This window comes from Dromaius novaehollandiae, chromosome 4 (genome assembly GCF_036370855.1).
Source record: "Dromaius novaehollandiae isolate bDroNov1 chromosome 4, bDroNov1.hap1, whole genome shotgun sequence".
In the NCBI taxonomy this organism is placed as follows: Eukaryota; Metazoa; Chordata; class Aves; order Casuariiformes; family Dromaiidae; genus Dromaius; species Dromaius novaehollandiae.
This window is the reverse complement of record NC_088101.1, coordinates 41,461,235-41,533,323: the sequence shown is the minus strand read 5'-3', so window position 1 is coordinate 41,533,323 and position 72,089 is coordinate 41,461,235. Positions and strand designations below refer to the sequence as shown.

The 72,089-nt window shown below is 36.9% G+C and overlaps 2 protein-coding genes across 2 annotated transcripts; one reads left to right on the top strand and one right to left on the bottom strand.

Annotated features, from left to right (window-relative positions):
* The first annotated feature begins 48,143 nt into the window (after window positions 1-48,143).
* Window positions 48,144-60,392, top strand: CTSO (cathepsin O). The gene is made up of 8 exons (XM_026120172.2): window positions 48,144-48,353; window positions 49,075-49,180; window positions 50,124-50,257; window positions 51,192-51,359; window positions 52,569-52,690; window positions 56,226-56,389; window positions 56,842-56,934; window positions 58,385-60,392. Exons 1-8 carry the CDS (start codon window positions 48,237-48,239, stop codon window positions 58,417-58,419), a joined length of 939 nt encoding a protein of 312 aa, XP_025975957.1. The 5' UTR covers window positions 48,144-48,236; the 3' UTR covers window positions 58,420-60,392.
* TDO2 (tryptophan 2,3-dioxygenase) lies at window positions 59,176-71,879 on the bottom strand. The gene is made up of 12 exons (XM_026120171.2): window positions 71,728-71,879; window positions 71,227-71,332; window positions 70,045-70,135; window positions 69,692-69,762; window positions 67,884-68,011; window positions 66,467-66,653; window positions 65,041-65,148; window positions 63,918-64,029; window positions 63,731-63,788; window positions 63,126-63,205; window positions 62,513-62,603; window positions 59,176-61,281 (listed from the first exon to the last, which is right to left on the bottom strand). Exons 1-12 carry the CDS (start codon window positions 71,760-71,762, stop codon window positions 61,128-61,130), a joined length of 1,221 nt encoding a protein of 406 aa, XP_025975956.1. The 5' UTR covers window positions 71,763-71,879; the 3' UTR covers window positions 59,176-61,127.
* Window positions 71,880-72,089: the final 210 nt, after the last annotated feature.

Genomic DNA, 72,089 nt, shown 5'->3' with positions numbered 1-72,089 from the left:
GTTAAACTACATTTCTTAGACCACTGAAATGCAAGACTGCAGACTTAAAAAGCAAACAATAATTCATAAAACCGACTAAAATGAAAGTGCTGAAGGCTGAAAGAACATGATTAACAGTACACGACACCTTGGGCAGTGTTTGAAGGAAAAGATGAAGTCCTGTGCCAGCAGAGCACAGAGCAAGAACTACACACTACTACCAACACAATTACATTTTCCTTAATATTTTCAAAAAGTTCTGAAATAATTTTAGCAAACAATGAAGCATATATATAGCACATCTATTTAATAGGTTATCATTAAGTGGCAAACTATAAAACTTCTTTTCTTAACAGTGGCTTTTTCTTTTAAACTAGAATCTAGGAACCATTAATTTTGGAAAATATTATTTGGTTAATTGCAAGTCACTCAATTTCCTCTTAGTTATTTCCTGCTATATATGTCTCTTAGCCATCCTTCTCTAGTCTTGGTATTATCTTAATATCAAGTTGACCTTTCCAGCAATTTGTATCATTTATAAAACTGACCAACCCCACTTCACAGCTTGCATATCCTAAATTAGCACTGGCCTATGGAGAAAATAGTGCAGGCCTGCTGGTAGCAAGACTTCAGAATCTTCACCAGAAAAAAAAAAAAAAAAAAAAAAAAATCGCTCTTTTCTTGGAAATCAAAGTATTTGTTTCTGGAGAAACCTATCAATTAAAAGTAAAACTGAGTTTTAAAATCCATCCAGTTTTACAATGTTCACTAATTTCACTGTCTCTTCTGTAGACACTTGTATAACTTCCCTCTGCTGCCACAATTCCAATTAAAATCTATTTTTAAGCTGAAGAAAAGCATACTTTAAATTTGAAGCAAGGTACTGAATGTTTTGACTGGTTTCAAATAAGTTGCTTATTTTTAGGCTAATTGCAGCCTTTAAAAAAAGGCTTTTGTTTAAATTCCATATTAATCTGATATACATAAAAAGTTCCAATATTTGATTCAGAACACGATTCTTTCCCTTTTCAAACACTTTTCATCCCCCTGAACCACATGCCCTTCCAAAAATCTATGCTTATACCACATGCATTCTGCATAAAATCATGCAACATATTTTAAGGGTAACTCTTGGCAAGAATGAAGGGCTTACTCTAAATTTGATAGTTTTTTTAAAAAACTGGAGAACATTACTTTAGGAACAAGATAAGATAGCTATTTCTTACTGAATGTTCAAAAAATTGGAATCTTTTCTGCTCAAATGTTAACTATTTTCTTCTCCTACAATACAAATCCTGTTTGTGACACTAATTGTTTCCACAGAAACCAATTATTATATCACAAATGTGCAACTTTTCAGTGAATAACGAGCAGTCAGTTTGAACTTCTATGGTCTTGTTCTCACTTTAATATTTCCGGTAATTAGAAAAGATAAATAGGCAGAAAGCCAGTTCCTAAGTTAAGTTGCATAGATGGGATCAAAGGGAAGTTTCTGCCTTTCCAACACTGTTAGCCTCACTGCATAAAAACAGAGGATTTTTTTACCTGCACTTACAAAAGCTGCGTTCAGTACAGTTCTGGGATACTCTTGCCAGAAGTTCTGATTTATTCTGTGTCCTGGCCTGCTGGGGTTTGTATTCAAGTTTAAAATAAAAGCAAAAAAGAAATCTGATGCCATTCGGGAAAGAACAAAATATAATAGTCATAAATCATTTTAATGTTTTAATATTTTTTTTAAAAAGGCAAATATATATTAAGGCAAATATCACACAAAGTTCAGTTTTATCACAAGCAAGGCCTAGTGTGTTATGAAGGGGGTGGAGGGGCAATCCCATAACTTCCATCCAGCAACTGTTCCCTTTCCTTACCCAAACCTTTTCTGAAGCATTATACTAATTTTACCAATGTAAGAAATCTGAAGGGTTGCCTGGTTTCCACTACCACTTTCTGTTATGGATCTAGGATGCTCTTCAGATGGGTACACGATTCATACAGGTGAATACTTACACAAGATTTTATCAAAACCTGCCTAGAAGATACTACAAACAGTGCCAGAACATTAAGTGCCTTTTCCAAATGAGTAACAGCAGCAGTGCTGCTTGTAGCCAAATGACTTATTTCAGCACTAAACTTCAAACCAAACTGTTCATATGAAATCCCTACATTTTTCCCTATAAAATACTTGAGCTATGATGCCAGATTCTGTATGTCATCTGCATCTTGGAAATGTCAACCAGCAGTAGAAAAAAGACTGTAAGTGATATTAAAATCAGCCATTTTGAGAATAATGTTTCAAAACAGATTGCAGTGCTCAGATTATGCCTAGTAGCTCTAACAGCTTTCAGTAACTGACTCATAATGCCACCAATACTTTCACTACACAGGAACTGAACGCAGGGTGGCCTGATCTTCATGTTGGCTCACAGAGACATTACTGCAGATCAGAACACTGTACACAGCCCACTAGTCCAATTGCTTTAGTGTGAGAAAAAGCAGCATCTGTACTGAACTATTCTTCTTTGCTCCATGCACTTCAGTCATTGAGCTTCTCCATTTTTTTTCATTTTAAAAAGAGAAGCAAAACAACTACCTAGAGCTAGGTTCAACTCAATAGGTCCCTTTCTAATGACTACTTCTATCCAGCACTGCCCAATGCAGGGAGCAGTGAAAGAGTGCAGAATTCCTCTCTCAAGTGAGTGCTCCAGCTACTCCAGGTCAGCACCATGGACCTCCTTGTCCCCTTCCTGCTCTCCTCCTGACTCCATATATATTGCACGCTTTTTTTGCAGTAACTCAACTGCAGCGAGTAAGTGGAGAGTATCTCTATTCCATCTAGTTCACAGGCTAGGGCCGTCTTCTGCAAAGCAGGATTAAACCCATTTTTCTCCTTAACAGGCTTCCAGATGTGAATGCACAAACTGTGCAACTGTCACCTGTTTCCAAGGAACAGCCAGAGGTGTGTCCACAGCGAACAAAAGAGAAGAGCCCAGCCCAGGCCTGCAGATTCTGCACTGGGAGCTAAAACTTTTAAGCACTGAAACAGTTAAACTCTCACAAAACCAAAAAGTTCTTGGTCCTCTCACTTTGAGTCTATGTGCTGCTCCATTCAAACATAAAGACAACAAAAGCAAAGCCACCAACACAGACATACACATACACACAAACAACTGACAGTAAAAAAAAAAAAAAAAAAAAGAAAAAAAAAAGAAAAAAGTATAGAACAAGTTTCAAACAAAGCAGAAAGAAAAGTTTTACAGAGAAAAAAAGCAACTCAGAAGAGCATTGCTTTAGGACTCTGGAAGCATATTTTTATTATAATCAATGTTTCTTGAAATGAACCCTCAGTGTTAAAAAGTGTATTTGCAATCTTTTTTTACAATATGGCTCTATTTGTTTAAGTGTCTAGGTAGAATCCATCTGCAGTCTTAGTATTTAACTGTAAGTGGGTGATATTTATTCAGCTAGTACATTTTTTCTGACATTCGTATTACCTCAAGGACAACATTGCCTTTGGAAATTCGACTTCAAATTGAGCTAATTGAACTTTTGAAGGCATGGTAATCTTGTCAGAAATCAGCAGGGTTGGTTATGACTTTGAAGGGGCAAAGTATCACAGAAATTGATTTTTTTTTTCAGGCTTACTGAAAAGGAATCAAGTTGCATAAGAACATAAATTAACTTCAGGTGAGCCAGATCCCAGAGGTATTCGCTAAATGCCTCTCCCCAACACACACACACACTTTGATGATAGGTTTTCAGCCTTATGAATAAGACTGAAGCTATTCTGAACTTAAATTTATTGCTTTTATTGAATATCTCAGACAGGCAGTAAAAGTATTAGAAGACCAAAAACAATATATTACAATGTGTACCTTACATAGTCAAAGTAAATCATTTAGTGTGGGGCAACCGGGAAACTTTAGAGATTCTCTGCTGAAAGGAACTGTGGAATTTAAACTTAACTACTTGCAATTGATAAAGTTCCTTATTTAGAAGTCATTGATCTGAATCCAGGTCATGTGAGGTTGTAGACAAGCACTAAATATAGTGTCCTACCTGAAAAGAATTGGCATTCTCAGGCTAGTTACCAGTGGTGGGTGGCAAAATGCACTGTTACAGGAGCATTAAATGGCTGCAGGAAAGACAGCAAGAACCATGGAGATGCAACAAATTCCGCTTTTTCTGTAAACAACAACGCAACCTATCTCTAAAGGAAGGCAGTATCCACAGCAGGTAAAGGAGAACAAGATCTTTTATGCTATAAAAACCTATTAATGTGAAATTTCTAAACTGCTCCAGACTTTTTTTAAAAAAAAAAAAAAAAGCTGAAAATGGCTTATCTAGAGTAAAAGCTGTCTGTCAGACATCTGCAAGAAGTTTTGGCAGGTAGGAGGCGCATGAGTCACTGCAGCAGCCCCAAATCTCCCAAACGTGTGGGAGGGACTGCGAGATGGGGAAGAGTTGCAGGAAGGAGACAGCAAAAAAATTTTATAGGATTCCCTGCTTTGAAAGTATCTGTCTATTCCAAATTAACTTGTACTTCAAGACCAAGTGTACGAACAGGCCTCTTCAGAATTCCCAAACGGTACATTTTTGCTCACTTTTTTCCTGCTCCAATAACGATTTGGTTGTATAGTGCACAGTGGAACAGTTTGAACAGGAGGATGGAAAGTGCCTCTAACCAAACTAGCCAAGGCCTTCCAACATTCTCCAGGGAAGAAAAAAACATAGGGGAAACTCCCTTACACTGAGAAAAACACTGAATTTTAGGCTGCAAAATCTTAATAAAGTGGACTTCTATTACTGAAAGATGCTGGAGCACACCTGTGTGCTGTGCCCAAGACCATGCTGATGGAATCTATCCTCTTCCAAACCTTTTCTGAGGCTCTGAAATAGACTGGTGCACAAAAGAGTTGCTGAGCTATTTAACCCTCATATAACAAAGGTTAACTTTCTGTACATGCTCAGATGTCTAGAAAACTTGAAATGGTGCACTTTTGGGTGCCTGAAGGCATGTTAGGCAGTAATTACAGCTGGGCAGAATTCAACCAGTTGAGTCTTTCTGAGGCTCTGGATCTAAAAAAGTATGCTATTCCTCAATATAGTGACTCAATACACAAAATTAGGCCTTCCATGGAATGCAAAAAATGATATATTAAATTAGACCACATAATCTTCACAGAATATGAAAATAATTCATATTCTACATGTAGAAAAAGACTTTTTATATTAGATCCCAAATAGCTTTTTAAATACCTACTTGAAACAAGCCCTGATTCCCGGTATTTCATGGGGAACTGGTCAAAGTCCAAATATTTGTAAATTAAAATTCTCATTTTAAGGTTCAACCTGGCATATGAATTTTTTTTTATGTTTTCTAAAAAGAAAAACACTGTTAAAAGTAAACTATATCTTTTCATTCAACAAAAGACACTGTGTAAAAAGAATCTGAAAGTTTTCATCAGGGACAACCATCATCAATAAAAAAGGGAAAAAACCTTCTAAAACCAATTAACATATAAAAATTAGGAACAGATCTTAGGATATACCACAGTTCTGAGGAGAAAATAATTACACTATTCAATAGAATATAAGCCAGTGTTGGATTATTTCTAAAAAATCTCAATTAAATAGCAAATATGACCTTTCCTGAAACACATATTTAATTTAAACACACAAAAAGAAGGCAAATCATTATGCTCTCACTGCACAAGGTCATCACTTAGCAGTTAGCACGATTCCAGAAGATACACCCACCAGCCTCAACACAGAGTAGTTCCTTAGAACTACACTGAAACATAAGCTGAGAACACAGTACTATTGAAATTCCCTGTCCAATTGCCATATTGTCTAAATTAATATCTCCTCTTCATAATAACAATTAATTTGCCTTTTGAAATTGGAATATTAATGACAGAAAAATATTGAAGCAGAGAAGTTTCCATATTTGGCTTAAAGCCAATCTAATACAGTATATACTTTCTAAATGAAACATCAGTGTCTCTTAGCATTATACTAATGTTCTATCACGTCTAAGCAAAACTCACTGCACGCTGCTGATACGTGAAGTAAACAGTGAATACACAGGATAATTCTGTGCACCTTGTAAGAGGGCAAAATGTCACTGACAACAGTCCATTAACAGTTATTAAGGATGAGGAAGGAGGGAGCTAACCTGAATGAAGCAAGATAAAGACTGATGCCAATCCGACATAATTAGCCTATCAAAAAACTCCATCAGCTTATGATGAGCACCTAACAGGGGGTGAGGAGAGGGGAGGTAGGTAGTACTGATGGTCCAGAAGTACAGAGCGATTTGCAATAATAACAGTAAGCCGTTACATCTTCTCTGCGCAGCTTTCAGCAAAAGTGCCTGTAAGTCTTCCTGGACTAAGTTATTCAAGGCAAAGGCAGTTCCAGTATGTCTGCACCCAACACACAGTTAATTACAACAAGTGTTGATAGCAGGTTGTTTCCTCTAACCTTTCCTTTTCCTCCTTTCTGGCTGAAGTGAATATAGGTACACTACACCAGACCTATACTGTATTTGAGCTGGTAATCTACTGGTGCCTGTTACATTGAGAGTAACAGTAAATGACTAAAGGTATTTCACAGCAAAACATTTAGCCTAATCATCACAACATACAATTTGAGAGATAGTCAAGATCCAGTTATGTCTTTCATTAAATCATAAGCTTCATTCAATGATGTTTTTCTTCGCTGTTCTCTCATTTCAAGAGAGACCCTCTTCAGAACAAGAACAATCTTCATCTGTGTAGAAACTTTTAATAAGTTTCTGCCAGCACTAGTCCTTCACAGTAAAGCTAGTATCTGTTATTTACTCTTGCAGATAGCCACATTCTCCTCCTCTTAACAATATAGAGTCTCAATAATGTTTCACTCCCAGAAAAACAGAGGAAGTTATGTTTCCAAGAGCACAGTGCAAAATTTTCCTATCTTGCAACAGACCTTTCTCGCACTTAGCACTCTAACGTCAGGATGTCTTTCGTTAGTTCATTAAGGAACTTAAAAGGTACCAAGTAGGCTGATTCTCTCATCCTGTTTCTGGAGAAAGAAACACATGCAGTGGAGTGCCATGCTTTAGTAAACTGTATACATTTATATAGATATGTATATATTTATGTATGCATGTTTATAGACATATATTTAGGTTTTTGCTCTCATACAGGGATTCACACTGTGCCAGTTTCACATGGGGTACAAGATTAGACTCATTATCAAACTACATACCTACATAAAAACATTAGGGCTTTCTGGCTTGCAGTTTCAGAGTGATAAAGAAAAAAATGGTGATAGCACAGAAGGTTTCCAAGAGCCCATACTCTCACAATTTCTAAAGCAAAATGAAATAAGAAAATCTACTCCCAAAACAAACACATAGAGAACATGTATTTAAATTTAATAGTCTTCCTTAGTTAATTTTGAATGCCAGTAATCGATTTTAATGAGAGAACAAAAAATATACTTTATCATACATAAGTGACCATTTGTTTACTAGACATTACTGAAATGAAAAAGATGATTCTCCACTGTTTTGTACCTCAATCATTTGTAGTGAACATAAGAAGCTTCCACACTGGAAACACACTATAAAAACAAAAACACAGACATGACATACTCAGACTAGGAGTGAATTCACATAGACAAGACATTATTGACCAGAACTTTTTGGGAGAGCCACAAAAGGAATTCAGAAAATTAAAACATTCTCTCTGCTTCACATAAAACACTTCCCAAGAATGTGCAACTCTTCATCTGCAACATTGTTAAGACCTGAAATTTTAACAGATTTTTTTTTCCTATACATTTAAAGCTCTGTAGGGACACAGTCTTACTAGGGCGTGACCTAAGAGCAGAGGATAAAAAAAAACCTTCTGATGATTCTGAACTGTCATTTTTTTTTTTTTTTTTAAGTACTGAAGCATCCAAATCCTGCTTCTTTTACAGTTCTATTTTACAGTTCTGATTCTCCTCCCTTACATCTCTGTAGATCAAGAAAAATTCCCAAAGAATGTGGAATCCAAGTCAGGTTGAGAAGATTCTGTTATATCCACATCAAGGTTAAAACACAGAGAATAAATGAGATAGGGAAAGCAATGCTCTGCCAGCTGGCATTTTACCGAATCTGTGCAGAGGGCAACAACCTCCTACTTGCTCATTCTTGTACCTTTTACAAGCAATTAGATTTCAAAAAAGAACACATACTTAGACTTCTAATCAAAATAAATTTCCTCTATGTGGATTTTGATGGATCATAGCAGACCAATGAAGCCAGTAAAGTCTTTCTTTTTATTTCCTTTAACATCTGGGCCATCAATCCATAAAAAAAACTTAGGAATGTCACGTTTCTTATTTTTCTAAACAGACCTCTTGTTAATTATTAAAAACATCTCTGATGTCTTTAAATGCTTAAAGAAATGCTTCTTCTGGTAAAACAGAGTAGTTTCCTAGAATTTAAATTATAAGTGGTATGAGAGGTGTCTAACAAATGATCACTTACAAAAGTATACTTAGAAAACTTAAGCAAAAGTACTTCAAGATAACTAAAATATTTTACATATTTATATGAACTCATTTCTATTCTCTTCATAAATGCAGTTATGTCGTCTTTATCTGGCCTTCATAAAGTCATTATATAGTTATACATTCAATTTTCTAGCACACATTCAGCATACCAGAATGCTTCAAATTCTTGTGCAAGTTCTAGAAGCTAGGAAAAATTGTGAAGATGAATCAAAAAAGCAGGCACAAAAATATGCAATAAAGCACTGTTCCTACACTTGCGCCACACTTATACATACATACGTAAGTAGACTGAGGACCTGGAATTCTATGGTGGGGCTCTTGAAATGTCTGGCTACCAGATAAGACTTAATTTTCTTATAAATGCCTGCCTGAATATACAACTCTTTTGCTTTAATAAGCTTAAGGTAGAGTTCTGCAAGGACAGATCAGGATTCATGCAACATATATGAGAAATAGATTCTCCATCAGCCTCTCTGCAGATTCTCAATAAATTATACTAACATTATAACAACAAATACTACATTTGGTCTGCTTTAGATCATTTAAAAAACTTGAGTCTTATCGCCCTTTAAATACCTACTAGCACCAATAGCTATAAACAGACATTTCTGCCTTCTGGCAGAAGTCTTTTGTGTTTTCATTAAAAGATCTTTCGACAGGTCTGGGAAGATAAAATATGCTGCATCTTCAGCGTTTAACGGCATACACCAAGATTCTGTGTCAAAGAGTACTGCGAAAATGTACAGCAAAAAATCTTCTAGAAAATAACCTTGTTCATGTTCTGATCTATTGCAGACTGTCCTTTATTCTGTGATAAAATGACCCTAAAAGACTAAATTGAGTTATGACCCAGACTAAGGCCACATTCTCACAATAAACTAAAATGCCTGATGCTATATAGCAAAAACAGCACAAACAAACAAGGACAGAAAGTATTAAAAAAGTTTGATCCTTCAAAATGGATGAGAGGTTCAACTTAGCACTGTTCTAATTCCTCAACAACAAAAATTGTCTTATCAGTCTAGCTGAACATTCTTAGTAATCTGAATAAAATTTTCATTATACTGATGCCTTGCTTATGTTTCTGCAGTCTGTCAAAGTTTCTATTATAAACCCTTATTCTCAGGAGTTTAATTTTGTCATTTAGAAAAAATGCTATAAGCTATAATTTCACACAGAAGGCTTGGATTTGGGACATTTAAGTCTTATTAAGTCTGTATTAAATCACTTCACTGTAAAGTATGTAAGTGCGCAGTGTGTATCATGTATTTCAAAGTCATCTATTTTTAGTCTGACCAACTCATTCCTCCTCACAGACAGTGATTCTTTTCACCTTTATCCCTATTCCTATACTTGTCTACCCTCCTTCTGCCTTTGAAGCTGAACTTGCCAGGTTTTTGCCTTCTGAAAAAGCTTTGCTGTGCAGTTGTTTCTGTTCTAGGGAGGGAAAGTTACAGGCACATTAAAGAAGCAGTGGTCCTGCGTACCCTGAGGCTGCATGTCTGCACCACAGAACCAGACTGATGGAACAGCTATTTCGCTATACCAATAAAAGCACACAGATACACATTTTACGGTTGGGAAAGTAACAGGTACCCTGGATCCTTCTCAGTGCACCTCTCTTACAAAGAAGAACAAAATCTAATCAGACACTAGTTTCACTCCCTTTTCAATTTCAATCTCCTTCTCCCTATTTTCTTTCCCTAGAAAAAGATTAATAGTAAGAGCAACAGTACCTTGAACAATGAATGACACTGGCAATTTTATGTAAGACTTGAATGAACTTTTCATGACTGATTGTTTAACAGCTTACTTTCATCGCCATTAAAAATAAAACCCATAAGGCTATTTTCCTCAGATACTATCTTGCACTACTATCTAGTATCCTTCATGTGATGGATAATTATCCAAACAGTGATTGTTCTTTTGGTGTCCCTCCCCCCCCCCCCGCCATCTTTTCCAAATGTATTTATTCATATAGAGAAAATATCCTACAAGTTCTCAATCTTTTCTGCTCTACCTCCAGTTTTGCTGGTTTTACTCTGAAACAGAGCAATTCTAAACACCAAATAAGGAAAGTCACTTACGTCCTAGTTCTGCAAATCTTGTAAAATAGGCCATATAAAAACTAGTAACAGGAACAACAGCTGCATGATAAGCCCCTGAGTAGACCTGTTCATTGCAATTACATATTCCTCTAGTCTCCAAACAGCTTTGTGACTTATGCCACTGTCATTGTTGTAACTTACCTAGCTTTGTTTCTGTTCACTAGCACCAGCTTCATACTTTCTTTCCTATACTAGCTGTAAAATTTTTATTGCACGTTCAAAATGAACAACAGAAAGCCTAAAGAAATATTAAAAAGCTACTATAGATTTTAAAGTTAAGATTAGCAAGATAGACATAAGAAAGAGAGGTTCAATTACAGCTGTGAAAATGTGCTCTAACTAAAGAATAAGCCCCACAGCCAGCAGTTCAGAGCCTTGTAAGATATATTAGGCACAGTAATTGCACTTGTCACCAGCCTGCAACTCCTGTGTTCTTCAGTTCTTTCATTTAACCGCACAATGAGCGATAGAATAACTCGCTAACCCAGAACTTGCCTGCAACATTCTGCCAACTGCTCCTCTAGGGGAGTGGTAGGGGGGAGACCATTCCTTATCAAAATTTAAATTTTGTGTATTAAACATATACAACATATGTTTCATATTTCAGATAAAATAGATTTTTTTTTTTATTAAACCAGTTATATTTATAATGGGATAATTAAACTTGGTTAGAACTCTGTGTTAATGAATGAAGAGAGATTCCAGGAATCACTTGTTTACCACTAGTTCCGGTATCCCTACACTGCACCAGACTATATGCCCTTAGACACATTCACATTTCTTGGTTAGCCACTCCTTTACGCATCTAACTGAGTTAAACATAGCTGAGCGCTAGACTGACAAAGAAAGACTTCACAAAAATGCTGCTATACTTGGAATTGCTTTACTGATTACAATTATCCTGCTACATTTAAATCCTCACATGCTACACCTTTGCTTAACTGTTATTTAGCTTAATTTATCACTTATAAAACATTTCATTCAAATGGCAGAGGAATAAACATATCCAAGGTTTTGTTCCTAGTCACTTCTTTATCTATATGCCTGTAAGAAATTATCTCCAACATTTTCCACAGACCTTCTCATATCTGCCCATGTCTAACAGAATCCCTTGCCAAACTGGCTTTTAAAAAAGTGGTTTTATTAATTCTTTCCTCAGACATATTAAAAAAATACTAGATCTACCTAAGGGCCACATACCTGACAGCCTGGTTTCTGTTCCACCTGAGACATGAGGGCTTAAACATTCTGTCTAGAAAACAGAGTATGTCATTCTCTTGGAGCTTGGGTCTAGTCATGTCACATTGGGCTATGTCATAAAACTAGAAGGAATGTGATATATTAAAAATAAGAAAATGCAGGCATTGTGCTATTAAGCCATTCTAATATTTCTTCCAATAAAACCTCATTGAAAGTTGGTTAAATGGAGATACTCTCACTGGAGACTCTAAATTACATAGGCATTAAAAGAGAAATAACTATACAGTTCTTGCTCTAGGGATTTCATACATGCAGGCCTCATGAAGCACTGGCAGTAATCTGAGTAAATGAAACCACCTCTGGATAATTAATACGTAATAATCCACTAGAGTGCATTTTTTTCCAATTGAATTATTAGTACATAATTTCCTTTACTTACAGTTCCTTCTGCTAGTGTGTGGTTAGTCATTTATATCACCACCTTGACTTTAGTTACATCATACTGCAAAACGCAGTTCAAGTGCTAGTATTTAGAATGCTGCCAAAAGAGTAGTGGAAAGGAGTAATCACATACAAATGTAACAGAACATATAAGCTGATTCTAGGTCAGTAATATATTCCACAGTTAAAAAGGTAAATGTGAAAGATACAGATAGGAGATTTAAATTTTAGAAGTGGTGGGATGATTGGGCTCAGAAGGCAGTAGCTGATGAGTCATACTCTATCTGGAGCCCAGTGACATGTAGGGGTCTCTCCCGGGATGTGCCCCATTTAATAGCAGAGGAGACAGTGTTTGCTCATCAAGTCTGCAGATGGCACCAAACTGGGGACAACATCCCTAGTTGATAGACATGATGTCAGAGCTGCCATCCAGAAGGACGTAGGCATGCTGGAGGGGTGGGCCAACAGCAGTCTCATGAAATAAAATGACAAATGCAAAGGTCTGCTCCTGGGAAGGAAGAGCCTGTTGCAACAGTACCAGCTGGGGCTGACCAGCTGGGACACAGCTCTGTGGAAAAGGACCTTAGGGGTCCAGTAAACCGCAAGCTGCATGTGCGCCCTGGCAGCAGAGGATGCTAACAGCATCCTGGACTGCATTAACAGGAGCACAGCCAGCAGATCAAGGGAACGGATTATCCCCATTTACTCAGCACTCAAACCACATCTAGGATACTGCATCTAGTTTTGCCCCCCCCCCCCCCCCCCCCAACAGGAAAGACATAGACAAGCTGGGGCAAGTTCAACGGAGAGCTATCAAAATAGTCAGGGGCTGGAGCTCTTGCTCTGTTAAGAGAGGCTGACGAAGCAGGGCTTGTTTGGCTGGGAGAAGGGATAGGTTTGGGGAGACCAACAGCAGCCCCCCAGTGACTACAAAGAGGCTACCAAGAAGATGGAGCCAGGCTCTGCATAATGGTCCATGGTAAGAGAAAAAAAGATGAAGGCATAAACTGAAATAGGGGAGGGTCCAAGTGGATATAAGGAGAAACTTCTTCACTATTAGGACAAGCAAGCAGTGGAACAGGCTGCCCAGAGAGGCTGTGCAAACTCCATCTTTGGAGGCTTTTGAGACCCAGCTGTATCAATCCCCAAGCAACTCAGACTGACCTCGGAGCTAACCCTGCTTTGAGCAGCAGGTTGGGCTAGAAACCTCCCAAGGTCCCTTCCAACCTTAATTATTCTATGATGCTATGAAATCAGTATTTAGTGCATCACTTGGGCACATATTTTCCACTGTAGATAACAGCTTGCAAAATGTCCTATAGATGAATATGAACCAATATAACATTAACACTCCAGGTATGAATATACTAGGAGAAATAATAAAGACATAAGAACGATCCCAGAGCATTTTAGATTTCTTAGAACCCAGTACAAAGAGGAACAAGAGAAGCTAGAAGAGAGATTGCCAAATGGGGGTATTTTTAAACTCCAGTCTTTCTGTATGCGTTCACTTTTAATGAGCTACTACAAAAAAATTAAAAAGGTGCTTAAAGTTTATATCCCAAGTTCTACTTTCTACTGTTTAATGAAATGATTTTTCTGCTTTTTAAATGGAAAATAAAGGTTGATAGCTCCTATAAAAACTCAGTTGTGTAATCTAACCATAACTATAATATGCTAAAAGCCTGCTGGGAAGTACAAGACTTTCCAACAGACTGAAACAATTACAGGTCAGCTTGGCCCTCCACCTCCACCTTCCCCACCTAATCATTCTCTATACACAGCTGAAGGGCTCGCTGAGAGACTAATTACATGGTTTTCATAAATAAAGGATATCAGAGGGCAGCTGCAACAGTCTTGGAAGGTCTCATGTCTTAGGCCCACTTGGAAAAGGCTTGATATTTGAGCTCAATGGTTGCCATACCTCAGACAGGGAAAGCAAGCAATGCACAGGGGCCTTCCTTCAAGAAACCTGTAAATCCGAGCTGTTTCTCAAACAGATGCCCCTCCCCTTTTTTTTAAAATACAAATATAATACAGTATATTCCATAACAGAAAAATGCAAAATATTCTCCATGCAGATCTCATAGATAAGGACTGCAGGTACCAATACCATCAGTCTGTATCAACTCTTATTTGGGCATTTTATTGCCATTAAAATAGCAGTAGTGATCTATATAGCCTCTAAAAAGATCTATGATCTATCTTGTCATCCTATACATAGTGAACTCACTCTCCCATGAATTCACTGACATATGTTCAAGCTCAGGTACCTTAAAGAAATACCCCAAAACAACAACAGAAACACCCAAGACAGTTTCCCCAATAAACCATACACTCTCCAAAAGTGCATCACTATCAGGAAATATGTTTCTTGCTAATTATAGAAACACAGACCCCCCCCCCCCAAATAAAAAGGAACAATGCATTCTTCAGAAAAAAGCTCAGAAGTGACATTACATGTCTATTTCCATGGTTTAGATTCAAGGAGGAGACTTAACATTTTTAACAAGTTGATGTTTAGCAAACTACACCATGTTCGTGTAACAGCTGCATTCTACACCTTCATAACTATGTCACACATGGATTGCACTACGCAACCGAGGAATCTTTTCATGTTATTAAGATGGAATGTTTGTATTTTAAAGCTTTAACATCGACAGCAATTCCAAACTCCATATAGAAGTGAATATAACCTATACGCAGTGGATAAGGTAAGAAGTCAAGTTCCTACTGATCAGCTCTTGTTCTACTGAGCCACATGATTAGTGCAAAAAACACTTGCAGAACATGCACTTTCACTATTCTAATTTCATCTGTGGGTCAACATGGCTCTGTGCACAAAAACTGAGTTACGGTTGTATTTCATAGTTGGAACTAGATGAGAACAGTATCCTATGGTACTTTTTACTGGTCACTCACACGGCATGTGGTAGGCCAACCCTACACAGGTCACATATTATTCCTGAGATGAAACAGTGTTCCAGACAAAATTTCACAGATCTAAGTGCACAGTCTGTGCTTTTTCCAGTGGGGAAAAAAAAAGTTTTACTAAAGAATGTTTTTTACAAACAAATACTTTTATTATTGTAAGAACACTTGCATTTGATACACAGAAGGAATAAGTGGTGCTCAAAGAATGAAACAGAAATGTATAATGAACAAAAAATCTAAGATCCCTGTTTCATTTATTGCTAGGGTATAGAAAGCAGTACACTCCATTATCTGGAAATGTAAAACAAAAAGCAAAGGACTACCTAATGGTAATGGTCTTTGAATGTTCTTGGAAAAGCAGATTCTACCCTCAATACAAAGTTCTTACACGATGTTTGGCAAATGACTTAAGTATTTTTTTCCTCTTTATTTGCTCCTGACTTCGCGGTGTTCCACATTAGACAGGTAAATCTGCCAAAAAAGCCCAAATTTGTTCCCTTATGAATGGTAGGAAGAGAGACGACACAAAGTCTGTTCAGGGAAGGAAAACTTTTTCAATTAATTCTCATTATATCACTGTGCACAAACAGATTGAGGCACTGAGAACTTTAACAAAAATACACACAAAAGTCAAATCCAATCAAGTTTCGAATACACCAACGCTCTCCAAAATATTGCTTCAAGAAAATAACAGACACTGTTAGTTTGGCCATCAACTGCTACACCACTGTCTGTATGAAGTACAATGCCAAACAAATCAAACAATTTCAATGCAGGTCATATAGCCCATGTATCACTCAAAAACTTATTTGAATGTTTAGAACATATCACTACCAATATAAGCACTTTGAGTCACAACAGGATTTATATCACATATAGCAAATAACGTAATGAATTCCCTTCAAAAGAGGTACTTAAGAAAAATACTGAATAACATTTTAGTGAGCAAAATCCACTGGACAATTATATGGTATTTCCCCCATACTCCATATGACCTTGACAGAACATATACACAAGAAAAGCAACCACATCCCCATAACTCACATAAGGTGTTTCCAAAATATCTGAGGATTTGCTTTTGCAAGCCTGTGCAAAACTGTAGTAATGAATGATATGTTCTCACATGTAAGCTGAGATGTCAAAACAGCTACTGAGTTCTGCATTTCCATTCAGACTGCTTTAAGGAATTGATTGAAATTTTCCCATTGATCTAAATAGTACTGACTCAGAGCTTAAACATTTTATTTGTCTTTGCTCACTGGCACTGTGTGCTCACCATAAATTTGATGAAACTATTTCATGCTTAATATTCTACACATAAACTTCTGCCAAACACTAAGTGATAGCAAGAATCCCTGCATAATACTTTCTCCCTCACATTAGTCAATCAAAAATTATGACTTTTTCAAAAATGAAAACAAAACCTAAAAACCTTATTAAGTGACAGAATCAAGCTAACAGCTAGAAAACAAAGAAAAGTTTTAAATAGAATTTAAAGTGGCTGATTCTTTGCAAGTTTTAGTAGCATAAATGCCAAGTGACATAGAATAAAGTTATTGATACTGCTGACACCACCTGAAGTAGAACAAAATGAAAACCAATGCTGGCAATAAAAGAGTAAGTCATCAAGTCAGATTCAACGGAGCAAAACTTAAAATATGAAAAAAAACTTGGACAATTTGAAGATATTTACCATGACCAAAAAAAGAAAAAGAAAAATCTATCCTAAGACAGTAATCAGTGCAAAACAATAATAAACTATTATTGCATGGTACACCTGATAATTTAACAAATGGAAATAAAATTCAACTATTTATGATAAAATACATTCAAAGTATTCACGTAGGTACAGATTCATTGCAAGAAAGTAATACAGATACCGAATGCTTGTAAGGTATATAATACATTATAAGACAATCTGAAGAAATGTGGGAACATAGTCAAAAACTGTTTCAAGACATCAACACCAAACAAAAAAAAATCCTAATTTTCATTAAATGATAGCTGCTTTACATCATTTTAGTACTGCAAAAAATAGAATTCTAAGATGCAAGTGAGAGTTACATTCTTACTAAGCCTTCGCTCCACTGACAGAACAGTGTAAGAAGTACTTTACTGGATATATAAACCAAGCTGGTATAGTCCAGCAAGACAACTATAACACATTTCTCAGACTAAAATACTCTTCATTACTCAACTAACAAAACACAGGCAACAGTAAAATATCAGAAGCAACAGAAAGGAATCACAGACCTCATACATACACATTCAGCAGCATTTAACTGGTCCTTACAGAAGAACATGGCAAATTTATTCTCCTATACACTCATTTCTCTAAAAATATCAGGACAATGCATATACATTTCCTTGAGAAATATAAAAAAATTGTGTCGTTATCCTATAGACATTCATTTTTTCTTAGTAAATCACAACATGCAAAGGAACCTGTGATGATTAAAAACAATTTCCTAAAAAAGTTCTTCTTTGTATTTGATACCCAATGGCAATTAAAAGTTGTTGAACCAGACAGCACTCATTACTGGACAACTGGGAATGGTACTCTCAAAATGATATTTTAAATTAAGGCAATGAACACTATGTAATTTAAACACCAGGATTCAAAGCAATCCAACGTGACATCCTAATGAAGTAAAATAAAATAAAATAAAATAAAATAAAAGAGCAAACAACCCACAAAAATCTTTTAGTAAAAGGACTAAAGTATAAATATAAGCAATGTAAATGCATTTGAAATTACTGTATTTCCTCATTGAAATTTGTGGAATTATCACTAATTTCTACTCTTTCAAAGCATTTTTTATTACTTTTGTTGTGTAGTATTGCTTTAAAATTATAACTGAAAATAGAGCTATCCTTTGTCACTAAATGTATACAGAGAATGTTTTGTAGATGCTCTGTACCTTAAATAGTTAACAGTCTCTCAAGGCATGTTGCTCATGGTATTACCACTGCAACATTTTGTTTTAATAAAGGCTCTTGTTACTGGAAGTAGATGCATATGTTCTCACTTACTTTATGTCTGGTAGAAATAACAGCTCATTACTATTCACTGCCTCCTTAAATCATTCCCCTAGGTCTAAAAACATCAGACTTATTTCCATTCAAAATTACAAGTAATATAAGGAAATGTTTTAGAAACCTGCAAGAGGGGAGGGGAAACTTGCCTTTAATCTGTAATTATAACAAGGAGCAGGAATATGAACTATGGAACACTTTGAAGGAATGCTGTTTTACAGCTATCAATACCTAGTTTTACTGGCTACAGAAATCAACACTTTAACATTGCGACACAGGAGTATGGGGGAGCAAAGGGGAGGTTAAATATGCAACAGTTTCTCCTCCCTGACACTCTGCTGTAAATAAATTATATTACTTTCAATCCTTATATGTACAAAATGGGACTTCATATTAAGGTGAAGTGAACAGGTCACAAAACACATCTTAAAAACACATCTCACATGACGTCTGCCAGTGCTTACACACAATAATGAAATACAGTCACCCTTATTTGCACAGATTAAGAAAAATACATTGCTTTTTGGCAGATATATCACTGATTGCTAGAAGCATTATATGGTGCTCAATTCAGGCATCTACTTTAAGTATATGCTTAAAATCCCATTGAAATTGATGAGATTGTAGTTAATTTTCTGGATAAGAACATGTTCAGTGTACAGAGCTTTAAATTCTTCTCAAAAACATTTAAATATGCTGAGCACTTGGACTTTGGAGTGCAAACAGGAGATAGTATGCCTCTTACATCTCAGCAGCACTGAACATTTTCCCAAATAATGAGTAATTCAGTCTACATAGTCCTACTATTAAAAGGACTACAGACACAAGTCATTTAAACTCCACCATTTGCAGTGGCCTTTGTCAGTGGAGTTAGAGCACTGGGAACCCACTGAATCCTGGGAGTACAAGTGCTCTCAAGTAACTGAATAGAGTGGCAGATAATGTGAATAAGGGAGATACATTTCTGTGTGTACATGTACTTCAAAAAGGAAGACGCATCATTCTGTAATCTTGTAAAATATGTCAGAGGAGTTAGAGTCACATACTTGGGACAGAATTTTAAAACGCAAAGGCAGTATTTTACAATGATTTTCACAGTCTTACTCTAACCTTTGTACTACCCATTTTATATGATCTTTGCACTTGACATGTGCACATATGTTTCCACCAGATTTTCTTTCAAGGTGAAAGATGAATAAATAGAGAATATACTTTACGGGAAGGCAATCAGCCAGCGTGTACTCTAGTAATCTGGAGATAGCTGAAGCAGCTGTAACCTCGTCTCTTTCATTTTTAAAGATACAAATACACATGTACAGAGTAAACAAGTCTTTATTCTGATCCATATTAATACTTACCAGATGCAAGGAGATCAAGAAAACACTCTAAGGCTACTGTTGTGGCCAAGTCTAATCTCCCAAGAGACTGCCTCAGAAATCAAATCCGCATGTTCATAAAACAAATGAGCTTGTGTGAACCTGTTCCTAGCACTGCAGAATTAAATTGCTGTGTGACTCTTGACCACTTGCATTACAAACTAACTAAATACTGGTCTATTGGTAATTTTCATCCTTATAATAATACTTGAATTCTTCTATGGCTATTTGATTCAAAGTAACATAATTTAGCATATTTATAACACATTATCTTATTAAGAATAATGGAGTGACTAGAAACAAAACTGTGCTTTTGAATGCTCATTTCATCCATTTCAGAAGTCAAATAGGATTTTCTTTGCAGTGAGCTTAAAAAAAAAAAACAAACACAAAATCAGTTTCTAACACTACTAATTCTAAGTAATGCAAGTTTCATAAACCAGTACTGGCTCACAGACATAGCTGTTAGCATGGTCATGTACTTACACTTGGCATAAGACCAACAGACCACGAAGTGTCAGTATCTGCCCTGAAAAGTGTCCTGTCCACATGTAACATAAGAGATAACCAATGTTCTTGAGCTTCTGTAAGTCTGAAACCATGGAAACAAGGCAATCAATGCACTAGCAGCTTAACTGCTCACATATTATAACAGGCACAAAAAGGAGTAGCTCTTTCCCCTTCAATTGAATCCACATTTTATTTGTCAGCTACAGTGCTGTGGCTGTCTTTGTCTAAACATCATTCAACTGTGCTAATGAAGTATAGAACACTACCTTCTATCAGTTTTTTTTTTAAAATATCTATACATACATATGTAAGTACATAAAAATACAGATATTTATAAACCTAATTAGTATTTATATTACTACTTTCAGCCTAAATACTCAGTACTTTCTTCCCATCCAGCCTAATGTGCATCTAGATGAGACACCATTTTTCACTGCAACATATTAAAGCCTGGACCCCGCAGATAGAAAGACGACAGACTAGTTTTCTGTGAGAGACACAAAATAATTTTGTTTTACACTTCAAACACTTCACTGGGTAATAAAGTAGAATTCCTAATTTCTCCCAAAGACAGAAAATTATACAAGGAAAAAAATAAGCTACTCCAAAGAATATTATTACTGAAATGCAAAGAATCTTCTCTAGGTTAGCTAATGAGAGATACTGTAAAGAACTTAGATGAATGAGCACAGAAAGAAAGGCTCAAAGCTTGTGTGATCCTCTGTGCATGACCACAGTGTATAGCAGGTAAACAAGAGAAAGAAATAATCTTAGACAACAGTATCATTTTTGAACCTTAGCACAAGCAAAAATCATTTTTCTTTTAGCATTTTCATCTAATAACTGCCTGATGACACACTATATTATTCTCCATATAATGAATCATAATAGTAAGAGGCTGCTTTAAAAATGGAGTACTACATAAGCATGTTATTTTTCCATAGACTAAAGTTAAACACAGTCTTAACAAAAACTGTTAAAAGTGCCAAGTTCTGATTTCCAAAGAAGAGCATGGATAGGGAACAGTGATCTTGAAATGAAACAGAATCATACACTAGAAACCAAGCAGAAATTTGCAGACTTCTCCTTCATCACTTTTGTTTTCCTCATTGCATAAAGGATTTCAAAATCTGACTTGCTAGCATCAGAGTATAAAGCCTTTATATCTCTGTTTCGGCAGTGAGCCAACGCTCAATTTTGCAAGCTTTGGCAGACACCCGCTTCCCTTGAGTCATCAGCATTTAAAATAATGCTCAACTAGAGCTTTCAAGATAGCTTGTTTCACAGTGCATTTCCTTCCCTCTCTCACCACACATGAAAAATATTATCTTCAAATAGGGAACAGCAACTATAGGCCAATTAAAAACAAAACACTTGCAGATTAAATCTTATCTGAACTTTCTACTCCAATATAATCGGAGCCATTTTCATTTTAACTATGCTCACTGTCAAAAAAAGTTTTCTGAAAACATTCAGTGATGGTTTCCTGAATTATAATCAGCAGATAACTTAGGAGTTTAGTGTAAAACAGTCAGGCCATTCCCTGTTCACTGTGTTTTTAGAGGAATGAAATTTTCTAATTTTTCTAATTAGAAAAAAATAGTTATGAATAAATATTGAGAATTAAGTTGCACACTAGATGTGTGTATCATATCAAACAACCTGAAAAGCCTTTCAGTTAGAGTGTATACATCCTCAAGAAGTTCTGAATTCATAGTTTTCAATCAATAATAAAATAGTTATCTTTGGCGTGTGATATTCCTCACAACTATGACATTAAAGTTTCCACATAACCCGTGAACTGCAAAATTGTTTTAGTGAGCAGTATGTCCTAAAGAGTACTTCTCCCAAAGGGATCCTCAATGCGTCATACCTGACTGGAGTTTTAGGCTCAAACGCAGAATCTGCCTGCAAAGATTCCAGAATGCTCTGATTATTCCTCCAACGCTTCCTCCTTCAATGCAGACATTGCGCCCATTACTGTACTGCCACCAATACACTGGTAACTCAAATTTTCAGTTGACAAGCAGCAATGCGATCATGCAATAAGTCACTTCATGCAAGCTGATCGGTGTCGTGCACTGGAATGACCATCCAGGACTCCACTTGCAGCAGAGCAACTTCTGAACAGAAAAACAGCACTTTCCTTCTGTAGCCCTCTGGCTTCTTAGCATGCCTGTTCATAACAGTAACTGGCAGCCAGTGCTTTATTTTATGGAGTCCTCATGTTAGACATTTCAAGTTTAGGTTTATACCAGTAGAAAAGATATCATCAAGTCTAGATTTATGAGTGAAGAAAGTCATAGCACATTTAGCAGTACAGTTAGGGAGAAATTCTGTGCCCACTTTACCCACAAAATAAGTCTCCTGCACAGTGAAGGATAATGATTAATAGACCACTGATATGTGAACACCTAGGACAATAATTAGAAGGGAGAAAATTGTGGCCTCAGGATAAAAATCTCTGATTTTCCAGAAAACAGACAGGACTCTCACTTTTCATACATCACATTGCTTCAGTAATAAAAATACACATATTTAGATTAAACATTATTTTTGGAGGTCTGCATTTTCCAGACCTGTACAAAGATTGTACTAAGTATTTTATTTGACAAGAGGTAATTTTCACTTGAAGGAAGGAGTAATGAAAACTAAGTGTTTACATTTGAATTGCTTTTTTAATGTAATTATTTATTTATTTATTTTGCCATAAAAAGCTCTTTCCTTCTCACCTCAGTGAGAAGATGAAGACCCACTAAACCACAGACTGGAAGGAATGGAATAATGCCATATCACTGAAGCAAAGATTATTTTCACAGCTCCCAAAAATCCCAGAGACTGGGTTTCACAAAACAAAAGTAAGCAAAAGAGAACACGTTTACTCTGAAAAACACAAACATTTCTATGTGGTTAGAAGCTTAGGACAGCTGGATAACAGAGTTCTAAGGAACATGAGCACAGAGATTCTAAATAGCCCTATTTTTCACAACTTCAGAGTAAGTTTGGGAAATCCTGTAATAGATACAGCCATGATATTTAAGTGATATGTTAAACCTATCCAATTTGCAGATTATGTAAGAGTTAGGATGTTTGAACTGTACTCCAAACACTGCTACAAATGCAAATATATCCCACAATCACATCCACTTTCAAGTATTCTGAAGAAAATCAGGCACCACAAATGATTTTAGAACATTACTCTGTGTAAACAATTGTCCAGCATCTTAATGAACCATTCTTATTCTACAATATTTACTTCAAGAATAAGGATGCATATACCAGAAGCAATTGAGTAAGGTATGAGACTGCTTAAGTTGGATCTTTTTTCTCTTTAACCTTGTTTCCAAAGAAATTGTTAATATCCTCTATTCCCGTGTAAGTGTCTTTCAGTCTTTTTATTCAAAATAGGATTTTCTATTGATTTAGAACAAGAAGCAAGGCAATCAGCAACAAATAACTGCAAAGAACCAGCAGTCTTCCGAAGGACCTGTGGAGAGACGATCATTCTGATAAAAAGACTATCTCGTTCTGGTATAGTTCAAACCTACATCTTACAAACTTTGCAGGCAGTTTATGGGACATTTCTTGTTCCTATACCTGTATTTTTGCAGTTGTTGCCTTCTGTTCTTCAGGTTGTGACCTAGAATCTTTTCTTTAGGGATCAGAACACCAACTGGTTTCCCAGCTTACTAGTTTTTATCCAAGTGTTGATTCTCTCCTTTCCCTTTAAAGAAATATTAAGGGCAGTAGCTCAAACACTGCACCAGTCCCCTGTACTGCTTCCTCCCCAAAAGTGGCATTTTATTTACAGGTTCCCAGACAGCGTTTCTTGGTGATCTTAAGCATTCTAAATCCTCAGATCTCTCTCCAGAACCTCTATTCTGCAACACTTCTTCTTGTCCTTTATCTACTCTCTGCAACCTATCTTGGACCATAAAACAGGGGGCGGCTTAAGTACCCTATTGCTCCTGACAACTTGTCTCCTTGTCTTACCCTAATGTTTCTTCTCATTCTTCCCTACCAATAAAGTTTGATCATCCTGGAACCATCCCTTCCTCCCCACAAGCTGACCCCCATCCTGTTTCATCCAAGTATCTCAGGATTCCTATCCGTACCTGCTGCTCAATACTTTTTTCCTGGATTTTATTATATCTTCCCTTTTCTTCCAAACAGATTTATAGATTAGGGATGCTCTTTCCAAAGCTGTCACCACTAACCAACTTTGTTGCCTTGCCTACAACCTGAAACAATTTTTTTTTTTTTTAGGTCACTCTTACAAGAATGCATCATAAACATACCTTGTTTGTGTAGGAAAGTATAAAAATACTGCTTATAAATATTTTACAGGAAGATGTAAAGATATTGTTATAGAAAGATTTGTTTCTATATTGCAAAACAGCTGTAGGCAGAAAGAATTCCACATAAGAGTATGGAAGCGAACACAGAAAAACAGTTTGTATAAAAGAAATAAGTCCTATATTTTTAGACTATTTTCCTGCAATTTTAAATGCTAGCTACAGTTTTCTTTCTTTATTATTTTAAACAAGCTAACTTCTTTCAACACAGCAACAACAAACTTTTTTTTTTTTTTTTTTTTGAGTGAATTGAATTTCATGTTGCATTGGTGTAGAACTCAGTGGCAGAATAAGGCAAATTTAGGTAGCGTGAGGCTTGAGGGATTAGATGCAAGTTAGGTCTCTGCAACTCGGTCTCTGTTCTCCTTCAGCAGAATTTACCTCCGTCTTAGCAGAGATGGCAAAACGTATTTTGTAAACTGCAATCCAAGCATAAGTTAGTTAATATGACAAGCTTCTAGCAGGAGAACAACCACACTATCTTTGTTGTGAGAGCAACAGTAGCGGCAGATAGACCTGGTGAAGAGTGTCCTGCCACAAGTTTACATTCACAGGAATTGTCACCTGTGTAACTCAGGGTAAGCCTCACATCCCTAGTTAAGAGACTTTGTGGTCTCCTCATGCTGCCTTAAGGCAGTGATACATGCAGGCCCATGATCAACTTCTGCTTTGCACTTTTGTACTAACAACTCCCATGGGAGTTGTTAGTAAATAGCTTCACAGATAAACCCCAGAGCTCCTGTCTCCAACAAACAGTCCCAGAATCAGGGCTTTAGGATTGCCATTTATTTTACTTCACATAGGAGATTTTCAAGCAGGAACGAGGGTCCCACTTGTTAACTGAAACAAAAGCAGAGACCAACACTAAACTTTTCAGAAAAACTTCACCTGAAGAACAAAAGGAGTCTAATTCTAAGCTTTGACTGTAACACTGAATAATATCAACAAAAGAGAATAAGGTAATAACAGGCAAAAATATTACTTAATCAAGTTCATTCATAATTAGCAAACTGTGCCTAGGCCCAAGCCTCAGCTATAGCCCAGGTATACAACTACCCCAGCCCAATGCAGGGCTCTAGCCAGGGAGTGCAGGAGTGCCGGGGAAGAACGCCTGCCCCAGGGAGCTAACTGGCCTGCCCGCCTGTTGGACCAGTCCAGCCACTGCCCCTGCTACCAACAAGGCATCATAAATGCACCTGAGGAGAAAATGCAGGGCCTGGGTTCGATACAATATTACAGATTTCCTATGGCTCCGAAAGTGATTTGAGTAAGTGTTACCATCAATTTTTGAAGCATTGCCTTGATCACAAAAGTCAGGCTTAAAATGATCAATAAATATTTCCTAACTTAATTTTAAAATACATTTTTAAGAGTGGCTGGTTTTCACATTAATTTTACTTGGAACCACACCTCAAACACTGCTGTCTGAATCTCATTAGGTGGACACACAAAATGTAATTCAGCCTAGTACATTTGCTGAACTAAAATAGCCACATGAAACATATGTCACTGTCAGAGCTATCAATTCAACTTACTTAAGAAAAATGAGAGAACACGTACCAGGGATACGCAAAGAAAAAAAAAAAAACTTACAACTACAAAACCCTGCACAGAATATCTGCATTCATTGCTAATTGGTCTCTGTGTTTTATGATGGACAGAAGATGCAGCATTAACACCTGCAAGATCTTGACTTACTATGAATCACTGTTCATACTGTTTTGCACCAAAGAGCTGTTTTCCCTTTCAGACAAATTTCTATTCTTTATCCTCCCTTGGGTTCCTTTACTCCAAAGCCTTAGAAGGGCACAATCTCTTTATCAGAAGCTTTTAGAAAGTGTTATTAGTAGCCTTGTCTGTAAACAGAAAGCATTTAATTGGGCAGGGGCTATCTGTTTTGAATTTACACTGAATTCCAGTGACTTACTCCTAGCCACATACAGCCCTTTTCTAACCTGACCTTAAGGTAAAATTTCAAAGCAGTTAAAGAAAGAAAGTAACAAAAACTTTTTCACAATTTACATCCATGAAGCATTAGCTTACATTTAGATTTTAAAATGCTGAGCTTAAGACTCTTGCACAAGAATTCCATTTAACATTTATGTTTCAGACGTACAGAGTCTGAAAACCTACTATGTAACAAAGATTTTTTTTTCCTCTTTAGCTGATAACTGCTCAAGAGATAAAAAAGTGTATTTTTTACTTCTGGGCTGCTCAGCTGTGGAAAAGTAAGATATGTTTATAGTCATGAAAATTTTCCCATTTATCTTGCAATGTCTTTGTGAGATTTCTCATGAGAACTTTTTAATAAAGTTTGAGCCTTTAGTTTTCAAGGAAAATGTGAAACTGAAATTTATGAAAGCAAAAGCTTCAGTTGTAAACAGTGTGTGTGGAAGTAGCGGTGGTTGAGGAAAAATGAATTGCAATAGCTTTAAAAAATTCTGGTTTATATCTGTCTTCAGATGAAAGAGGGTGAAGCGTATTACACTTCTTATTTTATGCAAGCAAACAGAGAAATAGGGTGGTTTGCTTACAAGCGAGAAAGAGAAAGGCAAACTCTGAAAAGCCATACACTTAGCTATATGCTTAGAAGACTTGTGAAAATCTTTCAGTAAACTATACAGTTTGCTTTACCCTGGCATCAAGAGATCAGTTTTAAAAAAGGCTGGGAGATAGCTAGCGTATAATGAGCGACCAATCGTAGCACATTGCAGGATGGTTACATCAAGTTTATACATGCTGCAGTTGTGATTCTCACTGTACTTCTGCCCCAAGTTCAACACACAAGAAACTTGAGTGACAAAAAAAAAAGAGTTTAAAGAGGAAAGTATAAGAATATGTGTTGATGCCATTCTCCAACTCTTTTTATCATTTAACAAATGATACTTTTCTGTAATTACTTTTATTTCTGGACTGTATCTTCTACAGCTTCACCATAGCTTTTGAACTCTATGTCTTTGATTTTCAAGCCTCCCACTCTGTGTCCTGAATTGCAAAAGCAGGTTCTAGCTCTGCAGAGCTGGGCTGACAGGCAGTAGGAAGTTCTCATGCCTCAGGTGTTTCAGCAAAAGAATAAAACAAAATTAAGTTTAAAAAAAAGGCTAAATTATGAGCAGATTCAGTGCTCACACTGCCGCTACGGAGGCCCTTGGACAGGCTGTGTATAATGTAGACACCACAAAAAAGCTATTGGGGAGCAGAGGAGGACTTTGGAGAGCCCCAGAGCCTTGAAGCCCCAAGCACTCATGTGAACTTCTATCTGATGATGGTCTTCTGCAGAAGTGAGTATTTTAAATGAATTTGATAACTCATGTGCTATGGGACTAGTCAAAAAGGAAAATATTAACCCATTCTGTCCCAGAGCTGGAAAGATTAGTCCAGTAAGTTAAATGTAGCACAGAAGTTGAATGGCAAAGGATATACAAGGTACTAGCAATATTAGTTTCTTTATGTTAAAAAGCTTTATCAATCTCTTTCATCATAGTCTCTATCCTAGACCAAATTTAGGTGAAGGAAAGCAAATCAAAGACAGATTACATTTGATTACTGGTTTAAGTAGATGATTACTGATAGCTATTTAAAACAAATGTCTAGTCTGATGAAAGAGAAAACCTTGTTATTTTGAAAAGCTGACTTATTCTACTTGATTACTCCAATTAATAGGAAGGTAAATTCAACAACACACTGTATCAAACCCATTCATTTTAGCATTTTTACATGAAAACCAATCTCATGTTACAGGTTGTTGATAATTAGCTTGAAACACTGAAACAGTTATGCAGTAGTTTTAGTTAAAAGTGAATAGCATCTTGTTTTGCAACATAAAGGATTACAAAAATATAGTTCGCATAACAAAGTAACCTTTATGCTACATTTTTAACATAGCTGTTAAAGTGCTGTCCAGAAAAAAAAAGACTTATCAAAAATGCAAACTATTCATCTTCTATTTAACATATTAGGAGATCTTGGAGAATTTTATGAAACTGGTAGGTAATATGTATAAATGCCAACACTCTGGAACATATAAACAAAGGAGGCTTCTGGATTACATCCTCCCTAGTCACAAGAGATACGTGAGCAAATTCACTTAACACAGACATCATTTCATTTTACCACTTCAGCATTCCTAACAAATACCCTAATGCAACAAGCAGCATCAGCATTTTCCCTTGAATGAAGTGTTTTTTGTATATATGATTATGTCTGTAGGAGGGCTTCTACCAACATAGCTAATATTTCAGAGGGAAAGGAAATTACATCCTAAATGGTGTTACCATGACAGAGTGCACACAGTTAAGTGCAAACCAGGCTCGGGAGTCAATTGAAGGTCAAGTCTGCTAAAGGTCAGGTTCCTGAAAGAATACGGTTCTGAAGTTTAATTATTTTCAGGGAGAACGCTGCTGATAGGTCAAAAGACTGAATTTTATAGCTGACAACACTCATTGAAAGAAATCATTTCCAAGGCTGAGGTGGCTATGGACCACTGAACAACAAGATAGAAAAATATGTAACTTCAGAAGTAAAGACATATTTTTAGGCTTATGTTTAGAAACTTTTAAAAAATGCTAGCTGCATGACTGGTAAGTAAAGCAGCCTAATGCATCTCTCTCTAAAAAGCTATTGAAATACATAACAAAAAATATATTCTCTTTTGAAACAATGTAAGGATGTTTGAAGAAATATTGTCACTACGCTCTAGTAATCTAAAAGGTCAACTTCATTCCACTGTCAGAATGGACTCCTCCATACATAGATACAGATGCCTCTGCCCCTTCAAAAGTTAGTGACTGGGCAAGGCATCTGGAATATAAATATCTACTGATCCACAGTCTTCTGATGCAAGCCACTGTTTGGGCCTTCTCTCGACTGTGCTTAAAACATCCTCTTTAATGCCCTCAAAGCCTGTAATCCTTTAAGATGTTTCAAAGATGCCTAACAATTTTAAACAAATTGAATTCAGAGTTCCCCCAAAGACATACAAATTCTACAGTGAATAACAGTGCAGAATTTGGCCTTTCTTCCACCATAAAAGTTAGCAGACTTCTTCATATAGCTCTAAACCTAGTTCTTAAGATCCTGTAAAGTCTGTTTTAATTTTTTTGTACATATTCCAGACTGTCCAATTCAGGACTCAAAGAACTTTACTCAGAATATTTTAAGCAGAGCAATGAGCTGGGCTCTTCAGTTTCATCAAGGTGTTGCTAACAAATTACATCACACAGAATCCAGATTAATGCATTTTCTAAGAATTTTTCTTTTTTGAACCTGCATACATTACACAACCATATAACTGCTTTATATACTCAAATTTGGAAATACAAAGAGCTTCTTACTAATGCAATTATTTTAAAAGGTCAAATATCCATAAATGAATGCATAACACAATGCACTACTCTTCAGAAAAAGAGGCATGATGTTCAGTTACAGTTTACTAGTTTACCATTTAACACAGTCAAAAGTGAGGGGAAAAAGGAAAGCAGCAACTAGAATCAGCAGGAGTTTTGTCTGAAGACGGACTTCAGAACCATCTGTATAGACCGTTAAACTGCTGCCTAAAATCAGACCAATTAGAAAGTAAGAACCAATTTTACAGTATTACAACCACAATATTGCCTTTGAAACACACAGGACTGCATGGACATCTTCACAGAGTGTCCCCACACACCTCTCCTTGATGAAAGAGGTGAGAAATGGAAGACTGAGGCAGGGGAAATACACTTTTTAATCGGAGACAAAGGAACCATCTCTCATTTCATTCACTTGCTCCTCAGCAAGTGATTAGACTTGTATTGCTCTCATAGATTTAAAAGAAAAAGATCAGGACATGGAATCATCAGCCAGTTTTCATTTTCTCATTGACATTCCTTAGAGATATCCACATATTAGCAATAGTCCTTAGAAAGTGCTAAAGAAAAAAAAAAGAAAAACAAGAAAAAAAAAGAAAAAAGAAAAAAGAAAACCACTTGCCTAATCACAAGAGATGTATTAATAACTTTTAATTATGAATGAGTGGAGCTCCCAGCCTAGCAGCTTCATAGCCTGTGTTCTCATTTACAAGCCACTATTTGTGTATTCAGATGAGGAATCTGATTGCCATATGTATGCACTGATTACTTAGTGATCAAACAAGGTGAAAATATATTCAAGTATGCAAATTGATTCTTTGCCCAAATACTGAAGGCTTGATTTAGAATGCCAACTGAAGTGCGCCCCTTTTGTTATACAATAAACAGGAAGCGGAAAGAATACTCTATATAATTTCTTCAGCACACAGCTCTAACAGCCTTAAAATGAGATAGTAGCATTTTATGAAGGACTGCAGCAGTTTCATAATTTGTTTGAAAACCAAAGAAAAATATGATGAAAAGATTTTCTGTTGTGAAATAACATAAAACAGAAAAAAATTATATTTACTATACATACATTTTTGGTTAGCTGTACAGACACAGAAATATATGCAGAGAGCTGGTAAAGCCCGATTCTCCAAATGAGGCAATAGATGATTCACATCTAGTAAACTCACCTGATTTGATGGAACTCCAGGTAGAACACAGTATAATATCTCATAAGTAACCTTTAGAGAGGCAGGTCCTCAGTGCTTCCGTGGAAATTTTAAGGCTTATATTTAATGTATAATGTATTTTTTTAATTAAAAGTTAATATAAACATAACTTCCTTGCTTTTGACATCATTTACACTTTAAAAAGAAGAAAGCATAGTTTCTAGAATGAACAAAAGCAAAAAAAAAAAAAAAAAAACCACACCCAAAACCTCACTTCAGCTGACAGTACATGGCCTTTTTCTGTTTTGTAAATCTTTGCCTTTTATTGTTGAGAATAATTAGCCATTTTCATTATTTATGCAGCCATGAAAGAGCTTTACATCAAAACCAAAAGCAACAACAACTAAACCCCAAAAAATCTGAAACAAAAAGTTATGCAGTTTATACACTGGAGATTTCTATCATCATCTCTTTTTCCTCTTCAAGAAATGATTAATTATTTTAGCAGTGGCTGGTAGGAAGTGCTATTTCAAAATACTTCCTATAACTCCTTTTTTAAAAAACACCTATAAGTTGAAACATGCTACAAATGACTTTCTGCAGCCTCCCAAATTCTGAATGAATATATCTGATTATTTAATTATAACTTTTGCCTTGTGGACAGAAAATGAACAGCTGCTTTCTGATGACAGCTATAGCAAAACTGGCTAAAATGTGCAGCTTGTCCTAAATGGAAGAGTCTAGTGGAAATAAATGTAAGATTTATTTAAATTAAATTCAACAAGTGCAAGATGGGACATTTGGTCCTTTTTAGAAAAGAATGTTTATCTAGGATTGATAAGCACGGAGTTGCTAAAAATTGTAGAAAATACCTCGCGTGCATGTTCTCTGATCATTTGTTAAAAGCTATACAAATTCTATTCAGTTTCTCAAACCATCTTACCACTTTCTAAAAATACAATGAGGCACGTAACTAACATCTCTCAGATACGGCTCATTTTTTCGCTAATCCTCTCCTCAGGGAAAAGCGCACTTGGCAAAGCTTAATGACACTTCATCTTTGTGACAACATGCAGTAACATATTTCATTTGCCTGGTCTGATAGATTCATAGCCAATGGCCCTGATGATAATGCTAAGACAGAAACCTGAGCGAGATTGTAACTATTCAAGTCAAAAAGTCAAAAGAAACACAGAAATGTCCCTCCAAAAATCAGTGCCTTAACAGCAGTTAGCAACAGCAGAGATTGTGAAGTTTACACTAGACGTCATGCAATACAGGATCTCCCCGTAATGCTCTAATGTTCTAGCCTTTAAAAACACCTTCTTACCATGATGCAGGTACATCAAAAGTCTTAAGCATCAATTCACTATGTCCCAGTCTCACAGGAAGTACTCTTCTTCCAAACAAGGGCAAAGATCCTGCTAGCCATTCTTTGGCACTGACATGAAGAAAGGCATCTGCATGAAGAAAGGTAGATTTAAGCATGCCTCATTGAGCAAAGATGAAAAACAGCACTAACCTGAGAATATAACTACGCTGAAAATAAAACATCTGTTTGCATTCCTCTTAATATCAAACTGTGTTGTTTCACCATCCTATTTGGTTTGTAATATCTCTTCTTTTTGAACAGTGATTGGGTAGTTTTTAATTCATTTGCTGTGCTTCATGGTACTGTAACATTAAATATAACTTACTGCCAAAGTAGCAAGACATGCTACTGCATGGTAATCATTATTTTGATAGCTCTAACATTAATTTTAACCATCTCAAAGAATCCTCATTAAGTTACCAGCAGAAAGTTTTTAATACATTGATCTTGGACAAATACTGCATAATCTGTTCAGGGACAGTATGAATTAGTCTTAAATCACATCTGATTCATGGAAACAGAAAACTGCAGCAGAGAGAAATTCAGCAAATAAGCTAGACCAAGAAAAAATACAAACACCAATGCGCACTTCAGTCACCAACACTGGACCGTTTGGCCCCTTTACTAGGGGTTAGCAGTAAAGCAAAGTCAAAGTAGTATACAAGTAAAACCATTGGTTTCCTGCACATTTGTGCCATAAGCAGTAGACAAAACCCATCACTCAAAACACACAATGGTTTACTGATGTGAGAAAATGTGTATGTGGGAACAGAGAGGGATTAAAAGCAGAGTAAATAAAAATCTGCTTTTCTCCACACTGTAGCCTTTTCATCATGAAGAAAATCCATCTTTTCAAGCATTCCTAAGAACATCCGACTTCTCCCCCTTTTTGACAACAGGAAATATACACAGGCATGAAAGGCAACTACGTATCAACAGAAGTCATGCAGCGCAACCTCAGGCCAGGATGCAAGAGCAACTAGTAGAGAAAGAGGCCAAAATGAGAGCTAAATACATCCTTAACTATTTCTGCTCCTTCGAACCAAGCAAAACCTCATGCTGCCATAAAGGGGATATTCTGGTATAGGAAATATTTTATGCACAGAAACACAACATTTGTGTTGTGTTTGGGCAGGATATGCTTCACAGTCTTTACACAAACAGAAATCTCTGGGAAATGTCTGAGAGTTTCCAGAGATCTTGATCTCTACTCATCCCAGCAACTAGCTTTGAAAGATATTCTTTGTGCTAAAATGTTACTTTTCATGACTAGAATTGAACTTTCATGAAGATTTAGTAAACTGATTCCAAGACAGCATTTATCAAGAATAATCTATGGGACACATCAAGTGTCTAAAGACAGTAAAATGGTCACATGGTGCTGACTCCTACACATAATTTCCACTTGCAATAATGCATTTAAAAGGAAAAAACACATCACACTTCCTTTATTTCCATTTTCTATATAAGCATAAGTTAATTAAAGTTCTGTACTAACTATAATATGTTACATGCATGGATTTGAGAAGACAGAAGGTCAAGGAGAAAATGATGTGTCATTTGCACAAACAAATGCACTGTCTTCATTTCATATATTATCAAGCACCTACTTAATGTCAGTTGCTTCTGTTGTTCCAGTATCTGCTTTAGCTAACATACTCCTCCAGATAATCACGCTTCAATGAAGTTAAATACTAATAACCTCTATGGCTTTCTTGTTACTTCCACTTTTTATTAACAAATTTATCTGTTTCAGAGCACTGTAGATATATATTTCTATTGCAACAGGAGAGGAAAGTTAATGAGATTACAGTCATGGGTAAGGCATTCATTCCTAGGTGTTGATTTAATAAAGAGAATTCATTTTAAGAACTGAAGCACTGAAAAAATAAAACATTTTTTTTTTGTGCAGAAACCACAGTACTGCTGGCCTGGGTCCAGGGAGTAGCCCTTGTGGAGGGAGGTGTAGACTTTGGAACCCTACTCGCAACCTCATTAGAAAAATAGTAGAAGAAAAATAAGTGAAAGAGAGGAGTATGAAAAGGCAATGAAGGGGATGCATCTGAAATGTGATAGTCCAAACTACTGACTCAGGAAAATCTTCTCAGTCTTAAGCGCACAGAAGTCTGTAGGTCAGAAGGTGGCATTGGGAGAAATTAGGCAGAAGTCACGTTTGTCAGAACATGACACCTTAAGAAGTTAAACTGTCAGAGATACGTCTGATACACAATTCCTCTCCAATAATCATACCTTACCTGTGAGATGGAGGAGGTACAACTGGAAATAAAACCCTCTGGCAGTTCTTAGTCTGCATATACTGGCAGGTGCTTCAGTCTCTTTGAAATCTATTCTCATTTGTTAAAGGGGAAACCTTGAAGATGAACCTTTTTTTCTGTTGCCACTCTAAACTTAAGATTTTCTTCTCGAAGTAGATACAATGTAGACCTAGAATAGAAAAGAACATGTCAGTTTTAGTTACATCTGAAATTCAGGTATTAAGCTTGACACAGCATTAGAAATACTGTCGCAAAGCTCATTTGCTGATCACAGAAACTGGGTAAAATCAACTTTTGTAAGACTGGGCAAAGATACTAAAATTAGAATCAAAAATAAAACCCCGGGGGTTGGTTTTTTTCCTGGTTAATCAAGCAAAGTTTTTGAAACAGAGAAGTCAGTATAAAAGCAAATGTTCACTTCATGGAGGTAGAGTCCTGAAAACCAATCAAACTCAGTGTTGCTGATCATAAATACAAGCACTTTTTAATCTTTTCTGTAGAATAACCAAAGTAAAAGTCATAGCAGCCAAAAAAGGTCAACAATTACCAGTCTTGCTGATCACTAGTCTCACTTAAATTGCTAGAATACTAAAAATCCGCTGTAAAATAGATGCTTTCATCATTTAATTATTCCTGACCTTAAAATGCAGTCTAGTTTGAACATGAACATTCAGTTATATGTGAAAAAGTCTTATATAACACTCCAGTGTTCTGCCTGCTTTAGAACTCCAGTTATGTAACTCTTTTCAGGAAAGCGAACATTTAATGGTATAAGAATAGTACAACCTTTTTGCAGACATTTCCACAGCTACCTATTCGAACATCCCTTTAACCAGAAGTTTTTGTTATTGCTGGGATCTTAAATGGTGCAGTGGATTATAATTAGAGGCAAAATACTGGACAATAAGACCAAGATGCTGTATCATTATCCCCTTGTACTAAGTTATATTTGAATGTAAGCAATTCACTGACAGAACAGTTGCACAGAAATCTATTCAATATGCCTCTCTATCTGCAATAAGTGCCTGCAATAGCAGAACACCATTTTCATCCCTGTTACTACATGAGTGCGGCATACATCATACTTAGACAGAGTTTAAAGAAATAATATGGTATACAAGATTAACTATTAAATTAACCCTTGAAATTTTAAGAATACTTCCTGCTGATATATTTTGTGTGGCCAATTCCCCAAAGGGCCTACTTTGCTCCTACTATGAGATGTCCTTCAAGGTGGTTTCCAGGTATGCAGATCTTAACAGTTTAGATCACTTTAACACTCACTAAATTTGGTGAGGTTTACTGTGATTTCACATTTTGGCTACAGGTCTTTAAAAATTCTGCTCATATTTTGAATATTGTTTGACTATGCTGCATTGAGATTTTTCAGAATGAATTATCATGCCCACAGAACTACAACATTTCACAGATGGCAATAAAGTGGAACAAAAAGGCATGCATCCTTATAAGTACTTTTATATCAAGTTTTTCTTTAAATATTAAAATAGTAGGTATCAAGGGATGACTTGAGTACCCCCCAATCTTGATAGGGAGCCTGAAACTGGAAAACAGTTATTTCCCAACCATTACCACACAGAACCCTTTTGGGGAAGAAAAAAAAAAAAAAAAAAAAAAAAGGCGGGGGGGAGAAGGAACCTGTTGAAATATATTGCAAATAAACTTTTATATGAAGTATTTTCTCTCAGAATTAACAGTGAAACAATTAAATATTGCTTAAAACAATATAATTGCTGTATTTATATTCTATTAAATACTTTGTATAATTAGTATGCACTTCAAATTAAATGTAATTTAAGGTATTTAATCTCATAGTTTTAGGTAATTATAATTATGTATATAAAGTAGGCATACATTCTATAAGCAAAAATTATCATTAATACTTAAGATTGGCTGTGTTAATTACATACATATATATATATACATGCAAACATACATGCCATTCCTGTATCTTCAACCTTTTTCACTCAAAACATGAGTTCCATCTATGCCTACATCTTACTTCTGAGCCCTACAATATAGCCTTCCTTTCTGCTTACAAATCCACAATACGAAATGTTCACCCATTTTGAATATCTTAAATTTCTCCCTACCTCCCATTTTAGAGGTACATCAATAGGTATTAAAAAACCAACTACATCCAGGTATCCTAGGATATAATCTAGCTTTATTTTTAACACTACATATATTCCTCATTATTAGGAAGTAAAGAACAAATGCTTATTTTGATCTACTTACTATAAATATTTAGACATATTTTCTGGATTTTAGTTGCACAAAACAGATTTCTCATTTTTAAAAACATAACGAGAGGTTATCCTGTAAATCCTTCAATTTTCATAGAAGGAAATCTATTTCCCTATTTCTTTTCCTCCTTGCCTGAAAGAAGTTAAGCTATTTTGCACCTTTAGATAATAGCCTTGTTATACACAATGCAATAGAAACAAAGAGCAGTTACTGGAAACCAGATCTTCCAAAATATTTAGATACCATATTCCCACCAAAGTTAATGGAAATTTTTCATCCACACAACTTTTGCAGATCTGGACACATCAGCTACTCCATACACAGAGCTTAGCAAGAACAGTGCTCAGAGTCATTCATGCCACAGACTTGAACAGGGCTTCTGAACTAGCTTACTTTTCTGATTATGAAGTGGAAGGGAATCTCACAGGGCCGGTACGGACTGACATGGATTGGTCAGAGCCAAGAGGATTCCTGAAGAACGACAGCATCTCTGCATTGCCCTCTCCCATACTGCCCGATTTTTCAGAGGTCTTATCTCTTTGGTTGCAGCAGGAATATCCAGAGATAATTTAGGGCCACTTACACACCCATGCTAACAAATCCTTCCTGAATGCAAAGGCCTGGGAATATGATTCAGACGCATCTCACCAGCTCTGCAGGAGTCAATTCATACTCATTGCACCTTATCTGTTTAAGCCATTTGCTTGCAAGCTGAGCCTAGTTTGCCTTTATCCAGAGCCACCTGAATCCATATTACGCAAGATACTATGCCATTAGCTGGGGCACCTGAGCCCTTCACTAGCTACAGGTTACCGACAGTTGGCTGAAAACTTGTTGATGAAATGATAAACTGTTCAAGTCCTCATGCAAGAATCTTACTTTTGATCTTTCTTGGTTTACTGATCAATTAAATCGATAGTAAATAACTCCACAGTAAACAATTAGTTAGTCTTTGCATTTAGAAAAGATGCAAGAGTCCTCAGGACTACAGATTGGTGTAAGAGGCTCTCTATAGGCTTTAAAATCATGATTTCCTGAGTACCAACCAAACCACCACATATAGAGGCTTTTTTATATGTTGAAAAGAAAGGATGAACTTTGGTATGCAGTCCCCACACTAATGTCCTACTCAAATGATTCTCCATGAACAAAACGCTGGGAATTTCTCCTTTAAATTAACTCTTCAACACGATGAAACTATTATAATGCTTTATATCCCTTTTTGTCATTTTAGCCCATAGTTCTATTGCAATGTATTTGCAGTTCAGAAAAGTAAGATGTTCATAGTACTTTTAAAGATGGTATTTGGAATATAAAAATATCATTAAATAGCTTTTAATCAGATTACAAGAATTCAATGGAGGAATGTCTTTTGTCCATATCTCACTGATGAAGATAATTTAATTGTTCAGCTTCTCCTTCCTGAAATAGTATCAGGTAGAAGTTGCACTTAATTCTTAAACAAATCCCTCTTAAAGACTGAGATGAAGGTAAGTCATTCACAAACAGTGTTTCTAAAACCTGTCCCATTGAGGCTTCTTTGTCTATTGAAAGGATGTCAGAAAATATATTACTAATTTTAATTTGATAGACTGTACTTGTCCAAAATAAATCTAAGCTGTTCCTGCACCACCACAATTCATCAAGTTAACTTACTCACATGGGAAGAACTTCTTAATTACCCGCATAGTAATTTATTAAAAACGAAAGAGAAAAATCACAAATTAATCATCCTTTTCAATTATTTCTTCCTGTACTTTGCAGGACTACTTATCTTCAAGATTTTGTTCCTATCAGTAGAATATAAGACTGCTCAGTAGACTTCACTGAGCAGTCTATTTAGTATTGCATTTTGGTTAATGCTACTGCTGCTGCCCCTGCATTTTCAGTCTTCAGAATGGTTACAAGAATCAAATTGAACTGGCAAGGACCAAGCTGTGAAGTCAAAATCTGTCACCTCTAAGAATAAATAGTGTACCACTAATCAGTATTCAAGTGCTAAGCTTGTATTCAAACCACTCTATTTTTCTTCCTTACAATTACTGAAAACTACTTCACAATCTGGAGTTTGATACTTCAGTGAACCAAATGCATTCACAGTGATATTTCATGTGGCAAGTGGTGGAGACACTTTCAGATTTTATTCTCTTGCTAGATTACCCTTCCTAGTCCCTAGCGGTGGTATTTCAATAACAGGGGGATTAATCAAGAAAAAAGTGGTCACTGGGTAACATCCACGTGAGTGATTTTAAATGGACTGAAGGAAGCCGAGCCTGAGGGGTCTACGTCTTATCAATGATTTATCAAGTGTTCATGCTGCAGAGGTTCTTGCTATTCTAGTTAGGCCACACTTAGGAAAGCTATGCTTGAATTATATGCAGACACACCAGATCCTGGTCTGTTGGTCTTCCCAATACTTAGACTTGCATCAGAGGTTGGAAAGAATATCTTCCCTTTCCAAAAAGATTAGAAAAAAAAAGGTGATCAAAATACTATATAGCAATGGGAAGTTCTTTCAGTTAGGAAGAAGGAAAACATATCTCATTGCACACAGATTTCATACCTAACTTTCAAGTTACATTGCATTAAGCCTAAATCTTAACTTTGTGGTCCTGAACAGGGTCAACATTGATAAGAAGGAAAAACCACTAAGAATATGAGAAAGTATCAATAGCAATTTGTCCCAACATCCCAATAAAGCAACAAATGTCTCCATTTTTGTACGTATAACCTCTGGCATCTCCTGAGCACAGGATGGGTGTACTAGGTGCTCACCAGGGACACAGGCAGCTGCCAGGTGCTGTTCAGGCAAACTGAAATCCCTCCTCCTCTCAGTGCATTTGGCTCCATAAAGAAAGGACTTTTTATTGCAAATCAAGGAACAACACAGCCCACCCTAATGGGTTCACTTCCTTTACTGCAATGCACTGGAGAAATGGCCAGGCCTACCTGGAAACTGTGTTTTTGCCCCCCCCTTCTCCAGCTGTGCTTCCCAACACACCTACTTGCACTTGCCTTTCCCAGTTATCTCTGTTGCTCCCCCCCCTCCCCCGCAGTGAAAATATGGCTTAGAGGATACCTCTGACTATTGGGAACCAGACTCAAAACAAAACAAAGAATGAGAAATATTAAATTCCCATTAATAATATTCTTTCTAATACTGGGCCACAAAGGTACATAATAACAAACTAACTCCTAGGCACTCATTATTGCTCATTTCCCTGTGTAATCATCTGTGCGCAGTGTGCAAACATGTAAAATCTAATTTGGTAGCACTTTATACTCTCTTTGCATTCATTTTACCTGGGGATAAATGGTGACAGGTGTTACAGGTTGATCCCTCTGTTAACCAGATGTTGAATTTAAAATCCTCTCACCTATCATCAAAATGAAGTACCTTGGTTTACAAAACATACTCCAAACATACATGTAATTCTCCTCAGCTGTAATTAAAGAGTAGTTAATTTCACTGTTTTCAGATGTTACAAAATACTTAAGCATTAATAATACAGTCAGAAGAACTGTTGATTTCAAGCACAGAAAATATTAAAATTCATTTTGTATCATTCATTGTCACCTAAATGAAGAAGCATACCTGGTGTTGGCTCTAGCCTGGAAGCAAGTTTATACAGCAGTATTATTACAATTTCTTTAACCAACCCAAAGAGAAATTCTGTTCGAGCTAAAATGAAAGACAGGCATCTTACCCTCAAACAAAAGTGCTATATATCTCTACATAGTATTCTGTATGGTCAAGAGCAGTGGTCAAGTCCAGACAGATGGCAGCATGCCATGAAAAAGTAGCAGAATTTTTCATCTTAATCAGACAAGCCAGAACATATACTGATTGCAATCACATGATTCATCCATGAATATCATGCCTGTATTCTCCACACAAAGACAAAAAAAAGTTAGATAAAACACTACATTTCACCAGCACTGTTACGATCTGGTGATAGACTGATAACTTACATGGACATCATGGCGAGACTGACAGGCCCAAAATATAAAATCTACAATGTAGTTTTCAAACTAGTTTTAGCTTGAACATCCTCCCCATACATATTTACTTATTTAGCTAATATTCCTTTAAGAATTATCTCAAGCTGTTTAACAAAAGCCATTTTAAAAATATTGCAGTAATATTATTCATTTGAACTGAGGCTTAAATGTAGATGTTAGACGTTAAATCCTTAACATCTAATACTGGTAAGGATTACTTGCTCTCAAATTCCAGCAAGTCATGATTTAATACTTTTTAAATACTCAACTGTGACAACTGATGCACTACAGATACTACACACATCACCAGCCTGGTAATTAAAATGCATAAAAAAAACTATGAGAAAAATTTAAATGTCAAATGACTTATGTAAAAGCAGAATGTACTTGTCAAGTCAATTTTAAAGGATGAACTTTTCAATGATCTTTAAGTCTACTAGGATGAAGGGCTTCAAATTTAATAAACTCTAAACCTCTCATGGAAAAGCCTAGCTACAAGAAAGGTTTCTCCCCTCTAGAAGAAGGTCACATTTCTCACTGGCCACAATCAAGATTTGCAGAGGGACCTGCCTCTCCAGTTCTCTGTGCTGAGTTATATACCAGAACCTATGAAGCATAGAACAGGAGATGATAATTGCATCATTAAGAAACCTAAATCATAACTGCTTTATGAAAATATAATCTATAAAATTTCCACTTCCTGGGAAAGTTAGAACAGTAGTGCAGTATACCCATGAACTAAAATAAAACCAGGCCTTAGGCCTCAAAGACTTGACAGTATCCTTTTAAAGCTATGAATATGTTTTGCTAAGAAAGAAATGGTGAAATAAGCTTTCATTATGATTTAAATTACTCCAAATAAAATATATAGTTGAGTAATTAATGAAACTTTGTTTTTCTGCACAACACTTCCTAACATCATTTATATTTTTCAAAACAATGTAATTTAATATTCTGGAAACCTCTGCTTGCACTGTCATGTACAGTCTTGCACAGAAAGCTGACAGTACCATTATGCAAGAAGAAAACTAGAAGCTATAATAAGTTTTCTCCCTTCCCCCCAACAAGTTGTAGATGCAATTTCAAGGTCCATAACTAAAATAAATATACAAGGCTCAGCTGTGCTCACCATGGCACCAATTTTACATCTGTATATTCCACATTCACTTAAATGGAACTCTTCCTGGTTTAAACCATCTAAAATCATCATTCGGACCACAGAATAATTGTGGGACTATACTTTTGTTTGCAGTCTTGAAAAGGCATCAACCTAATTGAACAGTCAACATTTATTTCCAAAGATGTTAAAATAATGTTCTAAGTATAAATAAATTATATGCCCAGAATTGATTTGGTTGGCTGATACTTAATTTATATATGCACAGTTTATTTTCCTTATGACCTCCTAACTTTCAAACATGCTCAAATTCTGCTTCATAAAATGATTACATTAGGATTTCCTTCACTGAAATTATCTCAATCCTACAGCATTTTGCTTTATGTACAATAAAAGCATTTCTGCCCTTTGGTTTGGCTCCAGATTTTTAATCAGCATAATAACTCCTGAGCCCTCTCTACGTGTTGCATTCTTACTGCATTTTTTTTCCTTTCAAATCGCATACTCAGTTCTTACAGCTGAACAGCAAACAGTCCAAAATAAAGAAGAGATCCCAGTAAAAGCACAGTCAATAATCATAGAAATAAAGACTGGGGGACTTCACCTGTCATCTAGTTCATTTCTTTGCTTTCCAAGCAGGACACAGAAGTGAACTTTTTCCAACATATCATTTATAAATATTCAACAGGTACTTTCCTCGTCAGTAGCTCCATGCTTTAAGTGCATTCTGTCTTAACTTAAGATATTTGTAGAGCCTTTAACCTTGATTAGTATTTACTGCCTGATCTGAACATGTGCATGTATACAAACACGTATAAACATCCTAAACAAAGCCTGCAGAAAGTTTCACAATCAAAGGAAAAAAAAATAAAAACAAGATTAGAATACACAGCAAAGGTTAAAATGGACAGAAGTAAAATGGACTGAAATTGTAATAACTCAAACTTTGCTCTTTTAGTCAGATACTGTCTCTACAGGCAAACTGAAAGGAGATAGACAGAAATTCCTTATGGCATGTTTGCACTACCACTCAGGATCAGAGGATTAAAATACCATGACAAGGACATAGCACTGATATACTGGCTGCAGATACCGACTGAACAAGGTGACAGCCCTTCCAGGTTATCTGCTCCCCATGGTAACAGAAGAGGAACCAAGGGCACAGTCCTATTCCTCACTTTTTCCCTAAATTTCTTTTCCTGCATACTAATCCTCCCATTTACAACAGGCAGCTGGATGTCACCCTCCTAGTTTACAAGGTCTATAAGACTTCCGAGAGGTTCAGCACCTTTAGCACCAGATACGGAGAGGCTGTCAATGCAGGGGTGAATTCAGCACAAGGAGCATTAGGGAAGACAGGATAGTCACTCTTGTTGCATGAAAGAACGCTGTTAGGACACAGGCTACAGCAACGAACAAACATAAACTTTCCACCAAGATTTTACGTCGCAAAAATGGTATGTCCTCATGCAAGAATTTTACCTTATGCTGGACCTAACAGCATGTGGCAGTTAAGCAACAAAATCTGAGTTAGACTGAAGTGGGCCATTAACATAAAACAGACCCTCTTCCCATCTCTTCTGCTTCTCTGCACGGGCCAGTCATAGACACTGGCCTCATGGTTGTGATGAAGATTTGACATGGGTCCTACATTGCTCGCCTTCCCACAAAGAGCATCAGAAATCTATGGATATAAAGCATTAGAGGGAAGAGGTATAATTTCATTATTATTATAATCATAGCAGCAATAGTCACAACTGATCCACAGTGTGACTGGAAAAACAGTCATTTCAATTCCATGGTAAAACAAAAGGGGAAACCATCCTACATGAAACAGATTCAAAAATCGGGATGATTAAATAGCATTTTTCAGTTAAGGTCATCAGCGGGGAATTGAGTGACCAGACCCTTAAAAGAAAAAAAAAAAAAAAAGTACCATAAAAATCTATGTAGGATAGGAAACACTGGGATTTCTGAATGTTACTTTTTTCCTTAATTTTGTCTCTCCTTTTATTTGAATTTGGCAAGTCCTCCTACCCTCTCGCTAGATTCCTCCACCAACAAAACCACTGATGAATTCATTAAAGATGTATAGACAAATTAATTGGAGGATTTACAGGAAATTGCAAAGGAGATTCTGCAGAACAGCATCACTCCTGAGAGTGAGCACTCCAGCCACCTTCCATAATTAAACTGTTCGATGGCAGAAATCAGAATGATTAAAGTGAATAAATGTTTATATAGGCTTGTGTCACTGAACCAGCTTGCACTCAGTTTGCCTAAATTTCCTCCCAAAAAGCTGACTACTAATTCCACTTTTTGGCAATAACTGTTTTATATTTACTCTGATATTAAAAAAAATGCCAACAGGATAACAAGATTTTAGTGATCCATATGTGAGAACTTTTTGCAGCTCAGAATGTGTAATGTCAAGTTTTTATACTGGTACTAGCAATGAGGACAGAGAAAATAAGAAGTGGCAAAGTCTTAAAAGCTAATTCTCAGCTCTCTAAAAGTCTTCAAGATTTTTTCCTTCAGTCTCACTCAAAACAGCTATTTCTCCTCTTGTGACAGTGTAACATCACATCTAACCACCTCTGCCTGTATTTTAAACTTTTGGTTTGCCGTTTGATTTAAATTATTAGCTCTGCTACCAGCCTTCATTCATGATTCACCCCCTACTGACAAGACTGAAAAGAAAAGAGCTGGAGACTTGCTGGTGTTTAGGATGTTCAGCTGAGATACAGATGAGCTGGGTCTGAGATGCAGGTCCTATGGTTACTGCATTATCTCCAAAGAAAGCCCTAAGAGGAGAGACTTCAATGGCCAACCTAGGTATTTCTGACCATCTAGCTAAGGTAACTTTTTGTTCAGCCTGGTTATTCCTGCAAATTCAGCTTTATGTGCATAATTTTCTCTACTGCATATGAGCTTCAATGTCTAACTTGGGACTCAAAAGAGAAGACTTTTGAATGTTAGCCACTGCAGTGCTGTGTATTTAGCCTTAAATTGGCTTAAATGGGACCAGATTTCATTCCAAGAGCACAATGCTCACTTGTTTTGCTTATGCTTGTTACCAGTGCAACTACATTAGTAAACAGCAAGTTCTTAATATAGACAAATCCTTAGACTTATCCTGAACTCCTATTTTCCAACAAATCTTCTTAAGAAAAGGTGCTCGACTCCATCTGCTGCTGGACTCAGATTATTTCTCTCTCTTAAAAGGCTGAGGAGTGCACAACACAGGGAGATTTCTTTTTCATTCTTTAAACATCTTACACACAGGCAAAAAGCAAAAGTCCAAACTACTGCTATGCAGATGCTTCTCGGAGTGGAAGGCACCATTGCCTCCAGAGGGCCACTGACAGTTAAGTACCACATCTCATTACCGCCCTTAGCAGTGGCTCTAACCATCCACGGAAGATCTATCTTCAACTCAGAAGTAATTTACTGTATTTTTTTTCCTTGTTGGCTAGAATAATTACAAACACTGACAACCTAACCTCAGTGTGCTTTGGCCTCTAACAACAGCATAACAGGAGTCAGGAATCTAACATGAGGAAAAAAAACTAGCTAGTCTACTAAATATTAACATAACTCTGACCCCACACTACTATGAAAACTCCCCCATTAATTACACTATTATACATTATGAGTGATTTTAGAAATGGGTATTTTGCACTAGATGAACACCAAATCTCATAGTAAGATATTAGGCCTTGATACAGGAATATCTTCATTTAAAGAGAACACCTTAAAATCAATGTAGCGTTTCCTAAATATGTATTCATTACTGCTTTTTCCTTTAGCGTGCCCTGTTTGGGCTCATGAAATAACGTTAATCAATAGACAGAACAGTAAAGAGATGTGAAAAATGCTATTAAATGCTTATTTTTAGATATATTTTACAATAATAGTATTCTAAACCAGATGACCAGAAAAAAAATCTTGCAACGTAAAGAAAATATACACTTGTGCGGTGCAATAGAAAGATTTTGATCGCGCCTGTCTGGGGTGACGTGTGTAACTAATGCATGGCTTTTCTGTGTCACTGAATCAATACCAATTCATATCAATAAAACCTTAAAAATGACTTTACACCACATTCTTTTTATAGGCCTGATTCTGATATTTTTACAAGTGCATTTTCTTTTATCTTAATGAGGCAGAGCTAGATTTACTCTGATGTAATTCAAAACAGAGCACAGACTATGGGTTCACAGACAAAGCTCTTTTTATGCAACTTGTGGGTTTCTGTTCATCCAAGCACAAGCACAAAGTGCTTCAATAGTATGGTATTTTAGCAGGAAAAAAACGTATTCTAACACACTTTGGCTGTCAGTCCCCTACCTTTTGTTGTTTGTTACACTTCTATTCTCCCTGATAAAACTGAGCAGCAGTCATCAGAGACACTGACATTGCCGACAGTCTCTCTTTCCTCATGAGCGAGATAAACTGACACACCTATTTAGCACACAGAGAGGGCAAACCCCAGAGAAATACACTTTTCCTCTCTTGATATGCTGTGTAGAATCCTTAATGTGAATCAATCTGGGATATATCTATTTTCCTGAAAGAGCGGCTTTTTATACCCGCACAGTTTGCAACTGCCTTTTCAAAGGTCCTTTGCTGCCCTCATGTGTTTCACGGGGAAAGCAACTCTTGAAGCCTCTACATAGCAAAATGGCTTTTCTTAGCAAGACAACTGCTTCTCCTGCTAAGACCAATAAACAGTCCATGGAAATAATTACTGAAAAATACCCGAAAATTAATCCCTCTCTTCTAGTAAAGCTAAATGGCCTATTTTGGAATGTAATGATTGTATGTTAACAATAAAAAATCTATTTCCATTTGAGATAATCATTTCTAAGCAATAGATTTCAAGTTGCAAAGCTAGCAGACCAATTTCATGGAAGTCAATGACGTTAGCCTGGTGGAAAAATCTGAAGCACTTAATTCAAAACTTATTTTTCATTAAAAGTAACTTCAAGGAATACTGCTTAATTGTATTATATTTCAATATATTTCTGCTGCTTGCAATGCCCGGTAAAGTAACTTTTTTTCCTGTGCCATTATACTATACTGTGCAAAATAAAATTATGAACTCATTAAACCTGCTTTTACTCTATTAGTGCATCCAAAGTTACAGTGCCCATATCACATTTTCCCTTGACACTCCCTGCCAGGCCCTGCCCTGGGCGGGGGGTGGCTGTGGCAATTGAAATTAATGAAAAGGGTTTGTCCTTTAATCCATGCTGGCATGGTGACAAGTTTTGGATCCCAAACACTAACCTGCTTGCTCGTGTACCAGTGCATGAACAGCCTCTAGGCCATCGAAGGAGCTACCCTAAGCGTGGGCAGTCAAGCAGGTATGCAACTCTCTGCAGGACGTGGTTTTGAAATGGTTTTCTGGGGAGGTTTCTTTCAAAGAGGCCCTTCTTCCATGTGCCCTAACCGCACCGCACACCGGGCTGCGCACACCTTGGCCTGGGGCACACTAGAGCTCTTCTCTCCTCACTAACATCTTCTCATGCCAAAGGCTGAAGCCTTCTGCCATCCCAAGGAAATAACGTCTTCTCTTCCCTAACAGTCCGCTTTACACATGCCAACTAGTTTTCCTCTCAGAGAAGGTCTGGCATTAATTTTTAACATCATATTTAACTGATCCCTGAACAACCCTTTCAGCCTGCTTTCAGCTCTGAAGGCTGCAGCTGCCGCCGCGGACACGGGGCAAGCCGGCCGCCTGGCTCCCTCAGCACAACGCGTGTCCCACTCCCCAACACCCGCGTGTAAACCACGGGCGCCCGGCAGCCCAGCCCCGCGCGGGCGGCGGCGGTTGTCACGCGCTGCCGGGCAGCCCGAAACGCAGCCAACGCCACACGCCACACGACACCCACCACCAAGGGCCCCGACGGCCCCTCCGAGGCGGCGCGGGAGACCCCGCCGCAGGGGGGCGGCCGCCATGTCACGGCCCTGCCGCCGGGGTGCCGGCCCGCCGCGTAACCCGCTGTACAGGCAAGGGGGAGCCGCCTCCGAGGGGAGGCTGGAAGCAAAAGAGGTGTCCAAAAGAGGGGGAAATGGGGGGGGGAGAAGGAAAAGGGCGGGCTGAGTCCCCACGAGGCCCCGCCCCCGCCATGACATGACGGCGGGGCGGGGCCGCAGCCAGCAACCGGCAGCCGGCGGGCAGCGGGCGCCTCCGCCCGACCTGGGCGGTCGATGGGGTCGCTGGCGCTGGCCCTCGTCTGCTGCCTGCTGCGGGCGGGCGCGGGCACCCAGCCCGGCCATGAGGGCGGCGGCCAGGAGAGAGAGGCGGCGGCGGCGGCGGCGCTGCGGGTAGGTTTCCCTGCCCACCCCTCGCTCGCGGTCCGCTCTGCCCAGCGAGCCGAGCCGCCGCGCTGACCGCGGGGCTGCCGGGGTCGGGCTGAGACGGGGGTGGGGGAAGAGGCTGAGACGGGGGTGGGGGAAAAGGCCTCCCTAAACTTTGGGGGGGGGGGAGGCGGGGTTGAAGGTGGTGTGTTGTGTTTTGTTTTGTTTTGTTTTTTCCTTCTCTGTTTCCGACGCGAGGTGTCAGCCTTGGACCGAGGGGACGTTGCGCTGACGCTGGCGAGAAGGGAGGTTTTGCAAAGTCTGCAGGCCCTTACGCTGATCTCTTGCTTTATAAGAACATAAAGTGAGACAGGGTTAACTCTTATCTGAAGACAAGATATTTTTCCGTATCTGTGAACCACAAGGCTTGTTATGCTGCCAAAGAAGGGCATCAGATGGGTTTGACACAACTTGTTCTTGACTCACTTATTTTGTCTGTTTTGTAGTGATTTCTTGCCTTCCATGTCCTTACAAATAAATTCTTTTCCAGGATCTTTCTTGGAGTTGAAATTAGTCTAATGACTTTCATATTTCTTTGGTGGTAATTCAGGATGAATTTGGGGCAAACCTAGGAACAGCTACCTTGTTGTCTAACTTCATGTTTACTGTTGGTCACCTCTCCTTTTCCTCTTCTGTTTTGTCACTGCTGCTAACTTAATGCTGTCCGTAATGTTTTCTTTTTCTTCAGGAAAGTGCTAAAAGAATTAGACTGATGAATTCATCAGCAAATGATAATGCATCTGCTTTCTATGGAATAAATCAGTTTTCTCACCTGTTTCCTGAAGAGTTCAAAGGTACCTTTCTTTTGGCTGCTGCTAATATCTTTTCTACAGCTTTTGTTATTCTGTCCCAGAACCTCTTATCTGTCACACTTACAGATTCTTCCAGTGCTAATAATCAGCTAATTTACAACATGTGGTACCAAACTGCAAGTACTCTGAAGGACACAACAGTCCTCTTCATTTTCTTCTGGCTTTGCGAGGTTGAATTTCCCAGAGCCTGAATTTGATTTAGCAAGCAAACTGTTCATTCTTTCGTTCTTCTCACTGGGCCTTAAAGCCTTCTTTCATTACAACAGTTTTAGAGCTGGAAAGTACTCAACAGATTCTGTTCATTTTGCCTTTCCCAAGAGAAAATCAACTGCAACCCCACAGATGCTGGGAGATCTAAAGCTGTACAATGATGGCTATGACCTTCAGGAGCAATCTTCCAAGCTTCACTATTTTTGCTAAGAACATTTGTCTGATACCTAACCTGATCTTCCTTTCTTGCAATTCAAGTCTCTTGTTACATGCCATATTCATCATGGAGATTCCATGGTTTTTTTAATTTAAAATAATTAAATAGCATTCTTTAAATAATTCTCTTTTTTAGTCAGGGGAAAAGGGAAAAATATAAAGGGATACTTTTCTAGTAAGTAAAATATTCTGAAAATTTATAAATGAAACTTGCTTTATGGAGTAGTTACAGGTTTTTTGATCAGTTTTAATGAGTCTTGAAAGCCTGTACTCACACTTCAATGTGGAATATTTCTGTTCTTTCTGTCACCGTAGGAATATTTAAAGTCATTCTAGAGTATAATTATTATTTTAAAATATTTGAATTTCTCTATGTGTTTGAGAACGAGATGTAATCTTGTGATTGTACGTATGGATCAAATTTACCTTTCTGGCTTCTAATAAGCATTGTTAATTTTTTAAGTTAGTAGATTTATAGATGTCTGTATTCTGTGTTTAGCTATTTACTTAAGAAGCATACCTCACAAACTTCCCAGATACATAAAAGTGCCAAAGGGGGAGGAAAAACCTTTGCCAAAGAAGTTTGACTGGAGGGACAAGAAAGTCATTGCAGAAGTGAGAAATCAGCAAACAGTAAGTCCTGACATTTTCCTTTCCTGGTTCCCAAACACTGCTCAGACACAGTTCCAGCAAGTAAGTTGTAAAGCAGACTGAAGGTTTTGGAAGGGGCCAGCACAGCCTCAGGACTCCTTGGGGCACTGGTACAAGTATGCCTGGTTGACCGTGTACCTTCGTACACGGTCAACCAGCATCTTATGCAGAGTGAGATTACACTTAAAAGCGTAAGAGGTAAAAGTTGTTGTGCACTGAGAAATTATGCAATTATAAACTATGTATGTGGTTACATGTTAGTAGAGTAAGAAACAGATGAGCTGTTAATGCCTGATATCTTTCCTTTGTGCTGCATAGTGTAACCTGGACCTCTCATGGGAATAAACTCTTTCTTTGTTAAATGCCCCAATTTAAAGATCTGAGAAGTGCAACATAGATTCTGTCATCATCTAAGAATTTTTGTTATGTTTAATTTCATCTTATTGCTTCTCAAACTATAATATATTTCTATTAAATTCTTCAAACTGTTGAAAATTGTAGAGGTGTTTAAGAGCATGCTTTCCGAAACGTTGTTGACTATTGTGGTTAAAAAGTAGTTTCATCCTCAGCCTCAATCTTTTCTTAAGAAAATGCGTATCTCATGATAAAAACCATCCTCAGTCCTAACTTCAAGGGCTGTTTTTATTACAGTAAAAATGAGTCAGGAAGGAAACCTTAAAATAAGACATCCATAATACATTTCTAGTTTTCACAAAGTAGTACAGGAAAAAAATAGTTCAGTATTTTAAATGACCAATTCAATGTCTATATTATTGCCTTAAAAACAAAGTTCAAGTATGAGGTAGTAAATAAAGAGCATTAGAGGATCTTTTTGACTTTTTTTCTTTTTAATACTGTGTTTCAAAACCAAAGCTGACTTACCATTTCTCCCCTTTCCCCCTTTTTTCTGCACCAGTGTGGAGGCTGCTGGGCTTTCAGTGTTGTGGGTGGTATAGAGTCTGCCTATGCAATTAAAGGAAATAATCTGGAAGAACTCAGTGTACAGCAGGTTATTGACTGTTCATACAATAATTATGGCTGCAGCGGTGGATCCACTATTAGTGCTTTGAGCTGGCTGAACCAGGTTTGAAACTTTTTGTAAATGTTGAGCCCTTCCTTAGCTTCCAGACTACAATTTTTTTTTTTTTTTTTTTTTTTGAACGGGGTGGGGGGACACGTAACCGGGAGGGGATGTACACTTTACAGCACATCTGATTTAAAACATATATTTTTTTTTAGTGTGGAATCCAGAGTGAATTTGTTCAGCAAATGCTTGGGGAACCTCAGAATAAAATTGATTTTGTTTGTCTTCTTTTCACTTGCACCCTGAAACAATCAAAATGCAGACATAATTTCAAAAACAAATCCTACTGTAGTTTTAGCTAACACTTACAAATTTTGCATTTTTAGAATGGAATTAATAATGCATCTAACTGGGAATATTTTAATATCTTTTGAAATAGAAAATATTCTTCTTTAGGAGGATGGTTTGAGTCATAAGAATAAAAAGAATCCCCTACGCTTTTTGATCTTAAAAAAAAAGAGGCTTATTATCCTTTTTAAGGAAATCTGTAATCCTACCCCGAAGATTCATATAACCCCAGTTAATAACAGTCTAATTAATGTGTTTTGTTTTTCATTTAAAAAAGAGGATGTTTATCTGCATTCTTCCAAAGCAGAATTCCCTTTTGCTCAGCAGCAGCAGGACTACAAATGGATTAGGCCAGAGGGGACATTGTCACAAAGATACTGTACTGCACAAGACAAAAGTTGTACAGAAGGTTGATAAAATGACTTAGTAGCTGGACTTTAAACCTTGGCAACCTTAATACAGTTACGAGGATTTGATGTTTATAGCAGAATTGGATTTCATTTTTCATGTAATTGTTCTTGGGATTTTTGTGGTTCTCGAACTGTCCTGAGGAGAGGATAACTTTGTAGGGGAGCATCATTTAGAGAGAATGAATGGTCATTCATAAAATGAATGCATAGTCTGTCATTTTAAATTTTACAGTGCTAGGAGATCATCTTGAGACTAGTTCAGATCAGTGATACTTCCTTTAATTTTGTTTTTTATTTAAATAATTCTGAGTCCTTTCTGAAACTTTCTCAGCAAATCGGGGAAACTGAAGATAGTAAATATTTTGTTTCTAGACATGTCATTCTTACCACTAATTTCACTAGGAACACATTGAATTTTGTAGGAGTTTCACAGTTGATTTCAAAGCCTGTTTTGATCAGCATAGTGCTAAAGCCAAATGCATTAAATTCTCATTCATTTATCTTCTTGCAGACAAAAGTAAAGCTTGTGAGAGATTCCGAATACAGTTTTAAAGCTCAGACAGGATTGTGCCATTATTTTCATCGCTCAGATTTTGGAGTTTCAATAACGGGATTTGCTGCATATGACTTCAGGTAACTATTATTGATTCTTTTTATTTGCTGTACTTCTGTGTTCACTAGCTGTGGGGTAAGCCAGAGCCAATAGTGCGTTGACCAGCCAAAGGTTATGAAGTTATTGATGGTATCAGTTCTGTAGCTATGTACTGGATAAAAATTAATATATAAAATTTTGATAGTTATGGCTTGCTGCAATGAATCCAGTCAACCATGCTATCAGGTCTTCACAGCTTTTGTTATTTATGCCAGTCTGACTTCTTTGTAAACATTCCCGGACTACTTTTAATTATGGTGTATACTTCTAATAAAATTTTATTAGGACATACTTAAAAGTCAGAAGGAGCATGCTCTTTGACTTGTGAAAAATGCAAAGAACCTCCTTATTATCTGAAGGATAGTGTGTTATAATCCTTTCTTCTCTTTTTCTGCAGAAGCTCAACAAAGTTGCAAGTAACAGTAATATGTACTGGCATTTTGTTGATATTCAAGATATAAATTTATATGGTTCTATAGACAATTGGCAGATGCTACCCCTTAAGACAGCCTTTGCAATAATGATAACTGAGACAGTTTTTTGGGCCCTGCATGTTACTGCTCTTCCTTAAGTTGACCGAAAGTTCAGTGCACTGAAGCATCAGGCTGTTCACATTTGCTTTGACTTTTGTCATGCAATGTCAATTGCTCTAGACTTAACTAGAGCTTAATTGCCAAGAAATAGTCTTTGTTTTTTTTAAAAAAAAAAATTACCTATATTTCTAGTTGATAATTGGTTTTTTTTTTTGGTCTCAAAGATCAAAATCTCAGCTTGGAATATTCTTTTAATTGCTGTAACATCAACAACTGTAGCACACTGGAAGTTTTTGTTAAAATGAATTTTTTAGATGAGATTAAAATGGAGGTAGTTATCTTAAAAAAAACAAAAAACCAAAAAAAACCCAAAAAACAAAGTCATTCTTCTTCTCTGAGGACTTATAACCCTAGAATCATGGCCATTGTTAGTTTTAAGATGTTTATATTCTTCCCACTTAAAATGTTCTGAAATTTCAGCTGATGGTTGCAAAAACTTGGAAAAACTATTTGACTTTGAATGCATAAATACCTACATGAGCAGCATGATTTTTGCTCCCTTTTCTTCCCAGTGTTTGGCATTTTTGTAAGCTGGATTACCTACTTAACTCCCTGTAATTTTTTAAAATTATTTCAACGGCACAATTTAGAAACTTTTTGCCATTTTGCAATTCTACTGATAGATATATCCACAGAGAATTGTGAGGGTGGGAAGTGGGAGTCCTGGAGAAGCAGCTTGTATTGGGTCAAATCAAAGCATGACACATTCAGCCTAGTACTCTGGTTCTTCAGCATCCACTTTTGGCTGCTGCTGGAGTTGAGAGTAAAGAACAGGCCAGGTATCTACGAAGCTTCCCCTGAGTGCTCTTCCAGCCTCCAAACATCTGTGTCTGTAAGCCTTTCTGAGGCAGAAGTGCCCTATGTGTATTCCATATCCCTCAATGGATTTCTCTTTTTCTGGACTTTTTCAGACACCCTTTGGTGCTGTAGAAACTTGTAGTGTCTACATCATCCTATAGCAAAGAATGTCACAACTCAGTCACATGCAGGAGGAAGAGTCATCGCTTTCTGTTCTAGTTTCATTTCATGCCCTTAGTGCTTGTATTGGAAAAAACGATTACCAGTCAGTCCCTGTCACCCTTTGTCAGTGTAAAAGCTTCTCAAGGAAATCCCTACTCTTCACAAATGTCAATAACTTACAGGAAGTAACTGTCCTCAGCATACATGGTCATGCATTGAAAATGGCTCCTTGCTAATGATTGGGATCCTCTGCCCTCTCTCTGTGGAGTTTCACATGGGTGATTAAAAGCAGAGAATATTCTGATGGAGCTGTGCTGATTTTGTTATTTGGTTAAACATTGGCATGTTTATACAATTACATAAAAGGTCCTTCAGTCTTGTAATACCAATAATCATAGTTTTATTTTAATCATTATTATTATTGTACTTTCATGCACATAAACACACTTTAAAACTAGTATTTTGTTTTGAAGATGGGAGAATATAAGATTAGTCTTGCGTTGCCATCAGCTGAACACAGTTTAATAAACCTTCCTGAGTTCTTGAGAAAAATGCATCCCAAGCCAATCTTTAAATAGAGAATTTTGCAGAGTAATTGTATCTCAAAGTAACAAAATTGAGAGCATAGGCTTTCCATGTAGTTAGTGGTTAGGCCCCTTCTTTCTAGGCACTTTAATTTTATTGTCCAGACTTAAACAGTATGAGTATTCAGAGACTCTCTAAACAATTTAGCGACGTGGAACCTTTTCTCTTCATGTGGATCTTTTCACTATGTTTGTTTCCGGTTTTAGAAAAAGCTTTCAGAAATGAAAAGACATGCTTTCTTAAATAAATCAATCTTTTTTTTTTTCTTGTAATGTGGCTGGATGTGTCATGTACTACTACAACTAACAATTTGTGGGACACTAAACCTGTTTGAATTAGAAAGCTTAAGTCAGTGTCTTGAAATTAGGTCTTTTAAATTGACTATTTTAAAATTTGATCCTTGAATTAGTTACAGTTTGAAGTATATGTTAAGTGAACATTACATTACTTAAGCATCAGAAACAACAAATCCTACCACTTAGAATTAGAATTTGTTGAAAAATTTAGCAAGTGTTCAGTTACTTGAGCACTTAACCATTTACACAGCCCCGTCCTCTTCAAGTCCATGACTTAGGAAACAGTGCTATCAATTGAATTTTGTAAAGACAAATTCCAGCTTTTTAGGCTTTTGTATTGACTAAGTTTGTTTCTAATTTTTGTTGGTACAATACAGCTACATACTGAACTGCAAGCCGAGATATTTTAATTATATAATTTAATTGTATAATTATTAATATATATAATTTAATCACATTAGGATGTGAATTGCTGCCGGTTACAAATAACTAACATCAGTTACAGCTTTGCCATTCTGTATATGCCAAGTGTAGGTATTACAGATATCATGCAGTGACAGAAGTTTCATGTTCTACTGTTTTATAAATAAAGCTGTATGAGGATGCTAATGGTAAATGTTTAATAGTGGTAATTGTCTATCGTATGTCCTGTGTTTGTTAATATGTTGGGATACATATTTTAGTGTACTATTGTATATTAAATTAAAGTTACCTTTCTGTGTTTGAAAAACTAGTGGGAAATGATATAGACAAATCATTTCTCAAAAGCTATTTTTTTGAGAAAAGTGATGTATAAAATGTAGATGGTATTGACTGTTGCCCTGTGACTGGACCCAGAAACCTGATTCATTTTAATAGCATCATATCTGTGGATCTGCACCTTTTGCTTAACCTGTGTGCCCTATTTTAATGAGTTGTAATGTATAAAATAGATATTTCTTGAATACATGGTGCATAGAACTCACAGGAAAGAGTTTAATTATTTGATTCTTAAATCACATATAACGAGCAGACCACCACCTCTCAAATTGCTTTAGCATGCTGACTGAAGTAACTTTGCATTATCACACACTCCCTTCTAGTGGCCAGGAAGAGGAAATGATGCGGATGCTTGTCAACAGGGGCCCTTTGGCAGTAACAGTAGATGCAGTGAGCTGGCAGGATTATCTTGGTGGAATCATACAGTATCACTGCTCCAGTGGAAAAGCAAATCATGCTGTTCTTATCACTGGTTTTGACAGAACAGGTACGTTTTGAGCAACTAAACTTCCACCCAGTAGGTTTTGTGTTTGTTCTCTTACTTGCAACTTGCCTCCTGTGGTGCAGGTGATTAAAAGCCATAACGCTTCAACTGTATGTTCTGCCACCTCAGTTCTGAAAGTGCAATCTGATCCCAGGAGAGAAACTGTTTTCCTCTCCATCCTCCTCTAGTTTTGTGGGACTTCATGGCACTGGTAAAGACAAGGACACAGGTGTATATATATCTTTACCCTAGCAGATAACATGTCGAGTCTCTTTAGCACTGGAATATTAGCTCCATCCTCTGTGTGAACAATAGTAGATTTTATTGTACTTTGTCATCAAACCAGTAAAAGCCATGAGACATTAAAACAGTGAGTAACTCTGTAGAGTGTTAGAAGCTTTTTATGCTTCTCAAATCTCATGTCGTCTCATGTTTTATGAAAATGTCTTTTCCAGGTAGCATCCCTTACTGGATTGTACAGAACTCTTGGGGACGTACGTGGGGAATAGATGGCTATGTTCGTGTTAAGATAGGCAGCAATGTCTGTGGTAAGTCTGACAAATAATGTGAGCGGTAAAGACCATATACTGGGATACTCTATAAAGGTAAAGCAATATAAGGGGGGCGCCTCAGAGAAAATAGAAATCCCTTTTGTATTTTAAAAGAGGGTTAGATGAGTCCAGGTGGAAAAATAAATCATTTCCTAGTTGAACTAAGCCATATAGTTGAATGATTGTAAAACACTATACAAAAGGTAGAGCTGTATAAAGCATAACAATACTTAACAACCCAGTTTCTGCTAAGTCGCTGGTTATAGAAGTCAGGCAGGTAAAGCCCCTGTTCACAGGCAAAGGTTGCTGAGCCTAATTGCTGGGATTGGACTGCTAAGCTGTAAGTGTTGCACATCCTTTGAATTCTTTCCTGTTAGACAAATGCTATAGGTCTCTTACTGGCTTTACCTTCCATTAGAAAAACCTGCATCTTGTGTATGTTTCACAGTACCTTTCACAGCCATTGTGAAAGGTGTAAGATGATGTAAATCATCTTCAAATAAGAATAGATAATATTCAGTTTGCAGCCAGTCTGCACTCAGTTAAGTTCAGGACAACATGATTAGAGCCAATACAGCCCAGTCATAGCTGTTCAATGTTGCTGAAACTTTTATTCACATTTATGGTTATGTAAACAAACTAACTGGAAACAGAGATTTAGCAGTAGTGGTAATTAAAGCAAGTCAATTGCAGAGGTGGTCAGGAAGAACAGCTTCATTATTTTCAAAGTCATTTGCTCAAAAAGCAAGATCTTTCACTTTTTCTGTTGTGTGCTACACAGGAGCAGCCAGTAAAGATTAGTAGTTATTCCCCTTCCGCGACAGGTAATGTTTTCCCCTTTAGGAGCACTATGTTACTGTTGAGGTTGAGAGCCATCACCCTTTGATACCTTCACAAGCTGTAGTCAGACTTTGCTCTTAGTACTTGGAGGAGTACAACAATCCTACAAGACTTACACACAGAGTAACTACAATTTTATTCATGCTCGGTTCATTTGTGTGTATATGAGTGTTTTTAAAATGTCTCTTGTAAAAGAAACTGTCTTCTCTAGTCTCTTGGTGATCTTACAAACCTTCATAGCTTCATGTTGTCCGTTAGTTTACCACTAGCGAACTGAATGTGATGGTGTATCTAATTAAAAAGGAAGATGATTTTAAGGCTTAGATTCAGCACCCATATTGCACTAATGGCTGAATCCTCAAGTCCTAAAATTCTGAACATGAAAGCAGAGAAGAGAGGTGACTAGAGCTCAGTTATAAACAGTGTCAGTCAACAAAGAAATAAAAGGGCCTCTGAATTCTTTTTTTCCCTTTTAGTTCACCTATTGTCATGACGTGGAGGAGAGGGGGAATAGTATACAAATTCTGAAAACTTATTTCTGTCAAGTCTAGTTTGATGCAGCTCTGTTTCCAGTATTTATTCAAAAATTTTTTCGTTTCATTTGTAGGTATAGCGGATACAGTTTCATCAGTGTTTGTTTGACATTTATTGGCCAAAGACCACAATTATTATTTGGTTAATAGTTTGGCGTATACTGCATGTGAAGACTTTCCTTCAAAGCAGCATTTCCTAAAGTAAGAAACTACTGTACAGGGAATTTTCTCTTTTGGGCAGATATGGCTTGGCCAGGGTATTTAAAAATGTTTTTATCTGGAATGTGTGTTGCGTATCAAATCTTCCCTGGAATGAGAGGGCTGAGTGTTGACTGCAGAGTGAGGAAAAAGGAAGTTACAAAAATGGACTGAAACTGTGAATCTGAACTCTATCCAGAAGGTGTTGAATGCTAAAAAATCCACTCCATAAGAAATCTTCTGACAAGGAATGTAGTGATGACAGATGATGTGGAATTTGAATCAAGAAATCAACAGTATGACAGAGTATAACTGAAATGCTTTGAATGTGAGAATAACCATGATTAAGTCTGCTTTTATTTTGGGGAGGTTGGAGGGTTAGAAGAAAATACTCTGTTATGCTTTGATGTCTGTTTTGGCTTTTCTGGCACCTCTGACAGACACATGCATTTTGTCGTCTTCCTTTTTGTAGAACAGTACTTATTTTCTAAAGCTAGAGGAATAAAGGAGGGAGATGTAGAGTCAAAGTTGTTTCCAGGCAACCAGTGTCTGTATTGCTGCTGTCCTTCCATTTCAGTCTTTGACCTTTCTTGGGTAAATATAACTTATATTCCCTGCTCTGAAGAACATAAGTTTTGGAAAGTGCCTGAAGTATCTGAGTTTTCTAAACCTAGTTTGTTAGATGCATAAAAAAGCAAGAAGTAACTGTTAAGTAAGTTGCATTTAGACAAACAGGCAGTTTTACTAGTGGCTTGACATGAAGGTATATCGTGTATCCTAACAGGACATGTGCAAATCAGCTGTTCTGTGCTTTGAGAGCTGTGTCAGTTCCATGCTTTCTCTCTTTACTTCATGCTAACACTGAAGCCAATTGCAAAGTGCAAATTCAGAAATTTATTTATTTTATTACAGAAAAGGTTTTGGCAGGGGGGGAGGGGACTGTTAATTTATGTTTGCCACCTTTAAAAAGGCAGTAGTCATAGAATACTCCATATAGAGTGGATGCTGAATTTCCCTACAAAACTGTTTAACTATATTCTTGAACCTGTACTGACTGGAGGGACTTGTTGGGAAACAAAAAGTGGTTCCAGCTTTGCTGATCTGTAAAAATGCAATTGCAGGCAAATACAAATAGAACTCAGAGCTAAACATGCAATTCTAAAATGCCCTGAATTTTTCAGCTAGAATGCCTTCTAGTCCACTGTATCCTTTATGAAGCACTATTATGAAAAGTAATGAAAAGTTTGTAATTTTTGCACTCACTTGTGATACCATGTTAATAGTTTTGTGTATAATAATCTTATGACAAATGCAATGAATATTCGTAATTCTTCATTGTAAGTGTTGTCATTTTAGTCTTTCCACTTCTCCTTGTTAGCAATCAGTCATTCTTTCATTTAAAATATTATATATTTCTACTTCAGGCAGTTCAGCTACTGACTGAATTTTACTGGCTGAAAACTTCAGATTAGCGAAAGGAGAAGTATATGTACATATTCTCTAATATGACCTTCCCTTAATAGTTCATAAACAATGAGTAGCACACTGTACTAACTGGAAGTCAATAGCTGAAGTTACAAATCAGCACAGATAAGCATAACGTTATAGTAGTATCAAACACAGAAGTTCTACCTATGTTAACAATTTTTGAGGTGATTTTATCAGGCATAAGTGTTTACACTAAGATACAGAACAACTCAGACATGCTCTGTATGCCTTAATTTCTGGTAGTTCCAAGGGAAGCATTTAGAAAGACAAGTGTCTGTCTAATGAGAAGCAGACACAGCTCTAGCAATACTCTCTGGCCAAATTTGCCTCGGTCTTACTATATATTAATTGTGCTCTTGTTGCAATGATATTTTGAATTAAAAAACTTTAAACATCTGTCATATTGTTTGAACATTATGCTTGCTTTAGAAGAAGACAACAAAAGAAGAGCTTTAATACTGCTTTATTTGAAGTGCAAAATGAGGTACTGCAGTTATCTACTATTCTTAACAGTAAGTATTTTTACTGAGATTTCTATTCGTGTGTAACAACACACATAAAAATGATTCCTAATTTATATAAAAAAGGGGGCTTCAGTTTCCATAGACTCAAGACTGAAGATTTTTCTAAAATCTTGCTTTTGAAAATCTTACCCCAGAATTCCTTCTGAAATTCCACTAAGGCTCAGATACTAATGTTTTTCTGAAGCTGTTAAGACTAATTACATCCTAAACTAGAAGAACTAATTTGCTAACAGCCATTAGGCAAACTAACAAGTACAAAAATATGTACAAATAAGATATGATCATGGTAATTGTCTGATTTGCTTCCTTTCCCTAGATGAAGGCTTTAAGACGCCAGCAGTTTTTAACGCTTATGCTGAGTTAAATTGGCCATTGAGAGTTCAATTGGGATGTCATTTTAGCCTCGATATAGCCTAATGCAATACAGATTTTTTTACAAATAATTAACTTTCTGCTATAAGCTGATTATACTATTCACAGATTTGTCATACATAAATACATATTTACACACCCCCACTGTACAAGAACAGTTGCTCTATTTGAGAGAGAGTACCAGTCAATGTGATAGTTCTGAAGTTCTTCAGAGCAATCATCCTGGAAAGGTACTTTAATCTGAGTCATCACTGCTAAAATAGGAGCTGTCACAATATTCTGCTGTATAAAGGAATTTATGAATAGTTGGATTCATCTTTGGTATCCAGTGTCTTGGCACTAAAAATGTTGAAAGATTGAACAAATCCACAAACACCTTGTATCTGTCACTGAAAAAGACAATCAGAACAATCAAAACTGCTGTATTGGCATAGAAGGGTCATAATTTCAAAATCCTCAGGAATCATTCTGTCTCTTTGATCTTATTAATAAGCCTTCTGCACTAACCACCTTTCTTCTCATTCTTCCAGAGTAAAAGCCCAATCCTAACAGTTTCTAGGGCACAGCAGGCTTTTGCATTTTTCTCCTGAAAATGCAGATTGTGTAGGCTCTAATTGCTAGCCTTCCACTCTTGTACTAGGAACAAAGTAGAATTTATCTAGGAAGAATGTTGATCTGAAATTAAGGATGAAGGAGAAGGCTTGCTGAAAAGACTGAACCTTTAGCCCTAGGCCATCTGAATTAAATTCAGTCAAACTATCTGCTTTCTATTCCACCCCTACTCTGATGTTTGAGATGGGAATAGTTGCCCATGGCCATGTCACTCACTAACTACATACTATTTCTCTTTGGAAACAACCTTAAGAGAAGGTCTTGTAGAGGAAGTTATTTCAAATATTCCAGTGCTCTTTGACATCATGTGGTTCAGGACTAAGGATGTAGCTCTAACTATGAACTTTGAACTGGCTACCTAGCTGAATGCTCAAATTTTGTGTTTGAAAAGTTCTACCCGGTTTACATGGTCTGTGCTCAGGCCCAGACCATCCATTAGGAGAGGATGTTTCCACTGCCTCCCTTCTTTAAAATCTTTTTCTGCTTTATGCAACAGAAGGAAACATGTTTCTGATTGTTGCCTGCACAGCTAGAAAGTATTAATTAACATCACGTTTCAGAATATGTTCAAACCTCAATTGTAGTACCATCAGTTGTACAATTAGAGGTCATGCTAAGGAATAAAGAAACTGTCAACAGTCACATTGTAGACTGGACTCCATTTTCAGCCTGTGTCACTCAACTTGGCAGGGATAGCACACAAGCTATATAATGCAGTATTAATATTATTTCTGTTACAGTGGTGCCTAGATCTGTTGACTGAGAATTATAAAAGGCACTTTACATGAGTGATTGAAAGGGTGGGGGGTTTACCCCAAATGCCTTAGAATCTGTATACGTCAACTGATGGGTAAATGTCTAACAGATAGGATGAGGAAGAAATAAAGGAGTCTAAAAAGAGAAAAACCAGCACTCTAACCCCCAGTGAGCTACTTGAAATCTGTCTCTTACCATTACAATATCTGTGAACTGCTATTTCAAAAAGCAGGGGAGTCGCATTAGTCTTACCTCACTGTTGAGCGCAGATAGTGGTAGCCTGATGAGCCTCCTGTGCCAGCCTTGCTGCCAATCATTCTGTGCACCATGCAGACATGGTTATCTAAGGAATACAAATCAAGGACATGGCATATGGCCAATGTTAAAATATAAGCAAAGGGTTGGTCATATCAAGGTGTATCACTGAAATATTAAAGATCATAGACAGATGACGTCTTCAGCAAGGCAAGAATTAATTCTGCCACTTTTCGGTTGGTTGGTACAAAATGATTAATTCTGCTGGTACAGAATGAATACACTATTATACATTATTATAATCTGTTAATACAGAGTTAATGCATTCATTTATGCTTAGATAGGGAAGGAACAGAAGGAATATTTGCATGTGAAGAGATGTAGTCATGAATTTTTGGGGGGCACTGGAAAATAAAACTGTTATTAACCCCCAAAGAAAGGTGTCCATCTTTTCACCAATGTACAAAAAAATCATTTTTGAAATAAAAAGGAGAAGGATGAACTCATTTTAGTTCTAAAAGTCTGGGTATAACTAGTGTAAGAGAAGGTGAAATAAAACAGTTGATTGGATCTTAAAGAGATAGTATCACAGTAAAAGTGAGAAACTTACATCTCCATTTGGTCATGAGTACGTCAATATCCATAAGAGCAGTAAGAAGCTGAAAGGGAACCTGGAAACGAGGCTCTTCTCTTGGAAAATGAAAGAAAGAAAGAAACAAAGAGACCTCATGTTAATGATGTGCTATATTTCTCAAAGTATCACTTCAGCAATGTGTAACACTGACTTAGTTGTATTTTTTTCTAAATTGGTAGTGGAATACCAGGAGATATTCCAGTAAAAGCTTCTGCCACGTAAGTCTCAATCTGTGCCTTTTCTCTCAGCCTTGGAAAAATATTCCAAATCTTTGTAGGACACTGTAGTGCAGTTTGCATGAGACATTTGTTGTTTCAGTGTGGGACACATGTCAAACACCAGAAGCGGCTGCCTGGAGAGGCTGTGGGACCTCCACCTAGGAAGACCCTTATAGCTTGACTGCCCTGAGTGGCCTCAGCTGACTTTGAACTTGGATCTAAGTACTGGCCCTGGCTTGAGTGAACAGTTGGAACAGGCAACTTTCCAAGGTCCATTCCAACCTAAATAAGTCTGCTATTATGTCCTCAACCTTTACCTCTCCTGCTGCCAGTGAACACTGAAGATACATCTTCTAACATTACCTGTAGAAGTAGATCATTAGGGCACCCTTCAGGGCTTTATAAGACAGCCTTCTTTCTCCTGCAAAATACAAGTGTCTTTAGTTTGTTGCTGATTTTTCTGCAAATTTAATGATACCATGTGATAATTATATCTGTATCATATATAAAATACAAGAAGTGTATATTAACATACATTAATATGTTCTACCTTTACTAAGAAGATGTTCATGGCGTTTTTCATCAAATAACGAAATAAGTACATCTTTTTGTTTTTGGAGTTCCGATAATAAGTCATCTTTTTCTTCTGACTCTGGTTTGGCCTTTGATATTTAAAGCAAAAGTAGTTTTTAGAATTCAGTAGGGGAAAATTAAGCTGTTGAATGATCCATGATGTAATTTTTCTTTCCATCATCAATACATTTAAGGTACAAGCTTACAAAGTAAGGACTGCATATTCAAACAAGGTAGATGAGTCATTGTCTTTTGCAAAACACAATTATGACAAAATGTACAAAAAAATATACAATTAAATAGCTGTTAGACAATTCAGATAAATGAATATTCAAAAAAAGGTGCAGCGTATCATTTTTCTTTATGTCTGTAGGCCTTAGGAACACCTAACCTTCATTTGTTTGAGGTCTAATTATTTTACTTCTTCATTTTCAAGGCAAAAGAAACACCCCTTGTGCAGAAGAGAGCAAATTGTAAATAGGTGGGGGGTTGGAAAGCTGTAAACAGACGTTCTCAGGAACTTGATTAATTCTTACTTTATAGTATTTTTTTCCATTAAACATGCACTTAAACCTACCTGCCTTACAATATGCTGGGATAGCTAAATCACCTACTTCTAAAAATGAACACTTTTTTTGTGCTTGTTTGCCAATGCAATTCAAACAGTCACATGGCAGTAAATTGCCATATATCATTAAAAAGAAATGAGCAGTTGATAAGCTGCATGACTTTCCATAGTTCATATGGACTCAAACTTTGTGGAGTCTTACTCTGAAGTGTAGATCCAAACAATCAAAGTGAAGTCCTAGTTTTGGTAAAATCAATTTCAAACCTTCCACTGATAAAATCCTTTTCCTTTTGCAGTTAAAATCATCCATGTATCACACGCTTTAAACATTCTTAGATGTCAAATTAAAAACTCATTCAGATTTCCTGGAAAAAAAATGTGCAGTTTTTTCTGCTTCTTGCAAACAGAGGCTGCTGAAGATTAAGTGAAGTGACTAAGGAACTGTGATTGGTCTAAAATGGCAAACTAAATGTCAGTATGTGGTCTTGCCAGCTGTCTTTGCTTATAGCTATATCAGGAGTACATTATATACCTGCACCATGGCAAATTCCTCTTCTAGACCTCTTAAAACATTCACTTCAAATTGTCCCCAGAAATCAAATCCTTCTGCTTCAAGTCCTGGAGTTCTTTCCAGCCATGCCTTTAACAATAATAATGTATTCAAATATTAATAATGCAAATAAATTACCAAAGAATTACAAGTTATAGTAACATATTGCTACAGTTGTTCCAGTTTAATTTCCTGTATAGGTGCTTATGACTGTAATAAGGGTGTCCACATGCAAGATTTATACCTGTATAACGATGTCGTGCAAACATATCCACAGGTTCTAAGTAATTCTTAAATGACCAGTGTTGGAAGACAAAAGCTGTCTCATTCTAACGGCATCTTTAACACCAATTCCCTTTATAGGTACAGGAAAACAAGCTTATCCCACATAAATGGGGTAAATGTAGAGATGAGTCTCATGAGGAAGATACAGAACAATCTAAGGGAACAACTAGTTTTTTTTTGGAAGGGGGGAATACTGATCAAGCACTGTCATCAACTTACTTCAAAATACAAGGAAGTGATAACACAAAACACGAATTTACTTGGCAATTATCAGGGCTTCCTCTTTGATTTCCTTATAGTAAGAGGAATGAAATCAGGAAGAAAAAATTTAGGAAGCTTTCTGGTCAGACTCCCTTTAGAGATAATTTGACTTAGCTCCTTCTCATCTGAAAGAAACCTCAAGAACATCAGGTCTTTACGAAGGAAGAAAAGTTACAAAAGCTCCATATACATTCTATAAGAGCTGTCATTAGATGAATGAATAGAGAGTAATTTTGTCACAGGGCTAATTAATAGTGGATGCTGCTGTTGAGGCTTATATTGCATTATTCTTTAGAAAGTTACATAAATTTAGTTAGGAAAACGACAAGGGAGTTGTTAGACAAATTACTGTGTTTGAGTCATTCATTGTCAGACTAAAATCAAGGTAAGTGAAAATGGAACATAAGATAAACATCTTTTTCTCCTTTCCTTCCTGGGTTAGCATATTTTGCTTTTCTTTGTTGGACTTCTCCAATAACTGTAAGCATCACTAACAGTGGAAATATTTCAGAAGTTTTCTTCTAAAACAGAGTTTAAGGTCATGAAAAACAATGGAAATGAAGCAGTACATAAATATTCTTAGACATCGTAGAGTTCCAGAATGCAGTTTACTAGTTTAACACTCAGTTAGGCTTTTCTCTTCAGACAAGAGCAAATGTCATGAAAAATCAGTAATGCTGTTGGTTTTCTGATGACTGACTCCCTTTAATATCAAATTTGCTAAGAATCCAAATTGTGATTGACGAGGTGATTGACAGCTTGCTTGCTTCTCTCAAGGGAAAAGAATTTGTCACTGACACCGATGAAGAACATTCTTGGGAGTAAGGAAAAAAAAGGTAAGCCACAGGACAGACACTGTTACCTCCACAAGTTGCAGTAGTGTTGGCTCTTGCTCTGATTTAAGCAGTTGTTCATATTCCTGCCCCTTGAAGTTATCACGATAATGCCTTCTGTTATAGGGGACTCTCAGGCTTTGGGGAACACCAATTTTGTTTTCTAGCAAGCGAAACTGCAGGCTCTGAAAACCTGAGGCTGGGCTCAAGTAGTCCCTATGGGAATAGAAGAAGAGGGGAAAAAAGGACATAAAAAGGATATTATTTTATGGGATGGCGTTCTCTGATTCTTAACAAAAGCAAAAACTACATTTCTCACATTTGAAGAACATCAGATAGATATCTGAACTTCTGTAGTATGATCGCAATTAAGATAATACAAATAAAAGCAATTTTAATGCAAACACTGTGTAATTTTTTTCTACCTATGTATTGTTTGTTTGCACACAGACACATACCCACATTTATATTGTGTTTTTAGAAAGCATTTTTTTGTGTGTGGTACAGGAGGAGACTTTAGTGAGTATCATTTCCTTTCTAAACAGAAAAAACAGCTTCACTCCAAGCAGGTATTAGGAAAATTTCCACATCATTAAAATGTGAATAAATGCATTTTAGATAGGCTTGTTACACTTAAGAATAATTCCCATCTATGAAATAGAATAACGTCTAGAAAAACAGAGGGTTTTATTTGAGGGATTCATTAATGGGTTTGTTTCAGGCTTAAATCATGTTGACCGTGTGGAAAAAACTGTTTAACAAAAGCAATCTGAAATCCCACATTGTTGAATAAAGGTAATATACTTTACATTGAAGATACAAGATTTGGTGAAAACAGATCACTGATTTGGTCTTATAATTGCTTATTGGTATGTTATTGACAGTATGATATTGAAAAGCAGAAGCAAGAATTTTTCAAAATAGATGATAGATATATTTCCATTTATTTCTCCTGCTCTATTGGAAGGGTAGAAGAAATAGATGTTGCAACTTCCAGTGGAAGCAAAATTACAGTTCCATGTGCTTTTAAGTTAGGGAACATTGAAAGAAAGGAAAGGGTATTAAAACAATGCAAAGTGGATGGGAGGCTGGATGGCATTAAAGTCAGGAATCAGGCAGATCAGAGACACAAGCAGAAGACAATAGTTTCTGTTGTTTCTGCCATTATTTTGATTCATCATATTTTAAAGCATCAAGCATAAATATCAAAAATTAACTTGCACATGATTGCAGAGTATGCTGGACTTGCACTCAAGCTCAGCTTCCTGGCTGATCCTCATACTCTAATGTTATGTCTGTCTCTTTCGAGAATGCTCTCATCTTGCTGAATGATCAGGTATTTCAAGCTGCCAGGGCACATGCAAGTCCTGCCTTAAATTCACAATTAACTCTAAGGATGACAATTACTCTTTCATGGATTACTGTGGAGAAGTATTAAGAATTTACCTGAAATCAAAGAAGTCCAGTGCAGTCATAGTTTCCAAAACTGAGAACTGTTCCACAAGTAATTTTAGAATCATTGAAATTCTGTGCATTCGAGTAATAACCTTCAGCATGTTCCTCTCATCTCTTACCTTGAGAAAAAATAAGGCTCATAACCAAATGGAAAACGATGTTCTATTTACATTCTACCTGTTTAAGGTCTTTTCAGTGTTGTGCATCACTGTAGTTTCCAAGTGCTTTCCACATGAAATCCATAGCAGCAGCAAAATCTCATATTGAATATAGAGCCCTGTCTTTAACTGAAAACTGAAATTATAGTTTTCAAATATCAAAATTTGTTCTTCTGTCAATGCTAATACATTGTAACTGGGCCATATATATGGGAGGATTTCTTTTCTTTATTGCATTTTTGACTGACATAGATGTCATAGGAAATTAAATTCTCAACGGAAATCATTTCTATTGTAATTAGTGAAAGAACAAGTCATAAGGCAGCTGGAGAAAGCTGAGAAGCAGAATAACCTGAGAGATACACCAGGACAGCACATCTGAAAAGAAGCTCATGGAGATGTGCATTAGCAAGCAAAGGAAAACAGAGAAAGCTGCATCTGGTGGGAAATAGAAAAGATGAAATGGAAAACAGGGCAGTTCTCTTCAGGATAAGTTGAACACTTGGCCTCCAGAAAAGGCTGTTAAAACTCCTACTTACTTTAATGGGATCAGATTTCTCTCCGAGACCAGTGCACGCAACCAAGAAATATCGAACTACAAAAATGAAGGATGAAAACCATTTCCCTAATCATCTTACTATGTTCTTAACCTTAACATTGATATTTCAAATTCCAATCATAAGGTAGGTTTCATTTATCACAGAAATAAATAATGAAAAATTATTCTACTTAAGAATTGATTGTGATTGGTTATATTTTGATATCATGTTGCACTAGAAAGCCAAAAAATATGAATGTTGAGGAGAATAAAAAAAAAAACATTTTAACTGAACATTTTAATAGAAAGGGTCCTTACTTTTTATGTTCTACTTTCAAATTTTCCTCACATAACACACACACACAGGATGTTATTCAACACACAAGGCATTTTTCAAATTACGTGCAGTCAGCCAACTTCTGCAATACAGCATCAGATCAGGAGTTTGCCTACATTATTTATAGTTTTGAGGTGTGTTTAGCTTTGGACAAATGTTTAGAGATGCTCAAAATATTCCTGTTATACTTGTCATTTTTTCATATGGTCATACATGGTGATTTCGATTATTGCTATTATGTTTGATTTAAAAATACACAATTCCTGAAAAGAGTTTTTCTTTCATATAGTAGCTACTGGATGGAAGGGGTTACCGCTACAGTCAACAGTATATAGAATGTAGATTGCAAATATTTGAAAAAAGACAGAAGTGACATTTCAACATTAAGATACACATTAGCCTTCTGTTTTTCAGTTTTGCCTCTGAGCGTGCTATTTGTTCAGTAGAATATTCTGAAATTAGCATCTGTAATTATCCAGTACTAGCAGGAGAGTATGAGAGTATTTTGGCCAGTGAAATTGGTCCTGGAGAGTGATCTATGTAAAAGGTAGATGTCAGGAGGAAACAGAATTTTGCAGTCCAAACATCTGTACTATCAGGATATAGGAACTACTCAGCCAAATTTCAGTGGGGTTTTTTGGTGGTTGTTGTGGGTTTTTTTATGCACATGTTGCTTTAGTAAAACCCCAAACTGTCAGGCCAGGAGGCAGGGGGCAGGAGAAAGTGGGCTGGATTTTCCCAAAATGAATATTTGTTCTTAACTTACGTGGCCATTTTGAAAGATCACCCGAACAGAGTCCATTTCCCATAGAATCTGCTTAAACCAAAGTTCATAAGCTACAATAAAATAAGCATTGTTAGCATTAACTTCAACATCACTTTGGGTTTTCTTCATACCATTGATGAAATGCAATTCTTACATTTTGATTTGAAATGAATAGCTTATATTTACACTTTTGGTGTATAAAAAGATGCTGATATACAAACATGCTTCCTTTTTAAGCATGACATCCTTTACCTAAACTATTATTACATCAAATAATGTTTTAGCACTAAATTACTCCCCATGGCAAGAACCACAGTCAACCACCACTTGACTCCTCCCAGCCACTTACTTACCTTGATGTGTCACAATAAAAAGATGTTCATCATGGATTTTGTTTCCTTTCTTTTCACTCTGGAGTTCTTGAGCATTCAATATTTTGTTCAGCTTAAAAATAAAAATAAGACTATTCGGTAATGCTCTCAATTCTGCTATTAGCAATGGTATTCCTACAGAGTAGTTGGCATTTAGAAGTATTATTATAAAAAACAAATAAAAAAGTATAGGCCTCATATTCCAGGTTATATTAAAAGTTAGACTAAATGGTCACAAGTGTCTCTTTTACTTTTTCATTAAAAAAAAAAGAGACTGCCTAAAATGAGACATTTAGATACCTCAGGCAGTAGAGTCCAGAAAATTATTTTGAGGGTTTTTTTAATTACTGAAAAAAGAGTAAGAAAAAATCCAGCACATTCTCCAGATCATATATTCAGGTATCATCTTCTATGAAACAGAGATCCTATAGCAAAATTCTATGTAGCCATGTAACAACGCATCTATGCAAGAGCTCTGATCTCAAGCTGTACTAGTTGTTTCAGGTCTGGCACTAATAACTTCTGCAATCTGGTAGTTGCTTTAAGAGAAATCTTTGAGAGAATCCACATAGTATGTCAGCAAGTTCTTCTGATCACAAGCACAGAGTGATTCCACTCACTTCACTTTGTACTGCCACAAAAAAAAAAAAAAAAAAAAAAAAGAAAAAAAAAGAAAGAAAAAAGAAATCCCTTCTTTCATTACTTAAGGCATCTTATTTTTACTTATTTCTTAATTCCATTTTTTTCACAGATCACTGCAAGATATTTTTCCAGTCGAATATTCTGGGCTTTCATGCAATAATTTGCACATGACCTGCTGACGTGTGGAGAAACTGCCAGCTGCTAATTGTCTGACCAAAGAGAGCCTTTTGCAGTACGCCATTTTGCAGTTTAGGCTTGCCACCTCAAGTAATTCCCTGCCAAACCCCCTAATATCCAGCTTTCCAAGAATTTGGGGAGCCACCCCACAGTCCGTCTGCAACCATTTCAGCTGGGAGAGACCCTGTGGCTCATGAGCACACCCTGAGCTCAGGTAGGGAAAGGGCACCGGAGAGCTGCCACAGCGGCTGGCTGGCTGCCGGCCCTGACGGATGGGGAGGAGAAGTGTCAAATGTCCTGTCTTTAGAGGAACCAGGGCACTAAAAATCAAATCCTTACACTTACTTGGAGATAGTCTCCATAGACAAGTCCACCCTTGCTTGCTTTATTTAGCCCTTCTTGTGACTTGTCATCTTTCTCGTCTTCCAAAGATAGTTTGCTAAAATTTAATCTAAAAAGAAAAATAAGTAAATACATAGATAAGTAATAAAATAAAATAACTACGAATAAAACAGCTGTTTTACTAGCAGATGCACCTAGAGTTCAGACAATGTCGTGTTTTGAGAAGCTGAACCTCTAAAGCAGTCACTAAAGAAAAACAATACATCTGAAATAATACATCTTTTCACAGCAAGAGCTGGTAGCATTAAATCTAGTGCATGACATAACCAGTGCGCAGAAGATCCCCTGCCCAATCTCTTTTCCCTTAGCCATCTAGACAGCTAGGCGGCAACGGACAGCTGTCTATTTTTTGCTAACTGTTAATTCCTCTCTGAACTTCTAAACTTTAACATTGTATCTTTCAAATTGCCATTAGGAAGCGAAATACAGAGAAGAGGGACTCACTGGTACTTGTTCCCCATGAAGGGGCACCCGCTCATGATTGCAGGATCCAAGCTCGCCGAGCAGCACTCCTGGGCATATACTCGCTGGTGTTCCCAAGTCTGCTGCGGCCACCTTATATGTAACCTTATCTCACGGCATAGGCCACCCCCCCAGCTCTCCTCCTCAGCCCTTAGCCCGTCCCTGCTTTTCAATGATTACAGAAACTATCGCAGCACAAAGGTCAGTAAGTTCACGTGTGGTTGGCTGGCCGCTCTTCTGCAACCCGTCAAAACAAGAACAGCTGCAGTACTTTCTTCGTCTGGTGTCACACGCTTTTTCCTGTTTTTTACCGCAAGGGCTTCCGACCTTGCTCACTTTCAGTT

Bases quoted from the DNA above. Each gene is read 5' to 3' on its own strand.
- CTSO (XM_026120172.2), top strand. From the start codon at position 48,237: ATGGGGTCGCTGGCGCTGGCCCTCGTCTGCTGCCTGCTGCGGGCGGGC. The intron at 52,691-56,225 runs GTAACTATTATT...ACTCCCTTCTAG, and splicing joins TTTGCTGCATATGACTTCAG to TGGCCAGGAAGAGGAAATGA. The intron at 56,390-56,841 runs GTACGTTTTGAG...TGTCTTTTCCAG, and splicing joins CACTGGTTTTGACAGAACAG to GTAGCATCCCTTACTGGATT.
- TDO2 (XM_026120171.2), bottom strand. From the start codon at position 71,762: ATGAGCGGGTGCCCCTTCATGGGGAACAAGTACCA. The intron at 71,333-71,727 runs GTGAGTCCCTCT...TTTTCTTTTTAG, and splicing joins TTCATGGGGAACAAGTACCA to ATTAAATTTTAGCAAACTAT. The intron at 70,136-71,226 runs GTAAGTGTAAGG...TTTATTTTTAAG, and splicing joins TCTATGGAGACTATCTCCAA to CTGAACAAAATATTGAATGC.